This window comes from Anas acuta, chromosome 5 (assembly GCF_963932015.1).
Source record: "Anas acuta chromosome 5, bAnaAcu1.1, whole genome shotgun sequence".
NCBI lineage: Eukaryota > Metazoa > Chordata > Aves > Anseriformes > Anatidae > Anas > Anas acuta.
The window spans coordinates 20,647,801-20,719,889 of NC_088983.1; the positions used below are offsets into that span (position 1 = coordinate 20,647,801).

General features: G+C 36.6%; 1 long non-coding RNA gene across 1 annotated transcript; it reads left to right on the forward strand.

Annotated features, from left to right (window-relative positions):
- The first annotated feature begins 24,911 nt into the window (after window positions 1-24,911).
- LOC137856594 (uncharacterized) lies at window positions 24,912-33,650 on the forward strand. Its single transcript, XR_011096612.1, has 3 exons — window positions 24,912-25,017; window positions 31,423-31,537; window positions 33,475-33,650. It is a non-coding gene; the product is annotated as an uncharacterized lncRNA (long non-coding RNA).
- Window positions 33,651-72,089: the final 38,439 nt, after the last annotated feature.

Sequence of the window (72,089 nt, forward strand, 5' to 3'; positions counted from 1 at the left end):
GACAAAGTTTATAATAAACTGTGCTGTCCAGTGATGGTCTAAACTTCCAAATGTCTATGAAATGCTTTCTGCTAATATCTGCAGAGTATTTAATTCTCAGTCACTATCACCACCTACACTCTCAGATTTCCTCCTGAACCTGGACTCAGTCTGCATATGAGACTGTCTCCCAGCTGCAAACTCATGAAATTTCTGTAATTTATATTTCTGGTAGGTTATTATGAGAATGGATATGCCAATGCAAATGACTCTTCAAATCTGCTTACAGTCCTATCTATAAACCAGGTGGGTTCTTCTCAATGCAAGTTAATTTGTTTTGGGAGGAAGAAGGATGGGTGAGTCATGGCAGTGGAATAAGACAGGGTTTTATATGTTTGTAGATTTCTGATTTTATAGTCCATTTCATCAGTCCAAGTTAAAGCAACAGGAGTTAAAGCAACAAAAGTGCTGCTCAAAATTCTATTTAAATGTGGCATCTAAAAAACTATTTTACAATAAAAGGCTGGGTGGCAGAACCAACTAAATCAGTAGGGTCTCTCATGTCTTTCCGATGCCTAATCTCTCATCAGGATGAGAACATCCATACAGGGTTTGGCTCTGCCATTTTAAGGCAGCAAAGTCTTTTTTTTCTTTTCTTTTCTTTTCTTTTCTTTTCTTTTCTTTTCTTTTCTTTTCTTTTCTTTTCTTTTCTTTTCTTTTCTTTTCTTTTCTTTTCTTTTCTTTTCTTTTCTTTTCTTTTCTTTTCTTTTCTTTTCTTTTCTTTTCTTTCCTTTCCTTTCCTTTCCTTTCCTTTCCTTTCCTTTTCTTTTCTTTTCTTTTCCTGGCCTGGGGGAATAATTAGCTACCAAATTAAAGACAGAATATAGAAACCTGAAAGAGACAAAAGGCCAGACTTCACACAAGAATCTTTTACTATAAGCATGGAAACTGAAGTGAAAATGAGTAGCTATAAAAAGTGTATCCCAACTTTTCTAACTTTTGTTTTGGGCAAAAGTTGAGGTACTACAGTGCTTCAAAATAAAAAGGACATAACAAATTGACATTCTGGAGGTCAAATTGAATGAAGAGTTTGGTGGGAACTGAAAAAATCTGCACGATGGATGTAATTAGAAGTTAAACTGAAAATGGAGTATCAGTAATGGAACTGGACTTTACACAGATACAAAAAACTCTTACCATTTGTCAGTGATGGAAACTCACACTAATTTCATTAAGGTAGTCATTACAAATAACATCTAACAAATCTTTTGATGGTTGACTTGTACATTCAATTGGTAGATGATTCAAGATAATGTGCAGTAGACAGATCAAACAAAATTAATCAAGGGAGATATTAAGACAAAATAAGTTCAGTTAGAAAGAAGTGCTTCTATAGATTTTATATTAACTATCTTGAAAGTGTACCACAAAGTTGTTACAAATCTTATCATGATCTAATTTCTATTTATGTAGGTTAACAGAATTTAGCTGTAGGACAAATATACTGAAGTAGAAGTGAACTTCCTTATATATCTATAATGTGCTCTACAAAACTAAGGTATCTAACCATTAAATAAAGATGTATGTATTTTGAGTGGTCTTCTATATAGAGAATTATTATTTTTATTTGTCATTTTGTTATGAATAAACGAACACACCAAAGCAACATGAGTTTGTTTTACTTAAAAATTTACTCACAATCTCACAATACTTAACGATCCCATTTAACACTACCCTACCATATTTCTTATCATATTTCTGCAGTTTTATCCATCTCTCTTATTTCTTTCTCATAAGAAACAAATGTTCCTTGTAGCTGCAGTAGAGAACCAAACCTGAACAAGAGCAAGAAAGTCCTGAACCTTTCCAAAGAACGTGATCTTGGGAGAATGGACTACTCAGCCAAAATGTCAAGATTATTCTCTGTCTTTCAAAAAAAAAATAAATACCTAAGTCAATTTGTCCCAACATCTCACAAATTCTGCTCTGCTTCCACAAACATCATGGATTCTTGTTGGTTCTGTAGCAATGTCAGGTCAGAATTTCAGTGCTCCTGATCCAGTAGTACATCACAGAGAAGTCAGATACACACCTTCACCATCACAAGGGCAGCTTGATCCTGCTCTGCATATTCACTTGCATAAGTTGCAACATTTGTAAAAAAGGAGTCAAAACCAGAGACTTCTAACTACTCTTCTATCTAACCCTCTCCTGGTTTTGGCTGGGATAGAGTTAATTTTCTTCCTAGTAGCTGATACGATGCTGTGTTCTGGATTTAGGATGAGAATAATGTTGATAACACACCAATGTTTTAGTTGTTTCAGAGCAGTTCTTACCCTAAGTCAAGGACTTAGTGACTTTCTTCTGTCTTTACAATTGCCTAGCACCAATATAATATTCTTCCAAAGAAATTCCTGCTGGTAAATCTATTTAATGAATTCATCTTTAGTATACAAAAAATAAATAAATAGATAAATAAAAATAAAAATAAGGATTATCAATAATCTCATGCTAAAGTTCTGAGAATTTATCTAAAGAAAAATTATTAACAATGGAAATAAATTCAAAAGAGTTGTTGGATTATTACTCAGCTCTAGCTGAGATATACCCATATACCCAGGATGTGTGGGTTTTCAAAAGCCAAACCCATCAAGCCATGCTTTGCTGCTAATAGTAACAATTACATCACACATCTCCTTTCAAGCATTAGGCTTCTTTAATATACTAAGTAACAGATTTTATTCCAGGGTGAAATACTCAACCTATTAGTATTGCTTTAGATATACAGCTGCAATAGCAAATCAGGCATGAGTTTTATTAAGTCTGGTGTATTTTCTGTCACTTCCTGGAGCTGTAGATTTATACCCAATCTTTGTATTCAGGCCCACTTAAAAGTGAAATATTGTTTTAAAAACACATTATTCCTGAAATATGCAATTAATATATGAACCAACATACACTGATCTGGCAAGGATAGAAATGTTCTAACAATCACTCAACAGCTAAAAGTAAATGTTAAATAAAGAGTCTGTCCTTACTGATTATGTCCCTGAGGTGGTTTGCTTTCAAAAATATTTAATACCTTACATATTATCAAAGCACAGAGAAATGCTTTCCTAATTTATAATCTTTGCTATCATTTTAATTAAAATGGTGTTTTTCTTTTCATTTAACTATTCAAACATAGAGTGGGTGCTGCTTGTACATGGAAAGTGAGACGTTGGGCTAAAATGTAGTTTGATATTTCAGTGTGAACTAACTGATTTGATTAAAAAAAAAATCAGAGATAATCAATCAGAGAAAATCAAAGCAGATAATAAAGGATTTGTAAAAAAGGAGAAACTAATCAAAGAATAAGGAATATGGTTTCCTTTTGGATAGACTAGAGTAACCCATGACATATCCTTTATCTTAACTTTTTAAGGTAAGACAATATCTTTTGACGTTTGTGAAGTATTTAAAGATTTTTTTTTAAAAAAATCAAAAAATAATCATGATTAAAATATAATTTAATCACAGTCTAAAGAATGACTACTGAATCTGGACCAAATTTGCCAAAATTCTGCAGACCTCCCAAAAAAAAAAAAAAAAAAAAAAAAAAAAAAAGATGTAAAACCCTTAAACATAACTAAACTCATGTTTACTTTTAAAATGTTCAGAACATAATAGTTCAATAATTAATTTTGAAATTATATTTGAAAGTTGATTTGTCAGTTTAGTTCAAAAAGGACATAATAACTGAAAGTTAAAATAAATAAAACAAATTGTGAAACAAGGTTTGAGAGTTTTGTGAACACTGATGTTTTTACATTCAGCTAAAAAAAAAATGAAAGGGAGGGGACGGGAGGGGAGGGGAGGAGAGGGGAGGGGAGGGGAGGGGAGGTAGGAAAGAAATGTTAATTGGCTTATTGTACTGCTTTCATGAAAGGAATTGTCCCCTTTGATCTTCAGCATAATGAGATTTATTTTGAACATCAAAATAATCTATAAAAACTGAACAGAGAGATGAGCAGCTACTTTTTTTCATGTCCTCTGAGGAGCAGGGTACAAATCAACAATGCAAATGACATAGGATGAAGGGACAGTTTGAAAAAAAATATAAAAGAAACCTCAAAGAATGTAGCTGAACTTTGTATACTGTCACAATGTGCTGAAAGACCTTTCTTACTCTTATTCTCTTACATGGCTAAAAATATGATAGAAATCCACTGACTGCCCTGTGTTAGTTTGTTTGTTTGTTTTGTTTTGTTTTGTTTTGTTTTGGTGTGGCTATATAACAGACAATTTCAACAGATAGACCAAGAACAATACAAGAGACTCTTCCTGTCCTTATACGAAAGAAACCCAATAATAGGAAAGGAACTTCTGGCTCTCTTATAGCCCTGTCCAGCAGATTTCTGTAAGGGCCCAGTACAGTCTGCCCACACAGCTCTCTACACAACAATAGCATGAGTAGGTGCAGAAACCTACACGTTACTATCTTTTACAAAGGCTTACTACCTAAAAGTCTTTAAGTGTGAACCATTTCAGTCTAAAAATGGGTATCAAAGGTCCAAATGCTAACCTGAACTCTATCTCAGCTGCAGTGCCATTTGACTTTCAGGGCAAACTCATGGCATTTATTCCATCTCCCGGTGAAAGACAGTGTGAGAAAGGAATCATTGAAATTATAGGAATCCTAACACTGGAGAGATTTATTTTCTTTGAACACAGAAGAAAACAGTTTGATTATTTTAGATATCAGAATTTGGAGGTATTAAGATATATTTCAAATGTATGACATGGACTTTGGTTTCAAACAAAATAGCATAACTCAGCACCATTTCATCTAACAACTTCTAAAGGAAAGAATGCTTCTTCTTTTAGATTCAGATGTTCAAATTAACACTATTTAAACTAATATATGTGCCCTTCATTAAATTGCTTTTGTATGGAGAAAAGTGTTATGTAGCACAACAGACCTGACAAATTTGCAGAGAAGCTTATCACAAGGGCATGATGTTCACCTAGAAATATCCTGTTTTCTTCCTCTTAAGTATTACTTTTCAGCTGATCCTCTTGCAATTTCTAAAAAGCATCAAGTACCTGACAATTCCCACAGATAGATAATGCTGAATGTGCAGCACTTGTGCAAATCAGGCTATTCATGTGGATCTCCAAATATAAAATGTGACATGGTAGAAGTGTTTGGCTTTGTTCGTGTGTTTTTGTTGTTGTTGTTGTTGTTTTGTTTGTTTGTTTGTTTTGGCGGGGGGGAGGGGGAGGAGGAGGAAGTTGTTTGATGTTTTAGTCTCTCTAAAAGTTCATAGTAAAATTTCTTTAAGGTAGAAATAGCCCAAAAGCTGATGACAAAGGTCACTCACAAGATTAACAGAAATATGTCAATTTTGAATAATTTTCTTGGGGGGAGAAGATACATGATAAGTTGCAGACATCATGCAGAAAAAAATCCATGTTAATGTTTTTAAGAAAAGAACTTTCTAACATTCATGGTGGTATGATGCTTTCAGTTTTATTATACCTTTTTAAACATCGATATCAACATTAATTACTTCTACTCTACTAAAATAAAACATTTGTAATTATCTGAAATTTTAAATACTTTTATTTCAAAGGAAACATCAGAGTGTTTGTTTTCTTTTCACTGCATAGGAAGAAGAAAACAAGTAAATTCAAGATGTTTCCACAGAAAGAGAAAAACTGCTTCCCTTCCAGATTTGTTATGACTATATAAATTTTGAAATCAAAATTAAATAATATACATATGCAAACACAATGTAGAAGACAGAACCCTCTGTTTTGACAGCACTTTGCAAAAATGTATATATTTTTTTTTAATTCAAAGGGCAGAATCTGAGTATTCTTGTTTATCTTTTCATACGCAATTTGTCATTAGCTCTCATTAACACACATTCAAAATTTATTAACTCAATAGAAAACTCTGTGTCTAATTAAACACTTTAAATTATTTGTATTGTAGAAATGTCTTTCAGAACTGTGCAATGTGGAATGGAGGCAGCTCACAGGACTGTCTTACCTTCAACATAATTATACTTTATGTATTTCAGTTCTGGAACACCTTTTCTTGAATGAAATACCAGTGTAACCTTTTTTTTTTTTAAACTGGGGACTAAGAACAGCCTTTAGTTGTGCTCACTCTAGTGGAACTACTCACAAAGACCCATATAAATACCTTAATCAATAAATATCTTAACACCAGCTCCTAAACTTAGTTCATGTCTCAATTGGAATTATAGATGGGTACATCAGAATTCATGTATGGAATTAATTTTGATGTTTATGCTAATGTTCATTAATATGAATGTATTGATCAATTAAGGGACAAATAGAGGTTACTGGTAAAACTGTCACTATAGGCCAACCAACAGGTCTTATACTAATTCTATACCTAGGATTGCTGCCTAGAAAGACTGTTTTCTGTTGTGTATTTTAACCTTTGAATCTGTCAATCTACTATACACTTCACCCACCTTGTGATTCAACAGATTTTATCAGAGAGGAGTTCTAGCTGAAAATATGTATTAAAAATAAGCAAAATTCAAAGAAGATTTTTTTTTATTGTTTCTCATTGGATGTAATGGTAGTTCCATCACCTACATTGTTGTGAGCCTTGGAGGTGGTATATTTGATGCAAGGGTAAAAGAATCTTCTACAAAGACAGCCTGAGGAGTTGGAGTTGTTCAGCATGGAGAAAAGAAGGCTCCAGGGAGACCTTACAGAAGCCTTCCAGTGATTAAAGGGGGTCTACATGAAATCTGGGGCTTCCCATACTATTTTTCGGGGAGTATAGTGATAGGACAAGGGTTAATGGCTTTAAACTAAAAGAGGGTAAGTTTAAATTAGATATTAGGAAGAAATTATTTACTCTGAGCTTGGTGAGGCACTGGAACAGGTTGCCTAGAGAAGCTGTGGATGCCCCATCCCTGGATGTGTTCAAAGCCAGGATCCTCAGTCAGCTGATTGCCGCATCTAGTGGGAGGTGTCCAAGACCATGGCAGGGGGGGTGGAATTAGATGATCTTTAAGGTCTCTTCCAAACCAAACCAGTCTATGATTCCACAAATCTGCAAGAAAAGTTGAGCAAGCCCCCATGTATGTAGAATTTTGCACTTCCCCCAGGTCATGTACTTCTGCTCACCTCACTTGGTGGCAGGTTGAACAGTGCATGTCAGGAACCTGGAGGCACCAATTTACTTTGATGTCCCAGCCATTTCCCCTGCTTCCACCACCACACCTGTCCCATGCCTCCATTTCAGCATGGTTCTGGCCTGAGCTGTAACTTGGGACAATACGGGGTCACCATTAGTGCCAAATTAAAATCTGAGGTGAGTAGGTGTAAATTTTTAACCAGTGGATTCGGTTTATTTTGCCTTCAGTTTTCAGTTGCTGTTTTGGCAAATCTGAAAAGCTGAGAAAAGGAAAAGCAATTGATAAGTAAAGGCATGTTGACAGCAAGTGAGGAAAAGCAAATTCTTTACTTATGTGATTAATTGTGCCCTTGCTATTCACTGGGAATTTTGTGAAACATTCAAAAAAAAATGTTCCCAGGTCATGTTAAATGCTTGCAAAGGATTTAGAGTCATGTAAAATAAGAAGTTTTTTGTATTTTTTTCTCTCATTATTAATACTAAGTACAAAAAGTCACATCATATGTCCCAAGACTTTTTTCCTCATGGAATAAATATTGCATCCCGTTAGAAAAGCATCTCTACTCAGAATGTCAAAATGGACATTTTAGATATTTTCTAGCTGCCAAGATAAAGATGTCCTCATACGTATGGGCAAATGTCTGGGAATCACATTTGGCAAAGAGATGCTGTAATAGAAATAATTGAGACATTTAAGCTGCCCCAGTGCAAGAAAACCTCTCTGTACATCTGTGCTTCCTGGAACCTTAAACACCAGGGACTTCATTTGCTTAATACCATACTTCTGCCAGTAATGATGTCTAAGAATTACACTGTTAATCTTTCCAATGTCAATTTCACAGAGAGTGGTCATCACCAGTCTATTAAATTTTTCCAGGTAAATTCATTTTGCAGGAAAATCCTGCTTTGAGTAGACATTACTGTGAACAGAAACTGCACATAGCTAATAAACTATTCTAGGGCAAGTGCCACAGCATCTCCCCTACAGGTGTGTTGCACTGTCACACAAGCATACATGAGTGAACCAAAGGACCTGAGTGATAACTCTGTTCACAGAATGGCTGTGGTTGAATGGGACCTCTGGAGGTCATCTTGTCCAATCACTTTGCTCAGGCATGTACACCTAGATCCAGTTGCCCATGACCATGTCCAGATGACAGTGTTTTGACAACAGTCAAAATTATCAGGAAAACCACTTACACAAAAACTGGAAATCCTGCAGTGATAGCATACTAGCTGGTATGAAGAAAAACTCTACATTTTTGCAGCAATAAAACAGGCACTTTGCCTTCTGGCTAACTACTGGAGTCCAACAGTACATGAGGTTCCTATATGATATGTGTTTTGCCATCAGCAGTAGAAGTGCTGTCCTGCCTCAGTTAAGACTCAGTGATCTGGGTCTGCAGACCTAATGGTGCAAATCATTTGGGTATACGCCCGATTTCAGATATGTTGAATTTAGCAGAATCTCTCATTCACCTAAAATCCCTTAGTGTGGAGGAATCGTTAAGTGAGGCAGGACATGTGAATGTTGAGCAGTTGGGAGACAATGGGCTGGTGAAGCACCGTACTCAACTCACATGAGCCTTGGCACGTACACCGCTGGCTGAGAGCCAATCAGGCTCAAGGACACGATGCCCTTGGGCCATCGGGAAAGTCCCTAAAGCGGGACAGGTAGCCAAAAGAAGGAGGACCAGACTGAAAAGCCCGGGAAGTGTTAACCAATCCTGAGCTTAGTTTCTGCAATATGTATGAGTTGATTATGTTCAAACTAGATAAAAAGACGACTGAGCTATCCATTAAAGTTGAAGTTCACTGTTCACTCATATTGAGTGTCTGGGTCTTCCTTCCGTCGGCAACACCTTAGGGACAGATGATAACTAAATGGCATTATTGTTATTTTCTTCTTAAATACTAAAGTGACTAGGATTTTTTTTTTAATTTTATTGGGGCGGGGCATGAGCTGTTTGATTGGTTGGTTGGTTATTGTTGGTGGTGGTTTTTTTTAAAGTGTAGATATTCATTTCCAATTTTTTGGCTAGATTCCAACTTGTTTTATTAAAATTTCCCCTGTGATATCCTTGCATATAATACTTCCATTTATTTTTGCACTAAATTGTGGTATACTGCTGTGTCCCACTAAACCACTATTATTTTTCTACCCACGGACAACATATTTCTGGTGCAGGGTGGGATCACAAACACCACAATAGGTTTGCTTTGTCAGATAGGGTTCTTGGTCTATAAGGCTTTCTACGTAGGCCTGTATATGCATCATCAATTGTCATTATAACCCCATTTTTAAGCATTCAGTGTTTTTGAAATTTAGTTTGCCCTTTAAAAATACTATAAGCAATTAAATTTATATATGTCTCACATAAATGTGACTGAGAAGATCACCCAGCATAAGTGTGCCAGTTTATTTTCTGTCTTTTATTTCAGTGACATCTTATAACAAAGCTCTCTTTGTCATATGGGAAAACTTTTGAGAAAAAGAAAATGGAAGTGTGTGGAAGAAATTAACTGCCTGTCACTAACCTGGCAACGAACAAGGACCAACTACATAGTTCCAACATGAGCACTTAGCCTGATAATATCTGTTTCCTGTCAGTCACATAAATAAACTGAAATTTTCTTGCACTTTTATTTTCACAGATACCTTTTTATTAATGCTACTAACCATTCTTCTGCTTGGGGTGCAGAAGACAGAATGGTGCAGGGAGACATGATAACTCCATCTCACATGAACCAGTTGGCAGCAACCTCAGTCCCAGCTGCTGCGGAAAACAGTATAGATGGATAGCTCATGAGGTCATATGAGGCCATGAGGTCATATGTTGCATTTTCTTGATTAAAGTAATGAATGAATGCCCAGATACAGTCCTTTACTTGGGTATTTTTTAGCTTTGTCTACCCCAAATTATACTGGTTTTTTTTTGTTGTTTTTGTAAGATACAGTTTCTGTCAGTGCTGTTGATTTGGAATGCCTTCCACTTTCCTCACTAGAGGAACTAACATCCGTGAGGATTTCAGCTTTGTCTCCATTTAAATTGAAATAAGTCAGACATGTGGACACTAAGCAAGATGCTCTATTAAACTTTGGAAAACAAATTAAAAAAACTGTATAGGCACACATGTACCTGCATCACTGTCACCATCAAAATAAGTGCTGATATTGTAGAGACTCACTTTAGAATAGAATAAATCTTGCGGTTAAAAATTAATGAGGACAAAGTAAATGACATCTTGTTATCTGTTGTCCTTCTGTTATGTTGAAGCATCTTGTTATTTGAAAACATCCCAGTATCTGTTAACCCTCAGTCAGGCTGAGACTTGAGATAACTTGAGTCAACTGTCTGTTATGTCTGTCTTGTTAACTGAGACTTCCTGTTATCTGCTGACCCTCAGTTAGGCCGAAAGCCAACTCAGCATTTTTACAGCTTGGAAAACAACTGATTAAGCAAAAGGTGAAAAGTGCATCACGAGGAAGACCTATGGCCTTCCTCCCAAAGACCACTGCCCACATTCCGAAGACCCTGGCCCACAATTCTTGGAAGGCTTTGCGCAAGCGCAAGGACTGATAAGCTAATTAGCATATGAAGCGAGAGTAGGCAGGGTTAGGTAATGAATATGTATAGGCGCTAATAGAATAATCATTGTTTCGCTGTATAAATATGAGATAGTTTGTCACTTCGAACATGCATGATAGGCAGAAAGATCCCCCGTGCATCTAGCATTGCAATAAAGAATATACCACTTAAGGAAATTTCGGTTTTGATCTTTAAATCAGTGTAAAAACTTATTGTAAATCATTTAGCAGTTTCATTTAAAGGTATTATGAGAATGCAAATACTGAATTAGTATAGACTCTGATAGGCAAATGAAGTTACTCAGCACCAAAATAAAATAAGCTCATACTTACTGTGTTAGAATCAATGAGAATGTGGCTAGATATCTGAAGTTTCTTCTTCATAGACATTCTTGCTGTGAATCAGCTTTGTTATAAACCATCTTCCCTGTCTGAAAACACTCAGGGCTAGACAGTAAAGTATATAGTTAGTTTCTACTGAGAATTTCCATATTTGCTTGTCATGAGGAAGGAAGTAGCTGAAGCAAGTCACTGCTCTGAGGATGTACAAATGCAACCAGGTTTTCCTACCAGGATCTTTTGTGTTTTGGAGAACATGTGACTTCATCACCATGCTTCAGGGCGCTAGTTACAAGACCTGCATGAAGTGATGATCTTCAATCCTCTACCTAAATAGAGCTTCATTGTCATGCAACAGGAAGAGAAATGTAAATTATCAGCTAATGACACTCTAATTATTTATTTTTATTTAAAACTTACTCCTTTTGTGTGTGTGTGTGTGTGTGTTTGTTCAGTTATTTGGTTGTGTTTTTTTAATCTGTAAGAAAATGCAAAAAAATATATATATTTTTTTGAGGTGGCTCAAAAAAATGAGTTGTAGTTGATGAAGACAGTACATAGAGTAATTCTGATTTTGCCTGTACAGACAACTGTACAGACAGCATATATTTTGATGAAGCAAATGTAAGGTAATGTGGAAATTAAGACCGTGAGCCAGGCACACAGGACAGAGAGCTCTATCCTCAGGAGCAATGAGCAAAATATTCTCAAATCTTGGTAGTTTTGTGATGAAATAAGATAAGGGTTTCTTTACCTGAAAAGCAGGAAGGCCAAAAATTAAATTAAAGGTAACTGATTACATAACACACATGTAAAATCTGTTGAGTTTTCTCCATTTCTTCAATCCTCCACCAAAAGTATTTTGACTATTTGTCATAGCTTCCCTTCTAGATTATATGAAAATCCTTTATATGTATTATTTCACATAAGAGAGATAGGAATATAAAATAAATAAATAAATAAATAAATAATACATCTTAAAATTAAAGATAACACTAATGATTTTATTTCTGAAAAGAAAGACCAAAACTTTAGTCAATAGTTAGGAAATTAATGTTGAAAACAGTGGTTTTTTTCAACCTAATATGCAAATGTAAAAAGATCCAAAAGGTGGAATTTACAGCTCGATAAAAGCAGATACATTAGATATACATGTAGGAAGAAAAAAAATTATTGCACTAAGTGTGTTCTATAACTAATCCTGGATATTTCTTTAAAAAGAAAAATAGCTGTAGCTCAACTCCAACTATATTTGTAGCATGTAACAACCTTCTCATTAGGTGCCTAGCTTAAATTTCAAACTGAACAAATTATAATGAGTCTAGTCATCTCCTTTAATATTTGCAATTCTCTAGTATTGGATGGCCCCCTTGGCCCTGAAATGTCTCCAATTTTCCAAGCTATTTATTAAAATTAATATCAAAATTAATATCAACTATCTGGATAAATTCTTAGGAAATGTCTTTCTGTTGTTAATAGCAGTGCAATTATTTTAAACTATCTAATCTCAATTAGATAGTTATTAATCAAGTTATCAATCCTGTGGCCCTGTTTTTGCACTACTTTTGCAAAGAATTCATAATCACTGTCATCAGTAATAAAGATACTGTGTCTCAATTCTGTTTGCATTCAAGATGGACACACACTATTAATTTTCACAATATTGTGGATACTCCACATCTTTCTAATTTTATTCCTGTAGGATATACATGACATTCTCTTATTATTCCCACGACAACTCATTATAATGAATAGTGATACAATTCACAACAATTCATTATAATGAATAGTGATAATTATTATTTTTCAATTATTACAAATACAGTGCTGATACTCAGAAAAAAATATTGAGCATACATATATATATTTATTATTACGGCAAGATGAAAGATACTTGAAGCATCTCATAGAAAAGGATATGGACAGCATATTGTTAATTCTCATCTGAGTGCATATCTGCTGCAAAATAAGATCAAATAGTTTGGTGCTAATAAAGTTTACTGTCATGCCCCTTTTAAAATTTTTAGGGAGTAAACATAAAAGCATTTGAGCAGAAACCAATGACTCATCTAGTGATTTTCACTTTGAACAGATCAACAATTCAAATCAAATGTCATAATTCCAGCTACAGCAACAGAAAAACTTAAAGCAGAACAGGTCATGAGTTATGCAGCAACAAAAGAACACAGAACTATTCTCTGACAGCACAATTAACATTAAGAAATCATATTTGGGACATAATAAAATACATTCATCTACAATACATTTATCTCAGTGGAATCAGTTCAATAAACAGGGAATGAATCTCGTTCCAACTACACATCAAAATGCAGTGCATTTAGATTACTGAACAACTTTATTCCATAGAATTTTAATGTAAGTAAACCTAATATGTTCATGAATACATAAAGAAAAACAAACATACAAAATAAAGTATTTTCCATTATGTTACTGCCATTAGCTATGGTGAGATTCAGCCCAAAAGAATTCATTATTAATATTTGGGAATACATTTTTGTGCTGTTTGTTTAATTTGGCTTTGGAGTTCTGTTTTCTGCTTGGTTTTATCCTTGGTTCTGTGCACTTAATCAGCATTCCTCTAGCATTTGGGTAAGATGTTAGAAAGCTGGGAACTCAGATGTGCACTCTGGACACTATTCGTCCCAAGTTCAAGTACATTGTCCTTTCAAAGTACACATTCACAATTAACTCTTTTACTCTGGTAAAAGTTCTGTTACTCTGGTTCTGTACAAATAGAGTACGTACTCTCAGCTGCAGATCACAGAATCACAGAATGAACAAGGTTGGAAGAGACCTCTGAAGATCTTCTAGTCTAACCCCACTGCTGAGCAGGATCACTCAGAGCACATTGTGCAGAATGGTATCCAAACAGGTTCTGACTATCTCCAGAGAAGGAGACACCACAAGTTCTCTGGCCAACCTATTCCAGTGTTTTGTCACCCTCACAGGAAAGTGACCTCTCATATTCAGCTGGAACATTTTAGATGTTTGAAAAATCAATAACATCAAAAATACATGGCAAAGGAGCAGTGGTAGTTAACATTAATAATAAATTTCAATAAAAGTGGTTTGTGGTTGGTTTTTGTTTTTGTTTTTGTTTCTTGTGTGAATATATGTGATTGTAAAAGTGCACTGGTGTTATTGTGGGCAATGATATACATACCATTACCTGCACATGTACATGCTTAGATTGAGGAAATTACATATATCAAAAAAAGTTATTTGATTCTCACTGTTCAGACCATCTTGTGTAACTTCTTAGCAAGGGGCTGGCACCTGTCAGATCTTTCTCAATTACAGTATTGTTCTCAAGATCACTATTGCCTTAGAGTCCAGCCTCTAAAAGTGTTCAGCCAACTAAGCAAAGATGTGAAGGATCTAAACTCTGGATTTAAGCAGCTAGGTATATTAATCTTGTTTACTTCTGGTGGAATCAATCCCTGTCTCTCTGTACCTCTTTGAAATTTTTAGAATTTTAATTCCAAGGAATGTTGCAATGGCAACTGCCTGGAAGTCAAAGGTTCTCTCACGTGTTCTTTTTAGTATAGTTAATTGACTAATTGAAGGATAAATACCTTTTGTCATTTGTATTTCCACAAATTTCCCAGTTCCTAAAAATTTTTAGTACTTTCCTTTCCATTCCTATCCCCCCAAAAAACTGAAGCCATTAAACACACACAAACACACACACAAGCCTGCCCTGTTCTCACTGCAATCTTGAATAGATGTGGCTTCTAAAAGATTGTTATTGCAGTTAAAAGGATTACAAATTTCATAAGTTCTGATTATGGACTTGTATTTCTTTTTATTGATCCTTTAGGGGAGACTAATTCAATAACCTAGATGAGGATGTATCCACATTTGTTTGGAAAATTTGTTCAGAGTTATGAAAATGACATTGTGAAATGGCTTGACTGGTTCTTTGCCAACATGCTTCCCATCAGGATGTAAGAAGTAGAATAAGAGAGACTTCAGAATTGCTGCACAAGGACAAAATAGCAGGTAACCATGTTGTATGGTTTTGCCCTTTAAAAGTCTGTCAATATGCTTTTTTTTTTTTTTTTTTCCTAATATTATCATACATTATAAGGCTAACTTTTCAGGACATTAATTTAAAGGGGATGTCAGCATCAAAGACTATTGAGTCTATAGTTTGTTTTCTTGCAGGTTGTTATATTGAGTTTAATGCAATACAGCATGTGAGAGGATACATTGTCAGAATATGAAAAACTTCTAGAACCAAATAGCTGTGAGTGTGCTCTGTTCAGGTCTGGCTTTTGTTCCTTGCTTTGCCGTTTGAGCTCTGTCTGACCTTTGGCACATCCCTTAATGCTGAGCCACAAATTACATAGCTGTTTAAATCCAAAACCAATATTCTCAAAGCCCTTAGCCATGGCTCACTGTAATGTTGAAATTTCCAAAGGTACCTCAAGATGGCCTCTGGACAGGCCTAGCATCACATCAGTTCTGTCCCAGTTGAGCAGCTACAGCCTATACAACCCCCTTCTCCAAACAAAGATAATACAACTAGCTCCCTTGAAAAGCAATCTGAAGCAATAGCAGGAAAGATCGAGACACTACTCTCTCTCTCCAGCATAAGTTGGTCTGGATGACATGATTTTGGAAAAAGGCAAAAGAGGGTAATGAATCAATTATTTGCATGAGCGATCTAACAATAAATTTACTGCACAAGAAGAAACTAAGCAACTGTCTCCTCTGGCTGTGCCTGCCGACTGTTTCTTACTGGAAAGACTTAGGAACTTGGTAAGGAAATGAAGCTGTCAATCCTATTCACAGAGCACTGGACTGTAAAGTCCACTATAAACTACAATGGACATAGGCCAGTTTCATACTTTCTTCCTCGATTATCTCACCTATTAAAACAAACAGAAGAACACCCTCTAATTGTGAATTCATGTATGTGGCAAACAAAGTAATTTAAAGCATTCATCTTTCTTAGCAATAATAATTACAGAAACTGGAAGTTTTGTTTCAATTAAATGCACTTATCCTAGAGTACCCATAACTCACAGCCTCATGAGGTAATGCATTTCAGCTGTTCTCATTAATTAGTCCCACCAGGCACAAGTTGCTCTCACTGAGCTCTGCACTGTCTCTACTGCTCAGTGGGAACCTTACACCTTTCTTAGTTGACTGCTGGTTTAGACACATTGAGAATTTAAATCACTAAGATAAAACATTACATCCTTCAGTTCCACCAAACAACCTTAATATGGACTAGCTCTGAAGCCAAATCAAACTTTTGTGTTGTGAGTGGAAGCTTTTCATAAAGCTATTCAAAAACATTTCTCTCCCTCATCTCTTCTCGCAAAGTATTTGTTTCTAACCATTTTTTTTTCCTGTTTTTTAAAGGTAACACAGTAGAGCCAAAAAAAAAAAGAAACTAAGTGGTCTAGGGAAGCTTTAGGAAGAACTGGGAAATTTACATGAAAAAGTTAACTGTATAAATACTAGCTGCAACTCAGTACTCATCTTGCTTCTAACTTTCATGTTCTAAAAGTCATTTTTGTGACTCCAAGGTCACAAATCTTTATGGACCCCCAAAATGTTCCATTTTAAAGATCTAATAAGTTCCTTACCTAATTCACATTGAAATCATTTCAGAATCACAGAATGGATGAGGGTGGAAGGGACCTCTGAGGATCATCTAGTCCAACCCTACTGCTGAGCAAGATCTCACAGATCACATTGTGCAGGATGGCATCCAGGCGGGGTTTGAATATCTCCAGAGGAGACTCCACAACCTCTCTGGCCAAACTGTTTCAGTGCTTTGTTACCCTCACAGGAAAGAAATGCCCTCTCATACACAGACAGAATCTCCTGTGCTTCAGTTTGTACCCGTTGCCTCTCATCCTGTCACTGGGCACAACTGAAAAGAGACTGGCTCCATCCTCTCAACACCCTCCCCTCATATATTTATACATGTTGATGAGTTCTCCCCTCAGACTTCTATTTTCCAGGCTAAACAGGCCAAGTTCTCTCAGCCTGTCCTCATGGTGTTCCAGTCCCCTAGTCATCTTAGTAGCCCTCCTCTGGACTCACAGCTGTAGCTCTACATCCCTCTTGCAATGGGGAGCCCAGAACTGGACATAGTACTCCAGGTGAGGCCTCACCAGGGCTGAGCAGAGGGGGAGGATCTCCTGCTGACAACACTCTTCTGAATGTACCCCAGGATACCGCTGCCCTTCTTGGCCACATAGTCACATTGCTGACTCATGGTCAGCCTGCTGTCCACCAGGACTCCCAGGTCCCTCTCTGCAGAGCTGCTCTCCAGCAGGTTAGCCCCGAGCTTGTCCTGGTGCTTGGGGTTATTCCTCACTAGGTTCAGGACCCTCAACTTGCCTTTGTTGAACTTCACAAGGTTCCTCTTGGCCCAATCCTGCAGCCTGTCGAGGTCCCTCTGAATGGCAGCAGGGCTCCCTGAGGTATCAGTTACTCCTCCCAGCTTTGTGTCATCAGCAGACTTGCTGAGGGTGCACTCTGTTGCATTGTCCAGGTCATGATGAATAAGTTGAACAACACTGGACCCAGTACTGATGCCTGGGGGACACCGCTAGCTACAGGCCTCCAATTAGACTGCACCACCGAGCACAGTCCTCTGAGCTCTGCCATCCAGCTAATTATCAATCCACTTCACTGTCCACTCATCTAGGCTGTACTTCCTGAGCTTGTTTATGAGGATGTTATGGGTGGCAGTGTCAAAAGCCTTCCTGAAGTCAAGGTAGACCACATTCACTGTTCTCCCCTTTCATTTAGGCCTTGGAAGTTTTGCCTTTGGATTTCATAAGGGCATGGAACTGATCCCACAGAAGTCTGGGCGTTTTTCTAAGGATGCTTAGCACTCACATAAGGCTGAAGTGCCTTGACAGTTTGTTGGGAATACAGAAGCTTTTCAGAGATGATTCTGTTTTAAACCAGTAGCAATGGTGCTTCTTTTTCTATAAACTAGATTAGAGCTAGCGTTTGCACCTGAGAGGGAGATTTATTCCCCTCTTTTTAAATTGAGCAGAGTGGTTCTAAACTTGTAATTCTCACTTCACGTGTATTCACAGATTTTATTTTATTTTTTTTTTCCAGTGGAGCATTTCCAGAATTACTGAGTACTTTGAATTGGAATTTTAAGATGTAGTAAATTCTCAGGTCATTAAGTTATGCTTATTTTTCCAGATTCCTTTGTAGCTCTTTGCCACAGTAGCAAGCTGAAATGCAAAGCAATTCTGTTTCCTTGAACTTCTGACTTAGCAACCTTCCTATCTACCCCTGCCTTTTTAAGTATATTACATTCCCATTCCATTACTATACATATACATATATATATATTTAGGAACAAAACTATTTTTTCCTTTATCTTTATATTCTTCGTCCAATGTCCTCTTTCAGAGTTTTCTAAGAATTACAGCATTCGATACATACATGTAATATTGTGGGTATACATCTGATAAGAATTAAGATTATAAAGACCAATGCAGAGGAATTTCCTAGATGCTGTCCTGAGACATTTTATCTGCCTACCTAGCTCTGGTGATATTTACAGTGGCACAGCAGCTCAATAATTATATTCTGGGAGAAATATGTTCTATGTCTGCTACAGGAAGGTTTTGGTTTGATTCTAGCTGCTTTTCCTAGCTGTCAGCCAGCTTCTCTGCTTTTTTCCTTGCATGGATGCAGCAAATCCTTACAAATCTGATTAAAAATGAGTTGGTCACAGCTGTCAGACCTTTAAAAAGCCAGATAAGGGTGTACATTTAAAATCCGGTGGCTTAAGTGTAAGTGCACCTAGTGCTTGGACTGAATGAGATAACACGGGTAACACTATGTACAGGTTCCATCTTCTTTCCAGACGTGAATGAGATCTAACTATTTCTCATTGATATGAGACTATATATGTCTGTTGGTATTTCTAATGCTGAGAATCATTCCATTCCTCAAAACTTTATTTGGAGCAATGAAACCTTTACTGTGTCACAAATATCGGTGTGGTGTATCTACAAGATGTATCTTTCACAATATATTTTATTAGCATCATTATATCAAACTGATCAACAGGACAGGATGTATCACCAAAGGCGTGATATTGTATTTACACAGTTAATGGAGTAGAAATGAGCAAAGCATGGAGGTCATAAGCATACAAACAATTGATTTGGCCACTCTTATTAATAAAACTGTACACCACATCCCCACCAAAGCTAATGAAAACCCTAAACATTTGTATCCTTTCTAAAGTATGTTTTAAAATTCCCTAAGCCCTTACACATTTCAAAAATCTTTGCCCCTAAACTAAATAAAAGCAATATATTTTATAGGGTTTTCCACAACAGCCATCAGGAGATTAAAAAATAAAATAATAACAATTAAAAACTACTCTCTCATCTATAATTTGTATTACAATGTTATAGGTATGTATTACAGTAAATTCATAAACTAATAGATACCAGGATGCAAGTCCCTCGATGCATACAAATTATTCCAGTAACTGCTAATTAAAGCTGTTTCCTCTACCCAGAGATAAAAGAACAAAACACTCTCTTGGTTCTGACAGATCTTTGTCTTCTGTAAACCATGAGATATTTATATGCCCAAACAGGTTCAGGCTTCACTAGACAGCTGATCGTAGCACTTCTTAAACATGGTAAGCAAACAGTTTGTTGATGAAACCAGTTAGTTCTGTGATACTGGGCAATTTCAAAATATACATATGATTACTCAGCGTTTTATAACATTTGCAATAAGCAATCAGAGTGATTTATCTATATTTTTAATACCTCTCAACACATTATGAGGTCCCATATAATTTAATTTTTCTGAATGGATCATTTGTAATTTGAATACAACACGTTGTCTTTTTGTTCTTTATAAAAGTAATGCAATCAAACCAAATCACCATCTACAAGGAGTGATATTGATAATAATATTAGATCTGTGTTTTTTTATTACAATTATTGCATTTAAGCTGAGATCAAGAGGTTAAGTCCCAATATGTTCCACAGTTATTCACAAATTTTCACTATTGACTGAGCTACAGATCAAGGCAGCAGTTTCTCTCTGGCTAAAAAGAAGAGAGTCTTACTTATTTCCTCATCATTGATTAATCCCAAGTGAAATTAATGTTCAATAGCTGCATTGTTCCAGTACATCTACATTTTGACCTCTCTGTAAAAATAAACATTTATTTCAATGACATTATCAATATCACTTACTCGAAGAATCTTCCAGTATTTGGGGAGAACTGTGTCTCTATTTGCTGACAATTTTTTTTTTTTTTTATCTTTACCAAAGTAGTTTTTGTGCCTCTGTAAGTACAGCTTTTTTATTTATTTAGCAGTTCCCATCAGTACATAAGGAGAAAGAACGGCCACTTCTACATACGAATGAGTAAGAAAAATAATAATGATGTTTGTGTAGTAGTAGAAATATAAGTATTAATGCATACACAATCCAGAAGAAGGTACAAAATTCTTTAGCATTTCCAAGTCTCAAATAAAATGAAATAGGTGACCTTCAGAATGCTGAATGACATCAACATTTGGAATTAGTATTGCTCTTCAGCAGCTGGACCCATCACTTCTTCCAGGGTTTGATGAAAACAGGTGAAATCTCTCACAGACAGGACTGCAATGCTAATATCTAATGCTGCCAATAAGAGGCTGCCCTTGGCTGAGACTAAGTATGTGCAATGAGTTTAGAAGTTATCTAAAGACTTATAAAAGGATCTAAAGACTAATGTATGATCAGGATTTCAAAAAGTGACTTTAGACACAGAGCTAAAGGTGTCTGAGAAGACAAGGCAGCCAGTATTGTACCATTTATGATGAGAAGAATTTTTTTCTTAATCACAGATTGGACCAGTCTTACAGAAAGTACATCATACAGAGCAGAATGTAATGAAAGTTGTGGCAATGTAAACTAGGCTCCATCCATTTCTAAAATGATTATTCCAGCTAAGAAGAAACCTGTCTCCCTGTCTGTTCAACTAGCCCAATACCGCAAGCACAGGTGGCAGCTGGAACAGAAGCTAGGTAAAATGTAGTGATGAATCTGTTTCCTCCTGAAGCGCTGGACTAAGTTTACCAGCACACTTCGCATCTCTCCCTAATTGCCATTGCTTCCTCCACAAGCTTGGAAGCATTCACCTTGGGTGGTAATGAGAAGAACAGGGTCTGCAAAGCTCTTAGCCCTCCAGTTAGAGCAGGATGATGAAACATATTTCTAAGCTAGCACAAATGCAGGTCCATTACTGTAGGCATGAGTTTTGCTGTGCCTTCTGTCTTGTAGGAACAGGGCAAAAGCAAATAAAAACACCTTCAGAAAACAGTTGGAACAAGTGTTACCTCTGACTTTCTACCTGGATTTCTTTCTAAGGGTTCAGTCATAAAGGTTCGTTATCACCAAGATATTTTCCTTTTGTGAACTGTTATAAATGAAGATACAACTCAATCTGAATTTAGTAATATTTATAAAAGGCAAGTAAACAGCATTGAGTGCACGGGGAGTCTATGCTCTACCAACACACACACACTAACATTGAACTTTCTAAATATACAGAACATTGCTTTTACATCCTAAACCCAAGTACACCTATACATATGTACAATCAGAAAAAGTATTAATTGAAACCTAAACATGGCAAAGTTTTGCAAGTGTTTAACAATCCTTTAAGTCTATTACTATTAATGTCCATGACTGAGGGAGCATAGTTGGAGTTGGTAATACTGGTTGAAGTGCTCCCATATCTTCCATGATATCGTGTTGCCTTTTTTTTTCATCTTGAGGACAGGCTCCCGTCTTTTACCTTCGCCCCACAGCGGTCTTTTTCAAAACAACTTTTCATTGATCAAACTACTTTGCCTGGCAACAGCAAACGCCCAGCAACTTCCATGCCTTAAAGGCTGGAGAACAAGCAACCCCAGACGGCATGGCGTCTCCTGAATCACCCTTCTTTGTTCCTTCTAAACTCTTTTACATTCCTGATGGCCTCACGTTAAGAGTCTGATATTAGCACCAGCCATAGGGCTTGTCGACCTCCATGGCCACATTCCCACATCTCCCCGCTTCTTTATTAATATCAACCATCTTCTTGACAAGAATTATTACTCCATATATCACATGAACTATACATGCTTTATAAATCTATTACTCCTGAAACACTACCACAATCTTAGGAGGCAATTGTGATTGTTCCCATACTACAGATGGAAAATGATGCATAGCTACTGTAATTGACTTTGTCCAGGTCAGGAAATGATTTAGTGGCAGACCTCAAAATAGCAAATTCCAAGTCCTCTGTTGTAACCACTAATCTCCATTTCCTCTGTTGTGCTATTGCCTCTGGGAGAAAAGAAGATTTGAGGATGTAGGGAAAGGATACTTATGAATTTTGTAGTCAATACTGATGAAATCATGTAAAATTCTTTACTCACAGTGCTCTACATGGGTTAGAAAACTTGCCGTGCTTCTCTAGCTGTAATCATCATCTAACATTTATTTCTGGCAATATCTTTTGTCACCTTTCTAGTGACAAAGCCTTTATTTCTTATTATTACATTACTTATAATGTGTGTTGCCATCCCACCCAGCATGCTTCTTAATTAATTACAAGTTGTAATATGTTTCTGGCAGCAGAGACAAAAAACTCTCCTGCTACCAGCAGGAGATTAGCAATCTCCTTCATTAGCAATTGTAAAGAATATTCTATTATTATTAATTTTATTTTTATTACTGTTGTTATTATTATTTAACAGCATGCTACACACATCAGCAAGTTTGCAGTGGAAGGACTAATGTTTTCATAGCCTGAGTCATGAGATAAGAGCATTTCAACAGTGGGAGAACATCCCTGTACTATCTATTCAGATACATAGCTGTACAGAGCTCTCTGAGCACTTAACAACTGCATACTCTAAAGAGCACTTTATCACATACCAATAGCACCTTTTATTTCCAGGAAGATTCTCTCACACCCAGACACACCCCTCTTTTATATATATTTTATATATATATATAATTTTGTTTGTTTGTTCCATTTGCAATCCACTTATTTGTAGAACCACAGAATCATAGAATTCTTTGCTCTTTGACAAATTCCAATGAAGACATGAGTTTGCACTTTTCTGTATTTTGTAACCTATGGGTGCTGCAAAAGAGGAGGATGGACTTCAAAAGAGCTTCTGGTGGAAAGATCAAGTTGTCTCCTATTGTTACTACACACCATTGTCACTGAGGGCAGAGTTGCAAAGGCTTTCTTTCTTTGTCAGAATAACAATTTGTAGTAGCTACCCACAGAGTCTGTATGCAATTGTAATTCACTCTCAGGGCTGATCACAGCCAATTCTGAACTGAGGACTGTCATCAAAAAAGTCCTGTGGAGAGAATTGCAACCTTGTATGCGTAGTTAGAGGCCACCGGTTATTTCAGTGTCGAAGGTTTCCTAGAGCTCTGCTTCAGCTGCAAAATTCCTTCACACTCCTCTAAAAAGATAGAACAAGGCATATTTGTTTAATATTATGACACTAGATCCTACAAATTTTCATCACAATTAGGCCCCATTTTCATAAATCGCTCTACTGAACCCTAAAGCAACATGGTTTATCAGAAGTAAGCAGCATATTTACAGAGCTGGATACAGACATAACTAGGGTCCTCTGCCTGTACAGTTTGCGTGTTGGACACAACACTTCTGATCTAGAAACTCTGTACACCCACCCACAGCAATAGAGATATTTATATCTACTACAGAAACATATGGAATGCCTATAGAAACATATGGAGTATACAGAAACATAATACAAAATGTTACAATTTAATAAAATAGGTTTGAAAACAATAAAAATTTAATTTATGAAGATGGAAATCATGATGTTTAATAGACACCGAAGATCCTTAAATGACTATTAATGGGAGCTAGTTTATGATGATGGTGATTATGGTTCCAACAGTTGTGGTTGCAATGATTAGAATCTCTTTTCAAAGTGTGGGATCTGAGATAAAGATCACAAGCAGACACCCAGCAGCAGCAGTAGGAACAGTGTGATAGAAACAGCTGTAAGAGAAACAAAACACTGGATACATGAACTATACTGAATAACCATCTAATCCCAGAGCAACTGTCTTTGGAAAGGATTGTTCATTTGTTTATTTACAAGGTTTTGATTTGATCATCTATCTTCGGTTGATTTCATGGGAATAAGCACGAGAGCAAATCCTGTGATAGAGAATACAATTATTTTCAATGCAGAAATCTGTATTCAGCTTATTAAGTTTTACTATATACAAAGCACTTTGGAAAAGACAGTTTGGATTTTTTGCAATAACAGCAAAGTCACGTCCAACCAGTCTCATTATTCCTCTTTGTTGAGGGTAACCCATGCAAAGTAAAGGGTCAGTCTAACACCCATAAGCCCCTTAGTGAGAATCAAGGCATCAGGGTTATCAAAAGACTTCAGGAAAATTCTGCTAGAAATGTTAGATTTTCAAAGCTTATCCACAGAAACTGAATTATCCAGTATTTTAAAGAAGTGAACATGCTCTGCTACTGAAAATAAATAAATAAATAAATAAATAAATGTGTCACTGCTGAAAGAAGTGAGAAGGTAAGAGGGAAAGAAAAGGTAGGACAACTTCTTTTATTAGCACTGGGGGCCCAAAACAACTTAAAGTGTTTGTGGACAACCACTATCAAAACTTGTAGAGATGGAAAAACTTTCTTCCTAAAGAGTTCAGCATAATCCAGATCTGTTTGATCACTTTAAGGTGACCTCATATATGCAAGCAGAGCTAAAGGACAATGACCAGAATCTTGGGGTAAGATGGTGGACAAGCACCTCACCAGCTTCTGTGGGAGCACCAGTCACATCATGCAATCTTCAGGAACATCTCCAGTTTGCCAACAGTCTGGTCTCAGGTAAGACAACAGTAAGTCTCTCCTCAGTTTCCCCATCAACTGCAAAAAGGGAATGGTAACACCTGCTCACCACATACTGGGTATTTGCTTCTCTTTAGGATTTCATTAATTAGTTAATGGCTACAATGCATACAGGAGATGTTAACGAATATTCACGACAATTCAGAGGTGTAAATTGGTGTTTTCTAATAGAATTTTCTCACTGTGCAACACTTTGCTTACTGAAGTCTATCACCTGATGCTATTACAGCTGATAATTGAGTCAGTCTCACCAGGAGTGCTTGAGTTTTTTGGACAGGCTTCCTTGGGAGTCTTTTCATGCTGATATGTTATTTGGAATGTTGCTGGTGAGGCATTTTTTAATCTTTGTATTTCCTAGGTAGCCCGTAAATCACTCAGCAACGTCTTTTTTCAGCTCAAAGGAGACACTAGCCTAGGCTTCAGATTTTCTGTTTTTAAGTTTTCATAATGCTAGAAACCTAAATCAGGACTATACTTTGTCACATACACAATTTCCTGCTCCTTGGACCTTATGAAATGATTGATGCAATTTATTTTGTTATTAAATTCTTCTGTATTTTGTGATGCATGCATTAGAACATGGCTATTCCCTCTTCTTGCTACAATGCTAACCAAATTGATTATTGAATCATCCTAACTTTCTCTGTTATGCTAGAAGAAAAAACATGTAATTAGTCCTTACAAGTAGCAGCAGAGTCATCAGGGCAAACTGAGTGAGCTCTTTTTAAAATTATACTAGAAAAATTGGCTTGAGTATCTAAAAATTTTGTGCTACAGAAGGTATTTGAACCTCAGTCTGATTGGAGGTTCAGAGGCTTTTTTTATTACTTCATTTTTGTTACTTGTACATTTAGAAAATATCTCCTAAATTAGGAATGCAGAGTTCATGAGTATTTTGAATGTTTATATGGTAAGCCATCAAGTTTTTGCCAAGACTCTATAGATAGAGAGTCTCGTTAATGAAGAGAAGTACTTCATAGAATCATAAAGGTTTGGAAAAGGCCTCCAAGATCATCTGGTCCAACTGTCCCCCAACCACCAATATTATCCACTAAACCGTGTCCCTAAGCACCACATCAACATTTCCTTAAACACCCCAGGGACAGTGACTCCACCACCTCCCTGGGCAACCCATTCCAATGCCTAACCACTCTTTCTCCCAATTTCCAACATGAACCTTCCCTGGTGCAATTTGAGGGCATTGCCTCTAGTTCTATGACTAGTTTTCTGTGAGAAGAGGCTGTCTGCCAGCTCTCCCCAACTTCATTTCCGAAAGTTGTAAAGAGCAATAAAGTTTCCCCTGAGCTTCCTCTTTTTCAGAGTAAAAGCACAAGTTGAAAAGGGTTTAAAAAACGTAAATTCGTGAAGTCATGTTCTTATAATGCAGACTATTTTGTGCCACTGCAACCTGAAGCTGCTACTGCTCTGATGTGAAAACTCACCTTCTTGTCAGCTGAATTGACACTTTTTTTTTTAAGAGACCTTATTGTAAATCAGAGAGAGGCTGGCTCATAAAAAAAAAAAAAAAAAAAAAAAAAGTAACGAAACCGTTTATATGTTTTCTGTAAGTCAGAGGACTTTTCCACTCTAGTTCATTACATTGCCATTCAGACTGTTGTTTTACTACATGTAGGATGCCCAGAATTAATAGACAACACTGCTGGAGAATACTTTGACATACTGAGGTATGGTCTAAATCTTCTTGGGAATACAGTTTAATAAAACTTGCCTAAGACATTTCACAGTATCTTTACAGGCTCCACAACATGGAACTGATTCTTACTGATTCAAATGTCAGACATTATTCTAATTATTGATCTAGCTTTCCTCTGCATAAAACCATTTATAATAATATCACCAATTATCACAATTTAATGCCATGTTATTAGTGGAATAAATTTCTATCTTATACCCCCAAGATAAATTTTTAGTCCTCACTTTTGTGTAGAAATAGTAATAGTAATAGTAATAGTAATAGTAATAGTAATAGTAATAGTAATAGTAATAGTAATAATACAGCTTGGAATTGAAAAAAGCAGAATGCACTTAGAAAGAGCCCAAATATGTATGCATATGCTATGGTCTGAAGAAGTTGAAATTTGGAGGGATAGGTGTTGTCCATGGTTTATAATAGATATATTCAAAATCTTGGAACATTTCAATGTTTGCAATGTTATGCTAGAGCCATTGAAGCTCATATTGGTTGGCAACAGCTCAGAACTTCACACAAGCTCAAAACATTTCTTTTTAGACTTTCTGCAATTATGCCTTCTGCAGCTCTGCAACACCCAGGGTCAATTCTAACCTTGACTTCACTCTTGTCTTCTCTCCCTATCCTGCCATAAAATATTTCATCCTATTCACAAAATATGTGTTGTTTGTTTTTTTTTTTCTTTTTTCCTGTCTATATACAATGAATTATATGTGTCTTTCTGGCTGTAAAAATCCCTTTCCTCCAGCCATGTGACTGTGGCCATTAAAAATCATATGTTCCTGAGAAGATAATGTACTTACATTGTTTTAGCATGAAAATATCAATTGTACCTCAGGTACATAATACAATCTGCTCTATAGTTTGAAGCCAAAAGACCTTGTTTTCAGGTATTCAGTGTCCGTTACACTGATTACCTTCTGCCTCTTTTGTTGTTTCCGTTGATTGTCCTCATCTGTCTAAATTACAAGTGTGGCTATAAAGTTCCTAGGAAATGCTATCTGGATCCTAGCTCAGAACTTATTAACATACACTAAAAGGACTGCTCTGAAAAAATCTGATGATACAGGTATGGATTGAAATAGTATTGCATGAACACCCATCAACATGCTCAGTTTTCTAAACCACTCTAAATTTAGAGTCCCAATGCTTTGATTTAAAGAGTTGTCTGTAACTGGAGATACAAGTTTAACCAAAGGAGCTTTAGTTATTGTGCTGAGTCTGGCTGGGAAGGAGTTAATTATATTCATAGCTCCCTACCCAGCAAGTAGGCTAGGAGTGGGCAAGAACCTGGGAGAGGATATAGCTTGGACAACTGACCCAAAGAGATATTCCATACCAAATAATGTCATGCTCAGCAATAAAAATTGAGGCAGAAAAGCAGGTACGTTGGCAGGTAGCCATTGCTTGGAGACGGACGGGGCATCAGTCTGCTTGTGAGAATTGCTCTTTGGATCACTTTTTTTCCCTCCTCTTTCCTTCACTTATTAAACCATCTTTATCTGAGTTAGTTTTGCCTTTACTATTCTCTCCTGTATGTAGAGCTTAGCTGCTTGCCAGAGTCAACCCACCAAAGTTATATTTGAGAGGCCAGGAAAATAACAATAATAAGGAATTAAAGCCCTTTTCAATCTCCACAAAAATATCAAATTACTTTGTCCATATCTGGCATTGTTCATAGATGTCTGTATTATCTCTCTGTAGTGTCCATTGCTAAAATTACATATAACACAGCTCTGAAAACTAATTCTCCAAGACTGTACATCCCACACAATGCAGATAAAGTAAAGCAAATATTCATTTGAAAACAGAGAAAAAATTCCTCATGATATTCTATTAATCCTCCTTGGTTTTTAAACTATTCAGACACAATACTGAAGGTTAAAGGGTGCCATCACCCTTCAACCCTCCAGCTCACTCCATCCTCTTGTTGCCCAGATCCTCATAGGAAGTTTGTGTTCATCTGAGGAACTCTATCATGAATGAGTCTTCCCTGGTGGGCTAAAATCTGTTGCTATATTTTCTTGTCTTCCTTTATTTTACATGCTGTGACTGATCTACTTCAGCAGTATTCAGTTTCACACAGAATGAATAGCTTTTTATCCCTAAGATATTCCTTTTTATCCCTAAGATCTACTCTTTTATGTGGCTTTGGAAATCATTTACAACTCAGACGGGTAGTTTAATATTTCAACTGTCTATTCAGTTGCACCTGTAGGACTCACTGAAGCATCAAATATCTACAGGGAGAATCCAGAAGAGGTGAAGTGAGTCAGCATGAGATAAGCAGGTCCACAACCTTAAAGTCTTCTTTGTCTTCTTTTACAAATATAAATAAATAAATAAATAGATCTTCCTAGCATCACAAGGACTTAAATATATATATATATATATATATATATATTTCTTCCACAAATGGGATAATGCATAGTTATTATTTACAAAAAACAGACTTAACATTCAAACCTCTCTTATCTCACCGACTTCCACACCAGTGTTTGAAGATGAACAGTAAAAGGCTACCCACCATGAACATGTAAATTAAAACAATGCAAGTTTTATTACTTATTTTATTAATTATTTTCATAATATGCTAATTCATTGTTATATAAATTATCTTTCCTAACAGCATATTCCACTGTTTTGTACAGCATAATCAGCCTCAGATTCTGATTTAATGGGAATAATAATAATTATAGATAAGAAAAACTGACAACATGGCCCATACATGCAAGTATGTATAAAGTTGGACTGAACAGTAATTGAGTTCTGACAGTTTGCTTATTTGCAGGCTTGTCTAAAAAACTTCTCAAATTCTGCCTAATAACCACAAGACTTATTTAGACCTGCTGCTCCACCATCAGCACATCACTCTTCCTTGACTTATAGCATCGCCTCACTCAGTATTGCATTCTGACATGCAGGATAAAATATGAAAACAATTATTCACGTGGCTCTCTGTAAATCTTCATATAAGCTAGAAGTTAACAGATAACAGAGCATTAGAGTATTGTGCCCTACGAGAACACAGAATCAGGTTTTACACTTCTGAATTTTATTCCCAAATTCCCTGGGAGTTTTCAGAAGCTTCATTCACCCAATGGAGTAAACAATCCAAAGACCTGAGGCCATATGTCAAGGCTAGACTCACAACAACATATCTACAATTTTCTGCTCCCAGAACTGGGTGGCTGTATCCAAACTGAACAGTAGGAGTAGTAATTGACACACACATCCTATGAAATAAACCTAGTCATTGTCTGTGAGGATAAGAATTTATACAAGCCAAAAATGTGTCATGGAATATGTGTAGGAAGTAATTAGGTCATGTGCACCACTGTGTATCAGGGCTTCAGTCTGATCACTGGCTCTTCTTATTTACTTGTAGGAAGAAGTTCATTATAAAACTTGAGGCAATTTGTGTCCTAAGTCCAAACATTCTGAAGCTAAAGGTACTTGGATACTCAGTACTTACTATCTAGTGAGGTTCTGTTGTGTAATGTGGACATCAAAGCTTGCAACTAACTGTTGGGAGAACTGTACTCTGATGCTACATTCTCATCAACTCTATGGTGTCTTTGGCTATTATTGCCCTCTTTTCTTACTATTAGTCTTATTATGGGAACTGTTTTCAGAAGAAAAACTGAATTGAGTTTGAGCCAAAAAAAATTTACAACAGTGTAACTACTGATCTGCAGGGAGGTAGATACGAATCAAGCCCAGGAAGTTGGTTTATTGAAACCACAATGGTTGTGGTTATCTAAATCACCTTGCCTGTTATATTAGTGCCATTTTATTTTGCTTATTTATGTGACATTCTTTATCCTTCAAGAATGTTGAACAATTCATTGTTTGTGTGCAACTCACTATTGTATTATAATATTGTTTCCTAAAAAGTAAGTGTGTGACTAATCCATTGAGGATGTTGCAATACTGTGGAATTAGATTGGTATTAGCACAAGGAAATAGCAAGGACAATTTAATGAAAGTGTCACAGACATAGAATGTCATATGCATGTAGCTATGGTCAAAGCAAAGAAGACATGGGAAAAATACAGCTCCCATAGTTAACCATTGAGATCACTCTGGGGACTAAACAGCCCCCTTCTAGAGGAAGGAGTGACAGGAATCTGAGGTTTTGTTGAATACTTTTGACATTCTTCACGGTATTTTCTGATTTGCTTTTTGAAAGAACTCTGTTGGTTTTTCTGATGCCAAAGGCATGTGATACAGTATAGTTGTTCAGTCTGAGGTTCTCATTCAGTAGTAATTACCTCTTTGTACATAATGTGTGCTCTTCTCTTGGACAAATTTATTCAGAATTTTTTCCCCAGGATTCACTCTCAATAACATATAATAATATATTTAATACATAGACAAGCAGAGTGCCTTTGGTCATTGCAAAGTATCACACTGAATTATATAACCAATTTTTTTTATTGAGGATTCTCTTATCACTTTCACCATAGCTCTGCACAAATCTGTCGACTTTCTCCTCATGCTTTCTTATTATCTAAGCTTTTATTTCCTTTCTTACTTTCATCCTGAATTGCTGTTATTTTTCTAACTTGTTTATTTTACAAATGTTCCTTGTTCATTTGTTTGAAGAATGTCAACTGGTGATAACTGAGCTAAAGCTGGGGAAGTTACATTGTCAGATGCTTTTGATTCAGCCCAGGACTGAGCAAGAAGGTGCTTCATTTAATGAGAATGACTTCACTCAGAAAAAGACAGAAGAACAGATTGCAACACCAGGAGGGAAAAGAGCTGTCAGTTATAACACAGGAGGTAAATGAAATGTTTCCCTTGTCTACTGGTAAGACAGTCTGCACGTATGGTTCTGGGATGAATAGAGTGTAATTGCAGACATTTGTTCTTCCTATGCCCCTAAACTCATTCTGCTTTTGGAGAGTCTGTTCTGGTGAGATCTTATTCCCTAAAGAGCATGTAGTTTACATGCACTACAGCACATGTAGTTTATATGATCCCCATTCACCCTAATGTTGTAAATATACATCTTGGTGTGTATGCACATGTATTATATATGTACACGTGTTTGTGCATGCATGGATATTGTGGTGGGTTAGCTTTGGAAACTCCTGCCCAGGTACTCACTCACTCTGCCCTCAGTGGGGTGGGGGAGAAGGTAAGGAGAACAGGAGCAAGAAAACTTGTGGGTAGAGATAAAGACAGGGTGATTGTTTATCAGTTACTGTTGTAAGTGACAGACCCAACTTGGGGAAAATGAACTAAATAGACAATTAAACAGAAAAAGACAAATATGAAAACACCTTGCCTTCCTCTTTCCCAGACTCAATTTCACTTGTGTACTGCACTGTAGTTTCTCTTTGCAACCCCATCCTTCTCAAACTTCTTCTTCTCTGGTGCAGGCTCTATATGGTCCCAGTTCTTTCAGGAACCTGCTCCATCATGGGGTCTTCCACGGGCCACAGTAGATACCTGCTCTGCTGCAGAGCATCTCCTCCTCTTCTGAGGTTGGTGTTTCCTCTGATGTTCACCACTCTTTCTGTTCCCTCCTCTTTCTCTCCCTGTGGCATTTTCTGACCTTTCCTAAACATGTTTTCACAGAAGAGCCACAAGCTTCTCTGATGGGTTCGGCTGCGCCCTGTGGTGGGGCTGTTGGAACCAGCTAAAAATAGCTGGAACTGGTGGTGTCTGGCACAGCGCAGGCCCTGATGTCTTCCTTCCCACAGAGGTGGCCCCTGCACCTCCAGCCCTGTGGCCACCACCTGGACACATAAACCTAATACATATATATATGTGGTTTAAACACAAATATGACTATATCTAACATTTACCCATCCAAATGTTGTACCTCTGTTTCAGCTGCACATATGAGCAGTAAAATCACACAGTCAAGCTGCAGGCAGAGCGGCCCACAGAGCACCTATAACACACAAAGGACCAGCATGCTGGGGAAACAAACGCACTTTATATGCAAGCAAAGACCTGTTATTCTCACAAACTTCTGAAGGACTCATTCTCCTCAGTTCACAGCTCTGGTAAATGAGGTTACTGCCACCATACCTTAAAATCTATTTATTATCTTATGCACATACTTTTCTTTTAAAAGGTGCTGTGGAGATGAAGAGTATCTTTCATGTATCTTTCTCAGTTAATTCCTTTTTTTTTTTTTTTCAAATTTTTTTTCAATGCATTTTGATTGTTTGCTATTCCTCAAAGGCCAAAATTCAATATGTAAAAATGCTTTTTAAAAGATGAATCAACTTCTAATGTCAAATTCAATAAGCTCAGCTACCACATTCATATCCCATTACTATAAAAAGAGAAAAGGCAACGATGCCCCAAATTTCTACTATTTTCAGAGATGATCCAAGTTAAAAATTAAGGATAAGTTATTGAAGTGCTTAGAAACTAAATTGATATTCAGAAAATGGACCTCACATAATGATTTTTCCATCCAGTTTATTTATTCTGAACCCAATAGCCATTAATACACTCTAAACTCTGGGAAACTGAAGGCACAAATGTAGAGTTATTTTCCTTATCTTGTTTGCAGGGAAAAGCTGAATTTCAAGTCATCAGAAAGTAGCATAATTAGTTATTGTAGAGCTGCTTCTTCCCATTGCTTCTTCCCATAGCCTAAGTACATTGTACATATATATGGCCTGGAGTCAGTGTCTGCTTGCAGGGGACATCTCTGGGAAGCACTGTCTCCATAATGCAAAGAGGTTTCTCTTCAGGTTCTTCATAACTCAGAAGATGGCTCCAACAGCCCTGACCCCATGAGGATTTCAGTGCTGCACAAGCAACCTGCTCTGTTGCTGGCAATGTTCCACCCCAGAGATGACCGGCTGTAATCCTTTACAGGTGAGAAGATCCACCCAGTCTCAATATTACATCCTTTTCAATAAACCAAGGCAAGCAATGAAATAAAAACTTCTGATTAAACTGGAATGGATTGTTGGTGGAGAAATTGAGAGGAGTTTAGATAAAATGAAGACGGATTAATTTGAGGCTGTCATTCTGTTCTATTTTCAGAATTAATTCATTTAATTTAAGAAGGAGAATGTTTTTTAAACAAAACAAGATCTAATTTTGAAAAAAAAAAATCTACAGTTCTTTTTTTTCTCTGTGTTTCCAAAACAAAATTATTCAGGAAGGATTAAATTCTCTGTGCTTTAGACTTAAAAAGATAGATGTTAAATACTAAGCTTATAAATGTGTTCATTTTGGGACTAAGAGGATTTGTGAATAAAGTAAGTGCTATCTACAATAATAATAATAATAATAATAATAATAATAATTTTAAATGTCAAAGGGCAGGATTCATTCAAGTTAGTCTAGAGAAATAGCCACTTTAGACACCTAATTTAGAAGGTGATGGATTATTCTCTAGAGTTGTCTATTTCTTTCTTCAGTGTGTAAAAGCGGAGCCTAGAGTGCAGCCTACTCTTAAACATGTAGCTGTAAGACATATTTGTTAGGACAGGTGGTTTCCAGTCCTCAGGATTTCAATATTTTTTCCCCTTTTTTTCTAGCATACATTGTTTGCAGCATTTAAAGATTACTTTATTCCCCTCAATCCCATTTGTAATATATTCTTTAGTTGAAACATGAGTTCATTTTCTCATCTGATGCAGTGAAGCTGTAAGCATCTGTTAAAGTCAAATATTGTGAATATTTCTACTCAAAGCCAAGAACAACGATACATAAAGCTTATATTTGAAGTTCTTTCTGAATGATGGTTGTAGCATGGATCACATTGAGAAAATAGTCCACACAGTTCATGTTATGTATATTTTATTCAGCTGTTGCTCTCATATTCTTTATTAATTAACTAACTTGTAACTTTTGTACTGTTCTTTCCTGTAATGGATTTAGTGCCCCAAACCGGGATGAAGATTCAGTTTGAGAACAGATCATCTAGGCACGAGTTTTGTAAATAATGTCCTTATAACTTTAAAAATAGGTTTTATTTCACTTTCTCTTTATATAACAATTATTCCTAATTTGAGTGGTCTGAAGTTCTGACTTCATATGAACATGGAAAGTATGAAAAGAATAAAACATAACTATTGTATGCCAAAGCAAGAAAAGTTCAGACTAGCCAGCCAGACTAGCCACACTCCATGCATTTTCTCTGTGAGGAATAGTAGTTTTGTATTCATGTATTCATTTTTTCAGTTCTCCCATTGTTGGAGATTTTTAAATGGGACAGTGTCTACTTTATATTAGAAAGTCAGAGTTGTTTTTGTTCATTTGTTTGTTTTCTCTAATGTATAACATGATAATTGAACTAATAATGGTTTAGAATGAATCTCCACCAGTCACTTGAGCCTGTCCATTACATATCTTCCTTCATTAATTTTTCAGACTGTTTAAAGAAATAATCAATGTTACAGAACAATGTCCAATCCCTGGGAAATTGCTATTTCCATAACAGTATGTTTGAGCTCAGTGAAAGTCCCACCTCCCCTTTTACTTTTGATTTTAGTGTTTTAGTAACAGATGTCTTGATAGAGGTAAAGAATTATACAGAGGAAGATCAAATGCTGTAGACAATCAATACAATCCCAGTTTGATTGTTTAAAAGAACATAGACTAAGGCTGAATAATTATGCAAACGATAAATCATCTGGGCATGTAATTAAGTCAGAATTACAATGACAGTAAAGTACAGTTAAATTCTTATTGATACATTAAATTGGGACAAATGTTAATATATTTAATTGGCATTTAACAAGATAGCTGAAGCAAGTTAATTAGATATCAATTTACACAATTCATAAATGTCAGCATTTTTAAAACTAAGTCCACATTTAGAATACAGTTCAATCTTGGATATTCCTAAATACAACAGGTGTGACTGGTAGCAGTCACATTAACTATATTAAAGTTATTGTCACTTCTGCTTCTAAGACTTCCCTTGCAGATACTTGTATCATGGTCAGAATGAGATTAGTTAGAATGAAATTGCTTTTCTCCTTCCCTCCAATCCCCTTTCCTGTTCTGTCCTCTCCCTTGTTCCTCTTCCCCTGCCCTGTTCTCTCCTTCAGCTCCTTCCCCTTTACCCTTCTGTTTTCCTCTTCCTCTTTCCTTTCGTTCTCTTTCCACATTAAGTATCAATACTTAATGAATACCAAGTAACTGGTTCCCAAATCTGACACACTAATGTCTACTGGATGATTTTAATGTTAATATCCTTGTGCCCCACCTTCACATTTCTGTAATACAGATAACATTTATCTTGGTGGTTTACAAATGAAAAAGTTACATATTCACAATGATTATGACTTCATCTGGTAATTCTGTTAGCTCATGATGCTAGGATCAACCAGTGAAAATGACCAACCAGAGAAACTGAACCCAGAAAATGTGAGCCTTTAACCAAACACCGTACATAAAAAAAGTAAGAATTAAAAAATTTATGCATAGCAACTTAAAAGAGTTACTTTAAAAAGTCAGTTGCAAGCAGAAAATGTCAAAATAGTTTGCCAAGTAAGTTTTGTAACACTTCATTTTTAAAAGTTTCTTAACTATAAGGACGCATAAAAAAAATGGCTATGATGATAAGCGGAACTGACTTTTGTTTTTTTCTTTTCCCAGACACTAAGATAAAAGAGAAGGCTGACAAGGTTTTTCAATATGCCATTAAATGAAGAATGGTGATGATTCTCTTAGATTTGCTTTGATTAACGTGTTATATAACCTCTGGAATTACAGTGAGAAAGATAAAGACCCTCAGGCAGGAAGATTGGCAGATGGAATGGGAGACGAGGAACAGAGGAAGGCTGAGATGGGGGACAATTCTCAATCAGTCCCATATTTTTTCTTTTGATTTATTCTCATATGACCTCTTTGTCTTCCAGAGATTTTCAATTCTGGAAATCCTGGCAGGATTTGAGATTTCAGTGAAAAGATAGCTAAAGATTTTAAAATAGTATTGTGAAAATATACAAAGTAATTGTCTGCATGTTTCCAGTAAGAAAGCTCTTTCATTTATTCTGATATCTTTTTATCCGACCAATCAGAGCCTATTTTCATTATGCTTGCCTGGTCTGCTTCCAGGTAATATGTCTGCTTCTGGAAAGGATGTGCTCTACCACCCACAGCACTGTGCTCCTGTTGAGTTTCTAGAATGGGCTCTTGGAGTCATTGTCCTGCTTGGTAAGCAGTTAATGCTGATGAGCATTCAGGAATAGGGGATAAAACTGATTTACTTTGGGATACAGGTGACTCACCAGAACTCTGAAACAAAGTGCAAACACTGTATCTTTTCCAGTAGGCATATTTCTAGTAGGCTTCCACTGGCTTTTGTACATAGACATCTTTTTGGCAACCTAAAGCCAAATTTACAGGATTTATGAGACTAGTAAGATAAAGCACCATGCATATAAATCATTCAGGACACCATATATAATAAAAAGTATTCATCCCAGTAGTACTTTCAAAAGCAAAGAAAATGAACATTTTACTGAAAGTTTCCTAAAGTTCTTTCAGTTTTCCAAGTGTTTCTAAAATCAGATAAACAAATTTCAACAACAGCATTTACTAACATTATGCCAACTACATTCTAATTTTCTGCTTTTGTTTGTTTTGTTTTAGTCCCTAGTGTCTCAATGGCTATTTCCCCACTTTCCCTTGGAATGTATTCTACACACAGGCAAATTTCAGCTTTAAGAAACTTCACCTGCTACTTGCATATTTTTTCCACTGTTAAGTTACTCAAATGAAAGTGATGGTTCAATTTCTGCTTGGAACATATACTACACTACACCCTTCCTATACTAAACATTTGGAGACTAAAAATGTTACCAAATAAGCATCATCCTTTCCTGCAGCTGTGTTGTAATAACACCGAGCATGTTGATTTCTGTTAATCTTTCTTTAATGGTTCCTTCAGGCTCATAATAATCTTTTATGTTCTTTTGCAAATTTCCTCAGTCTTTCAGTATCATTTACGTATCACAAAAATGACAGAAATTACTATTTGCATTTTAAAAAGTCAAACGAATTCTACTTTCATCTTGAAATCTATACATCCTAACAGAAAGTTTTTTACTTTTTGGATTTAGTCCAAATTAAAGCCAGTGTAATTGAGAACAGAATTGTCCCCTAAAACACGATAAACAAGAAGTAAATGTACTATATTTCTGTTATTTTTATGCACGACAGTACCAGTTGCATTTTCTAAGACAAATTTTAAAACAGCAAAGTCACCAAAACTTTGGCATATTTTCTTTCATAAGAAACACCTAAAAATGCCCAGAATAACAAGAATTATTTATGGTTTCTAAATTTCACTAGTAAACATTCAGTGTAGACTAATTTATACCTAATTCAGAAGAGTGGCACATGTTATATATATACATAAACATATGTATTCTTATTTATCTATTTAACATTTCTAATCCATAAACACACTTTAAAGGATTTGTGATCGGTGAAGATACCAATTAGACATTAATCTGCATGAAGAATTGGCCCTACGTTTTTCCACCTGTTCAGGGAGGCATGCTGTGCTGTGACTACAGAACTTGAACAAGTCTAAAGTCTAATGTTTTAGTGAAAGTATGGGAACTTGAATACATAAGTGATTCCATGTAGTCTGATGCATCTTTAGAACACTCAAGAGATCATTTGCCATTGAAAAGTATATGCAACAAAAAGTTGTAATTTGATGCATGAAAAAAAATATATATATATCTGTAGACCAGTATGAATATTTGGCCTTAATTAAAAGCAATACCTCAGAAAATTATCTCTGGAGATTGTTTTAGCTATATATTTCCCTGCACTTTGGAAACAATAGGTGCTTTCAATTACACAGTTTTTTGTAAATTCAGAGGACAACAAGAAAAAGAGAAACAAAAGGTAATTACAGAGGACAGTTTGTGAGTGAATTCTGAGCTTGTGTCTCATGAGAGCTAAAATATATTCTGGAACAAACTGTGGGATAATGGAAGTCTTTAAGAATCTTTCTATTTATTACACTGTAGCCGTCGTAGGTTGACCCAGCAATCTAATAACTAAGAGCTTTTAGAAATATACTGATTAGCTGCACAAGAAACAAAACTATTCTGTGGCTTGATCCTGTTTGAATTTGTGGGTGTCTAGTAATATTGCTGACAAGCTGCCTTCCCAAGGTGATTTTTGATTGTCCTGTCCATTGACAGAATAGTTAATATAGCAGAAATTGTCCAATAGACTCAGAAGTTATTGGTCCAGAGAAGAATCTGTCAGATGGATACACAGCTTGGAGACAGGAAGAAACATTTCTGTTCCTGACTATGTATAAAAGACAAGAAAATATTTATAAAACAACAATACCTATTTACAGCATTAACTGAAACAAAATATTTCACAAGATCACACTGACTGAGGAGATAGCTCTTTATGATGAGGTGTTTATTTAGTTTTTCTTTTTCCTGTGTGTCAGAGAAATAAAATCTTGGGTGTAAACTTTCAGGCTAGTCAGTGAAGAGAGATCAGAGTCTTGGGAGAATGAGTAACATCTTAGGCAGAGTCATCAGATTCCCTCCGTTCCCTCCAGTACGGGGAGCCAACCAACATACTAAGTTTTTACAGCTAAGTGACTAAAGTGAAGAGGGATGAGGCTGGGCCAGTAGGCATGGAAACCACAAGACTGACAGCTCCAGTTCCTGAGTAATTTTCCAGGTTCACAGCCTGTAGGTGAGGCAAAAAGTACTTGTTCCACTTTTCAGAAATACATTTAGTTTTCTTACTAAAGTAAAATGGTTTAAAATGTTGTTCAACTATGTTGAATAATTATTTAATAACATTCAACTTATTCATCAATGACCTGGACAATGAAATGTGGTGCACCCTCAGCAAGCTTGCTGATGACACAAAGCTGGGAGGAGTGGCTGATACCCAAGGGGTCTCAGCTGTCATTCAGAGGGACCACAACAGGCTGCAGGGTTGGGCTTCTTTTCTTGTCAGAAAGAAGCATTCAAAATTCTTGGAGTTTCCTGAGACTACTAGCCAAGACTCTGATGTGATAAGGTTATTATAAAAGCTTTCACTAGTACATTCTTCCTCTCAGATAGCAAGCATCTGTACAGAAATATTGAGAAATCTTCCTCTAAACAATTTAACCCTGAGGAGACCTGGAGACCTCTCATTTGTTATTAGGTGACTTATTTGGTGGAGAAACCTTTTTTTTCTCCTCCCTTCTTTCCCCACCCTCCTGAATCCTTAATCCCTTTTATTCAACCTCTGTTTTCAGAAAATTCACTTGTGGGAGGAAGAAAAATGCCCATTAGAACTGCTACTACTGTATGCTTCGAGTCACTTCTAATGTTCTGATTAAATTTATTATTTTTTCTAATTTGGTTCTAGATTTTTATTTACCATTATTCTATTCACATCATATTAGTAAGTGGAATGAATTATCCACTTTCCAACTCTAATTGGAGAGTGGATTAAGAGTTTTGATCTGGTGCCATCAGCATAATTTGAAACCAGGTGGTATTAAACCAATTAGATTTCTTTTAATTGATTTTTGCATTTTATGCAATAAGGGAAATTCATTGATGCTCATTTTTGGGAATGAGGTAACAATGACTTCTGAAACATTGCCAAAATTTTAAATAACTTTACAAAAATTTAAGTCAATATCAATTCTTTAGGAAATTAATGGGACCGATTTTATTGTAAATACCTAACAATTGTTCATCTGGCAGCCCTGAGTTAGTGACTGTTCAAAGAGCATCAGATTAAAGTTCTGAAAGTAATGGAAAAGCGTTTTATAATCCAGCGTTTTATACTGTCCTTGCAAGTAAAACGTTTTTCACCTTACATAGAAGTATGTTACAATGTTTTTATCACATAAGTGTGAAAGAGTTTATATTAGAGCTAGTCTACTCTTTAAATGCAGGCCTAAATACATTTGAATGAGTAACTCTATTTCGGATTGCTAAAAGAAAAATATTTCAGGTTGCTGTCAAAAACTCTTTCTTTCCATTTTTTTCACACTGGAATGAAGAGCTCTTGAAATTAAATGTTTGAATGAACAGTTTATTTCAAGCTGATAAATAATGCTTTAGTTTGAACTTTTTTATTTGTCTTTTGCAAACAAAGATTTTGTTCTCCTTATTAAACTGAGGTGCATTTTACATTAAAACATCATTTTGACATACCAAGTCAAAACTCCTAGTGTTTTTCTGGTTTTCCACCTTTTTTTTTCTTTTTCTTTTTTTTTTTTTAAGCTTAAATGCTGTGAGAAATTTAAAATGAAATTGTGATTTGTTTCCGGCAGAAGCATTTTTCACTAAGAAAAGCTTTTGCCTGGAGTTTCCTTCAGCTACAGTCCTGAATAATACATTGTAGGTAGCTTTGTGCATAAGAGCATAGAAACAATTGTATATTTCACAGTTGCTCCTCAGGATACAATCCTTCCAGAGCTCTCTCGAGAAGGAAATCCCACTTTGAGACTTTAGGAAACCTACCACATTCTGATTCATCACTGTGTCCAGCTGCTGCACTAAGGAATGACTGAAACCAAGGCTCTATCTATTCCCTAGTGATTCTTAAACTGTTGTCAACAGCATATATTAGCACGAACAAAATACAACAGAGCTATTCAGCCTCCAATTTTATACTAGATCTTTTCTTTTCCATCCTGCACGGCATATTGTTATAAGAACCCGATTCTGCCTAAGTTCTCTCTTATAAGCATTGAAAAGTAGTTGTAAGGCAGAAAGATAACGTCAGGAATTTGAAGCAGAGCCCTTCTTACTGCATTTATTTTAATGCATTCATCTGTGGGGTCTCAAATCCTCCTTCCCACCCAAGCCTGGCCAACTCAAGTAGCATCCATTCCAGTGCTTTAATGAAGCTCTGCCATTATCTTTGAAATTTTGTTTGGGTTTGTTCCATGTGTAATCTGTATCTCATCTTTTTTTTTTTTTTTTTTTTTTTTTTTTTCAGAGGATGTACACAAGTGAAGGCGTAATTTAGCTTTTTGATTTGCCTCACATTTCAAAAACTCTTCTGCAGCATGATTGTTATTCTAAAGCAAATGCTTACAAAACTATATAAAAAAATCCCATGCAAAGAAAAGAAAACAAAACAAAACAAAACAAAAAACAAAAACAAACACACACATACACAGAAACAGCCCTCCATGCATTGAAAAACAACTTCTCAAATACTGTAGGGTTATTTGATTATTCCACTGTATGTCAGTAGAATTTCTTTAGTCAAATGTAACATTGAAATGCTTGCAGAAATAATATTTTTTGATCTATTAGGGTTTAGAAAAGGACAAAGTTATCATTAATATTTTGAATTCTTCCATTTATCAGTTTTCAGTTCTTAAACATGAAAATGTATAATATTGCTAGATTTCTATTCAGTACCAAGTACCAAACCACCTTATATGTAGGACCTTTTAATTCTAGCACCATACATATTTTTTTCATGTGCCTAAATCTCATTTAGCATCCTCTAGACTGTTCATTTGGTCAGCCTAACCTTAAAACCAAACAGAATCCACATTCTTGGAAGCATTAGGTTTCTATCTCAGACCAGTGTTGAAATATTTTAAAGGCTTTGAGCCCCTACACTCAATATGTAGACTACTCCTCCTGAACAAAAGAGCATGTTTTACGTTCCACTTTATTTAGAAAGGGTGTCATGGAGCTGCATTGAAAGGGTTACTACAGAAAGCTGATGGGTGACACGAAATTCAAGATTTTCCAGCCACATCAAGAATATTGACTTTCTGAAGCTGACTAGATGATGTGAACTACTTCCAACAATTCAATCTACTCCATTCAGAGTACAGTTAGTTTATAAAGGCATGCAATCTGTAGAGGACTCTTTCAGGGTCACTGTGCTACAGCCCTCTTGACACAGCCAAAAGAAAGTCCTGAATAGAGGATGAGAAGTCTGATTACTGATTAGCTTCAGTAGCTTCAATGTTATTTCAATCAATTCCCAGAAGGAAGTTAGCAATCTGCCCAGCATCCAACTAAAGGTTCCTATTAAAGGGCTGTTATATACAGAAAGGTACGTTTTTTTGGTGGTGGTAGTGGGTTTTTTGTTTGTTGGTTAGTTGTGGGTTTTTTATTGTTATTACAATCTGGAGATCTACGTTTAGGATTGTAAAAATCATTTGTTGAATTTATGCCCAAAAAGCACCTTTGTTTCACTTGTAATTATCGTGTCCAAACTTTATACTCAAAATAATTGTCTCAGAGGCAACCCTCCTCCCACAGATCAGGTGATTCTAAATTCATTTAATTAGTGAACATTGGCGATTTCTTTTTAAGATGAAAGATCACTGGAGTATTTTATCTATTTTTATAGTAACACAAAGTATATTAAATTGGACATTTTCATAACAGTCCAGGTGTTCCTCACCATTTCAATACACAAAGAAACAAAACCTTCAAACTGAATATATATATATATTCCTGAAAAAAAAGAATTACAAAAAGATGGACTAACAATTAGATTGTTAATATAGAACATGAAATATGAAGGAAATATTCTGCAATGCATTTCCTGTTTAACCTTAACGAAAATATTTAATATATCAGTCTTGTTGTTATTCTCCCAGAACAATGAAAAGATGTTATCTTCCTTCCGAGGAGTGTGATGAGGATTAACACACTAATACGTCAATAACTGAGGCACTCAGATGCTGTGCTAATATAAAAAATGTCTTCCATGATTAGAAAGATTTACAACTTCAAAAATATAACAGAACCTACTAAATATGTAAATGAATTCAGTGTGTGCATAGTCAAATGTGTTAATTTGTATGGTTTGTTATTCAGTTTCTCATAGTTACTTTTGGATCAATTTGCACTTTTCAAAAGTAAGAAGTTGACTTCCTAATTATCAGTGATGCAGACCTAGCCTAATGGCATCTGAATAGCTACCACACTGGTGATGACTCTGAAATCACTGTTAGTGTAAACTCTCCAATCGAAACACAGTAAATAATTTTGTCAGTGATGTCTATAGCTACCTTAACAGGTGTAAGGGCTCTGAGCAGCAAAAAGTTTCAATTTATTTTTTGCCAATACAGGAAGTAACTCTGACTTGAAAGCAGGGGAGCAAATTGCATTGAGTTAGAAAGTGCTCTCTTTCCATCACTTCTCTGTTTCAGTTTTTCAATTTTTACTGCTTTTAGCAAGAAAGAAGAATATATGGTCAAACGAGAAAAAAATGAGAGTACACTGCATGGAGAAAAAGGAGTTTAAGGGAAGCTGCAGTATGAATGCCAATGTATACAGATGAGTTACAGTCATAACTGAGTATCATTGGGTATACATTGCATCACTGAGCCTCAGTGTCTTTTCTACACATTAGTCAGAGAAAAATGCTGTCCCAGGAGGGATGCCTGGCTGTAGGCTCTGTGGAGTCTTATCCACCTCTAAGCATAGTCAGAAGAGATATTTGAGTGCTTAATGAGTTTTAGTGGTGGGAAAGTGAGTACGATGAGATTTTAAGCACATCCAACACCAGGAAAGAGTTTTTAGTATCTGAATTATACACATAAGTGCCCAGAAGTGCTAGTAACCCATATGTGTATCCTTTCCTCCTGTTCAGGCTGTGCACGTGTTAATTTGCACCCAGGAAATCTATTCTATATAGAATGGACAGAGCTTTCTTGGCAGAAAACTAAGGTACAATTGCAACAATAGTTTTCACTGAGATCTGCACCCTATTGGCAATATAAACGTGACTTTGTCAGTCTAGCTCCAAAAACATTTGTTTCAGTCTTTTCATTTTTCATACAGAAATACTTATTTTTTACTTATAAGACCATAACAAAATTTTGTTCATTATTATCTGCAGTCTGGTTAGATACCAAGAGTAAAAGTACTAAAATGTCCCCAAATTTTTGAGCCCAAATAAAAAAAAAATATTTCACTATAAATCATTTACAGTAAGTCTTCCATGTTGTTATGGTCAAGGATGGTAAGAGTATTTCTTAATATCCAAATTTAACAGCTAAATATCAGATAACAGAAAAATGTCCCCTTGACATTTGTCATACTGAGGTCTGTGACAAACCAACATAAAAAGCAGGTATCAAAGCTGTCGGATCTCTTGTAAATGCTGTGGCCATGTGTTTGGAGATATTTATACATTCCAGAGATTTGTATTATTAATGCTTATTCATCAATAACTGCCAGAAATCTACTTGTTGGGAACATTATGAGCAAGCCAGTATTTGAAAAAAGAAAAGCTATCCTTTGTTAATAGTTCATATGAGTTATTCCACTGGACATAAAGGGTTTAGGAAGGTATTGAAGGTTAATTATAAATTATGCATAAAATTATGTAAAAATGAGTATAAAACTACAATTTAAATTACAATTGAGTAGTATGTTCAAATTGTTGGTTTGAACATCACACTTTTTATTTATTTAGTTACTCTCATTTATGTTCAAATGTAGGTTGTTTTATGAAGAAGGGAAAAATTACAGTGGCTTTGGACTATGTGTTTGGATCAAAAAGAACATCACAGTCAGTAGAGGAACGAAAGCTGCATCTTCTGTATCTTGCTGTTACTGATTACTCTGGCAATTATGCCACTGCCAAATTAAAATGCTCAGACTCTTCATTGTAATTAACACGTGTCTCTGGCATGTGATAAGTGCTTTGAGAGGAAGAACTTTTAAAACTGGGTAGTTTCACACTTAAGAAAGTGAACTATTATTCTGCTGTCTATAATTGAGTGCAGTGTAGCAGAGGAAATAATTCTGCCAGTGCCCCAGAAGATCTCAGTGTTACCTCTCGTTCAAGAGAGCAGCAGGTCAAATCTTTTGTAAAGGCACTCTCATTTATCTGGAGAAGAGCTTTAAAGATCAAGGTCACATTTGTTATCCGATCCTGGCAGCCTTCCAGTTAGCTTTTTCAACTCATCTCCATCCTGAATTACACCACAGCACATTTAGGATCTCCCTTACAGATTCCAACTGATCTCTGCATATATATTTTATAGTCTCACCATACTTTATAAATCTGAGATATCAGGAGATTGCACACCTAGACGCTCACAAGGAAATAGAAATACTTAACAAAAATACTACTTGGGGCAAAACCATTTTATATTTCATTGAAGAAGTGGATAGCAATCCGTTATTTAGAACAACAACAACAACAAAGCAATTAGATGCTTTGGGGAAACTGTACTCAAAAACTAAGGTGTGCCTAAATCAGCTTTCAACATCAGTCAACACCAGTTTAGTCAGAAGTGTCACTTTATATAGGGAGAGGTCATCTTTTCAGAAATGTAATGGCATAACTCTCTAAGCAGTTCTATGCTGAAGACAGAAAGGTAATCAGAAAGGTAGTTTGACAGGGACTGAAAAGAAAAAGGTAAGAGAAAGCAAAGAATGAGACTTGCCTGGACTGACATCTGGAAGGAAAGAAGTATACAACTGTGGGAAAAGTAACTGCAGCCTGCTATTTTATTTCTTCCCTGTTTACAGAAACTATTTTATATCTTTTTTGAAAATAAATAGTATGATAACAGATAGATTCCTGCCTCTGTCATCACTTTATCCCCATGAAATAAACACCTTATATCATATTTTCTGTTGTTTAGCTATTACCATCAAAATGGTAAATGACACTAAATAAACCTCATGTCGAGTGTTTATCCATTGTAAATGCTTCATGTTCTAGTTTAATTCATGCAGATGACATTTTCCACACTTTACATGGAATTTTTAAATATTAGCAATATCAATACAAATATTTCATTAATTAAAATGATCAAATCTTACTGTAAATGAAAGGATATATTGGACACTTCTCCACATTTAACTATTGAAACTTCAGTAATAAGGACAGTTTGTCTACAGTATACATTAAGAAATTATCCCATTTGAAAGAAAGTCAATATATAGATAACCAGATGGCTTTCTTTATCTAACACTTGACAACTATGTATGAACATGTGCAGTTAAGGGATAGCTTATGTGTTCAACAGTGTTTTCATAGTATTCTTATTGAGAAACCATTATGTGTGTCAATATTTTTCTTCAGTGCTAAACATGGAGACATGAGAATTGAGTTGCCTTCATTAATAAATCAATGTCTTTCTCAGTTCCTTTTTCTTTGTCTCTATACGTAGAGAATATATGGTCTAACTAGAAATCATCTACTCTCAATTGGATTTATCATTCTTGGTAATAGTAAAGCTGAGGAAAACACAGTTTTGCAAATTTGCTGAAGTCTAATGAGACAGTAACTTGGTTATTAAGGCCTTCTCATCCATGATATGACTGGAAAGTGATATACATTCTTACTAATTTAGAGAGATAGGACAAGTCATTAGAATAATTTATGGAAATCAAATTGTATACCTATATATATATTTGGTTTAACGCCAGTAATAAGGGAAAAAAAACATGTTTGTTTTTAACAGACACCCTTAGGGTTTTGTTATTTTAAAGTTTCATTTATTAATAACTGTTGAGATTAGTTATGAGGATCCAGAGCTTCATCAGATGTTTAACATGCCCTTCAGATGGTATTCATTTAAATACAACTAATTGAGAATGTCAAATGTTATTCCTTAGTATAATTTGTTTTTCAGCCATTACAAAAATAATTCGATTAATCTTGCCAGAGAGCAAAGGCACATTCCATTTGATTTAAGTGACAAATTACATACTCTTACATACTGAATATCTGAAGTACATATTCAATGAATAAATGCCAATGCAATATCTTGGTGTATATTCGGAGTTAAAAATTCAGGAATAAAAAAAAAAAAAGAAAGCAAAATGAAAAACAAATATGTTGATAGTTCAGACAGCCCAATCTGCTAAATAAAAAATAAAATAAAATAAAATAAAATAAAATAAATAAAATAAAATAAAATAAAATAAAATAAATAAAATAAAATAAAATAAAATAAAATAATAAAATAAAATAAAATAAAATAAAATAAAATAAAATAAAATAAAATAAAATAAAATAAAATAAACAGAGGGGAGGGAGGGGACTACCAGGAGACTATAATATGACTCAATATTACAAGGTTGCTTTAACACAAGTACTTTCATTTAGTGAGATTACACAGTGGGTAATGATGAAAGAGGGACAGATGATTTTACTGGATATTGATTTTACATTTCCTTTAAGTGAGGATATATGTTTTACATATATCAATACTACATTACATGTGCTTTTGGTCATGAACACCTGTATAAAGTGTTCCTTAGGTAAGGATATATTTGCAAGTAATTGTTCATAAAGCCTGATCAGAAGATGCATTACAATGCCATGGAAATACTGATTGTCTACAGATTGTGATGCCTCCCTCTTACAGAGAAAATTACAAAAAAAAAAATATGATACCTTATTACAGGGGAACAGAATTACTAATTCTGCCACCTACCATGCTAATAAAACCATAATTAATATTTTTATGAATATTTAAGTATTTAAAAGCTAACTGCTATAGCAGACTTGCCTATTTCCATGTGTATTTCTTCATTAAACTTTGACCCCCCAAAAAGCAGTTATAATCATTTTTCTCTCTCTGACATTTGAGTCCTCAAATTAAAGCAATTTACACAAAATCTTTTTTTTCTCTTTTGCCTGTGATGTATACTAAACCTATTCCAAGGGTTTGCTTTCAAGTTTTTGTTTTCCAAGGAACACCTGCCTCACTCAAAGCACACAAAAAAAAGCTGTTATTCATATTTTGTGTGCAACCTTGTGCAACCTTAAGGTCAATATATAATGTGCTATTTACACCCTGCTCTGGTGAGAGAATTCTTAATCTCTTCGTGTCTTTCTTTGTAGTGCTTCCTAGAAACTTCATAAGTTTTAATTGATCTCCAGCAGCTCTGGTAGGTAGTAAGGCAGTTTGTGTACATTCATACTCTGCACAAAGCCTGGAGTTCTGTCCTGGCCTTTGTCTTAGCCAGTATAATGATTCGTTAACATTACAAGTAAAGAAATATTTATGCTGCATAGTGACAATCTCAGTTTGATGAATTTCTTCTACTTCTCTCTGTTCCCAGATCCTACATCAGCCAAAAAGAGGTCTGAAACCCAAGCTGGGATAATAAAGCTTACAGCTGATAACGAGAGATGAAGAACAGAGGGAAAGAGGAGGAAAAATATCTACTCTTGTCCCCATTCCTGCCCTTCTGCTCCATGTCCCAGGTGGAAACTCAGAAACAGCCTTCATTATCATATCATAATATGGGCTATCATAATATATCAATTTATGTAAAAAGTAATATTGGTTTTAGGATGTGTTTTTGACAGTTCAGCTTTACATCCCTACTTTGACTACTCCTGAAAATTTCATGATGTGCACTACGCAACCCTTGAATAAAAAATGTTTTGATTCAGGCAACCTACAGTGACAAGACTGCTGCTTTCAATCTGGGATGCTCTTTGAAATTTCATCTCAGTGTCACCAAAGCAGATGATACCCAGTCTCAGACCATCTCTCTAATGTGCACTGAAGGTATGAGAAGTTCTGGGAAAAGCAAAGGGTTTGTTCTAAGGAAGTGATGATGTAAGCAAAGCTTGGACTTGACAGAGAAGCAATTTAGACATAATCTTTTTTAAAAGGAAAAAAAGGAAAAACAATTGTTTCTGGCATCAGACTGACACTTATAAAATCAGCAGTGTAGTGGAAACCAACAGTTTTAAGAGCCTTGGGAAGAAAAACAACATCTCAAAAGCACTGAGTAAAAGCAGTAGACATTATTTTGCCAGAGGTAATAAAAAAACTTGAATGAGATGCCCTTCTTTAAAGTTGTGGCTTGTAACATTATGAGTATCACACAGTTATAAACTCCAATTCAAAGTTGTCAGTGATAATCCCCAAAGAATACTACAGCCATCAGTCTGGAACCGTTAGTATTCAGGATGATACATAAGGCTGTTGATTTGCCTTAGTTATACATTTGACCTCATTCGTGTATATAAATATCTGAGGGAAGGGTGTCAAGAGGATGGAGCCAGTCTCTTCTCAGTTGTGCCCAGTAACAGGACAAGAGGCAACAGGCACAAACAGAAGCACAGCAAGTTATGGCTGAATATGAGAGGGAATTTCTTTACTGTGAGGGTGACAGAGCACTGGAACAGGTTGCCCAGAGAGGTTGTGAAGTCTCCTTCTCTGGAGATATTCCGTACCCATTTAGATGCCATCCTGCACAATGTGCTCTGCATGATCCTGTTCAGCAGAAGGGCTGGACTAGATGATCTTCAGAGGTCTCTTCCAACCTCGGCCACTCTGTGATTCTGCAATTCTTTGATTCATTCATAGGTCTGGCATCCTCTTAGTCTTTGTTCTGACCTTTCTTGTGTCTTACATCCTAGTTACATTCTACTTCCACTGGAAGCCCAGTGAAGTTTTTCTTTCAAAGAAGAACAAACATCAGCAAAATGTAAAATCTTGATTCAATGTTTTGTTTTTCTGCCCACGGAACTGTGTGTTATAGGAAATTACAAACTGGCAGGTTACCCTGTTCAGAGGCACCATCCCCACTCTTGTGTTGGGTCTGTCTGAGCTGGAGTCACCTTTTCCCTGCAGCAGCCCGCACAGTGCTGTACTCTGCACTCGTAGCTGGAACAGCACTGATATCACTCCAGTGTTGTGTCTATTGCTGCGTAGTGCTGGCACAGCATCAGGACTCCTTCCAAGCCCCCAAGAGCCAGCAGGCTGGGGGTGGGCAAGTGATAGGGAGGGGACAATGCCGGGGCAGCTGACCTAAACCAACCAAAGGGATATTCCATAACACCTGATGTTACACTCAGCAATAAAAGGGGGGGCTCTCGTGGGGGAGGGGGCTGTTCCTCCTGAACAACCACTACGCGTTTTGAGGCCCTGCTTCCCAGGACGTGGCCGAACACCGCTCGTTGATGGGAAGTAGAGAATAATTTTTTTTCCCTCTCTCTGTGCTTCCACATGGGCTGATTGTTTCTTTTGTTTCTTTTTTTCCTCCCCATTCCCTTTCTCTTTAATTAAACCTTTCTCATCTCAAACCTCAAGTTCTCTGTGTTGTATTTTCTCCCCCTTCCTCTTTGAGGAGAGGGGGAGTGAGAGAGTGGTTGTGGTGGGGCTCAGCTGCCCACCTGAGTAAAACAGTCCTTTTTGGCGCCCAACGTGGGGCTCGAGGGTTGAGATAACAATAGCATTGGTTGAAGTATTTACAACTAACATATCGATAGTCATAATGTTCGGTTTTCTGGTAATACTTTTCTGTGTGGCTATGTTGTATGTAGTCCACTCTCTGTTTTCTTTTTTCCTTTACATCAGATCGGAGAAAGTGTTGAAATCTGTGCTTGTTTTTTTTTTAATCACATTGTGCTGTAACATACTGGCCTTCAGTTTTCTTTGGTATTCAGGCCCAGAATTGTTATCCTCCTGGTCTCATGGACATTATCTTATTGAAAATATTAAGAATTACAGCGCCTTCTTTTTTGCCCCTAGCAGTCAATCAGTGAATAATATCGGGGGTGGTGCCTTCTACTTTTCTCCCTGTGGGCTAATTACAGCAGCCTTTCAGTATCTTGGATACCCTTGGTCAGATATTATCTTCCTATTACTAGGTCTAGTGTTTGTCTTCTTCCCCAAGGTAAAGCAATTTATTAAGAATATTATCCAAGGACCCGTCCCCAGACAAAGTAGTTGTGGGTGGCAAGGTGTGTGGGAGGATTTGGGCAGGTACCTATCATGGTTTTCTCCTTCAACAGTTCTAAATTTCACCCCTGAACAAGTACAAAATCCAAGAAAACTGGTAAAACGTTTGAAAGACGTATGCCCCGACCCTGGCAATACTAGAGAACTCCACCAGCTTGCTGCACTCTTCTAGGGTCTGGCTTACGCCTATCAAATGTCAATTAACATTGCCCAGCATCCTGGGCAATAAAAAAGGGGGATAGGGAGGTTCCTGAATTTGATGATGAGACAGCACACACTGTGACCACCCCAGAGGACCGATCATCTATGGTATCAGTCACCCCTACAGCAAAGACAAAACAGTGGAAACAGAGATCAAGTCGTTTAGTAAGGGAAGAAGCTCCTCCTACGGATGAGGGAGAAGAGGAAAAGGCAGGCAGCTCTAAAGCAGCGTCATCATGGCAACATCACGGAGAAGAGACTGAAATCATAGATGAATCAGAAACTACTCGGTCTCTATCCTTAAGTGAGCTGCGAGAAATACAAAAAGACTTCAGTCGTCATCCAGGTGAGCACATCCTCACTTGGCTGCTTCGATGCTGGGACAGTGGGCCAATACCCAACAGCTAGAAGGCAATGAAGCCAAGCAGCTGGGATCCCTCTCTAGAGAAAGGCTCATTGATAGAGTAATTGGGAGAGAGGCACAAGTTCTCAGCCTCTGGAGGTGAATCCTAACAGCTGTGAAAGAAAGGTATCCCCACAAAGAAGATATTGTATACCAAGTAAGCAAATGGACCACTATGGATAAGGGCCTCCAGCAGCTGTGGGAATTAGCTGTGCTGGAGATGCTTTGTAGTGATTTAAACAATGCCCAGGCACCTAAAGATCCTGATGAAGTCTAATGCACATCATCCATGTGGCGGAAGTTTGTACAGGCTGCACCCCCAACACATGCCAGCACACTGGCAGCAATGGATTGGGAGGAAGGGATGGGGCCAACTGTGGACAATGCGTCCAACCAGCTTCATAAATATGAAGAAAATCTCTCTGCCCCAGTACAGGATTGCATTTCAGCTGTGGAGAGACTGTCCCAATGGTTAGATGAACACATAGCTTCATCCTCACCTAGACGGGAAAATCTTTCAGCCATCAAGCACCAGCAGTCTCCAGCTCAAACAAGGGAGAATCCGGGATGCACACTGCGAGTTACCTTGTGCTTTTATTTACATGACCACGGGGAAGGTATGAGGAAGTGGGACGGTGAACCGACCTCGGCCCTAGCTGCTCGAGTACATGATCTACAGAAAGATACAGCAGCAGCAAAGAGGGCCCCTAGGAGGATTGCTTGCAGTTTCTGTTGGGCAGTCCCCCAGAGGCAGTAGAAGGGATAGTATTACTCCTGACCCTGATGAAGAGAGTTCTGCTTCACATTTGGAAGAATTGATAGATACTCTGACCAGGACTAGTGGGGCCCTGCCCCTGGCCAGGTAGAGGAGAGGGACAACTGGATTTACTGGACTGTGTGGATTCGATGGCCTGGCACACGAGAACCGCAAAAATATAAAGCTTTAGTGGACACAGGCACACAGTGTACCCTAATGCCGTCAGGCCACCAAGGGGCAGAACCCATCTCTATCTCTGGAGTGACGGGGGGATCCCAAGAGCTAACTGTATTGGAAGCTGAAGTGAGTCTAACTGGGAATGAGTGGCAAAAGCACCCCATCGTGACTGGCCCAGAGGCTCCACGCATCCTTGGCATAGACTACCTCAAGAAAGGGTACTTCAGGGATCCAAAAGGGTATCGGTGGGCTTTTGGCATAGCTGCCTTGAGCACAGAGAAGATTAAGCAGCTGTCTACCCTGCCTGGTCTCTCACAAGACCTTCCTGCTGTAGGATTGCTGAGGATTGAAGAACAGCAAGTGCCAATTGCGACTACAACTGTGCACCGGCAGCAATATCGCACCAACCAAGACTCCCTGATTCCTATCCATGATTTACTTCACGATCTGGAGAGCCAAGGAGTGATCAGCAAGACTCATTCACCTTTTAACAGTCCTATATGGCCAGTACGAAAGTCCAATGGTGAGTGGAGGCTAACAGTGGACTATCGGGGCCTGAATGAAGTCACGCCACCACTGAGTGCTGCAGTGCCGGACATGCTAGAACTTCAGTACGAACTAGAGTCAAAGACAGCCAAGTTGTATGCTACAATCAATATTGCTAATGCATTTTTCTCTATCCCTCTAGCAGCAGCATGCAGGCCACAATTTGCTTTCACTTGGAGGGGCATTCAGTATACTTGGAATTGACTGCCCTGGGGTGGAAACACAGCCCTACCATTTGCCATGGACTGATCCAGATGACACTGGAACAGGGGAACGCTCCTGAACACCTGCAGTACATCGATGATATCATCGTATGGGGGTAACACAGCAGAAGAAGTTTTTGAGAAAGAGAAGAAAATAATCCAAGTTCTCCTGAAAGCTGGTTTTGCCATTAAACAGAATAAGGTCAAGGGACCTGCACAGGAAATCCAGTTCTTGGGGGTAAGATGGCAGGATGGACGTCACCACATTCCAAAGGATGTGATCAACAAAATAACAGTTATGTCTCCGCCAACTAGCAAAAAAGAAACACAAGCTTTCCTAGGCCTTGTGGGATTTTGGAGAATGCATGTGCCAGGCTATAGTCAGCTTGTGAGTCCTCTATATCGAGGAACTCTTTCGAGTGGGGCCCCGAGCAACAACAGGACTTTGAACAACTCAAACAAGAAATAGCTCATGCAGTAGCCCTTGGGCCTGTCCGTACCAGACCAGCTGTACAAAACATACTGTACACTGCAGCTGGGGAGCATGGGCTCACCTGGAGCCTCTTCTTTTTCCTTCGCAACCCGACATGCTCAGCATCTGCTGCCCTCTTGCTTCTAGTATAATATGTTTTATGATAAAGCTTGTAGAATGCAGCCAGTTAAATGCTCCTCTTGGAAGCGCGTGTACAGGTAATCCTGTAGGTAGCAGAAGGTTTTGTTTAAAGATTCTGCATAGTCCAATGGGTAGATGAAGAATATGTATAATTCAAATGCAAGGAACAACTTAGGTTAACTATATGATAACCTAAGAGTTAACCCATTACCTTTAAGAGAAATATCTTGGGATCTTCTAAAACCATACTCTGGAACATCTTTGTTTCTTCTTAAGCTGTAAAGTCAACTCTGCATAGGCAGAGAAAACATGGAACTATGGAAAGTAAAATGAATCTCTTACATTAAAACAAAATGGAATAAACATAAGGAAATACTTTACCTAGGAACTCTTTTGCTCCTATTTCTGCTGTAATTTGCGATCTCATGCCATATTTAACATGGCTGTCTTTGTGTCAAAAAGACCAGCACCTTTGACAGGTTGGCAAACATTCAAAATTGAGTAGAAGTTTTCTACTGGTTTAGCAAGCTCAGACTGTCTTTTCCATCATTAATCATTATAGTATTAAATTATACTTTGGAAATATTGGAGAATATTTAAGATTTCATCTAAGAAGTGTTTACACAGTTTTACTCAGGGACTCTGTCAAATGATCAGAAGCATTAAAAGGTTTCTGTTAGTATGACCTTTTCATATTCACAAACACGGATCCATTTTTTTGTGTAACACATGGCAACTCAGGTCAGCAGAAATGTATTTCATAGGACTTGCCGTCTTAAATGATGTCAGTCAGCACACTCTTTCCAGACAGCTAAAGGAATGGCTGGGCACTAACTTCAATGCAAATCGTCTGTATTATTTTAGTTCTCACCACAGCCTCAGTGAAGGGCAATCAGCAGGGATATAGAAAGCACAGAGTAGACCATCTTCCCCTGAACTGTGAAATTTTGTTTTAATACTTCAGATGCTTCTCCCAGCATTACTGTGATCTTTTAGGTAATCCTGTGAAGTCATAAGTTTGAATTAAACTGTTCTTTTTCAGCCAAAGAAGTTTCAGAATGCAAACACTTTGATGCAAGGAAAAGAGTAATTACACCAACAGTGCTATCTCTGGAAGTTAAGAGTTAATTGCACACAGGAAGAATGAAGGGAGGAAATGCCCTCTCCATAAGGCTATCAAAACAATTCACTGTGTGAGTAATTAAAACTTCTGATAGTGCTCCTCTATTGAGACTGGTTCAGTGGAACATGCCAGAAGCACAACAAGGTAGATGGGATCTTTTTCTTCAGAGTTTCATCTGCAGAGCTTGGATAAGGTCACTGACTGCCTCAGTCATTCTTCATCTGTGTTCTAGAACCAGAAAAGTTGTTTAAAGCCTCTACAGAGTGCAAATTTACAGCAAAATCACTAGGATATGACACAGTTTGTTTTAAAAAGGTCAAAAGCAAGCAAACAAACAAAAAGGAGTGACCGGTCTACAGTTCCACCAGGAGTGTTATGGATAGCATCTATATTCTTCCAAGAGCTTACAGTCTGTTAAAAAATTTTGAGCATGCCTTGGTACATCAATATTTATTGTGACAAGCCAACAAAGAAGAAAACAGAGCTTAAATCACAGTTCCTCCCATATTTTTTCCTCTATCTGCCATATTTTGATTTTTATTGATTTAATCTCATAGACAGTCATGTAGACTAATTTCTTGAGTTAATCAGCAATTCTGGGAAATAAAGAAAACCATGTTTAGGGGCTGTTGTTTGGTTTTCAGAATTTTGAACAGGTCAGTACATCAAAAGTAGTTTGATATATTATTGATATACAGGAAAAAAATGTTTATTGCTCAGTCTCATTTTGTGAAAGAAACAATTTGAAAAACATGCAATGAACTGAAAAAAACCCTTTCAGTTCTGAAAAGTGTCTAACAGCAAATATTTCATGCATGTTTTCAGTTCTATTTTTCTTTACTCTGTATATATCCTCTGAAAAATCTAGCATTTCTTAGACATAGACTTACAATATATCTGTAAGTCTATGTATCAGCATAGACTTACAATATATCTTAACCTTCTATTTGGCCACCAAACTGTATGTAAACAGGTCATTCTTTTTTCTTACCTGAAAGACTACTGAGTCTTTAAAAACCTTTTGTTAGTTACTGTGTCTAGCTGTGACTCCACACTGACATGATGAAACAAGATCACGTTTAGGGTCAAAATATAAGAACTGCCTTGAAAGAGTGATTTACTATCATGACATCACTTGGTGAGCAGACAATTACTAGAATACTATTAACAGTTAGGAGATTTCTAGGGATGACTGCACTTGAGTAAGGCTTTGTGGTTACGTACAGGGAAAGATGTATAATTCTTGCCTCTATATTCAGTCTATTACCCCACAGAAACTTGAAGACTAGTTTCCTAAGGACTTAGTCTTCCTGTTTACCAACTGTACCAAACAGCATTAAGAAACAATTTGTATTGTATATCTGATAACATGTGAGAAAAACATGATTTTACTGCAGAAAGAGTTCGAACATTGACCTTATTATACACCAGAAAATTCCATTAAGGGGGAAAATGATCATGAAACGAACTCTGGCCAGCATTTATCCAACAGTTGAGGTATTTACAGCACTTTGTTCTTTTCCCCAGCCCTACATTGTTTTGCTGTTGTCCAATAAAGGCTGAGGTCATGCTGAAGTTTTTGTCTTACTGTAAGCACTAAGCTCTTTCTTCTGTATGGACACCTTCTTATGAGAGGTATAGCACAACAGTCTTCTGGGATTGACAGCCTGTGTCTGACTGAATTGAATAGATTCCAGATTTAACAGAGTACGACTGAGAGTCACATGTACAAATACATAAATACATTCTTTCCAGGTGGTATCTTAAACTGTTTCCTTAAGAAGGAAGGTAAAAGATACTGCAGAGACTGAATGAAGCAACTGAATGCATCAAAATGAACCAAATTAAGATGTGTAGAACAAGATAGATATTAATATAATATTTAGCTCATTGGATAGCTACTGACATCACAAGAAATGTGAAATCTTTTCGTTCTCATCAACATAAATGAAAACACAAACAATGATATATTGATTTCAATGCCTGGTTTAATGGCGTAAGAGAAGAACTACATAAAACTACATAACTAAAATTCAGGAGAAGGGTTGTTCCCCATATCATATAGATTAATAGGAATTTTACTAAGATACAATTATCTAGTTGCATTCACAGGAAGCACAAACTAGCATAGTTCCATGACTTAATGGAGCTGTACCACTTTGCACCTGGATCTGGCTCATGTTTTTAAATAATCTCTATATTTGCAGCACAAGACCCTCATGGAATAGAGTTTGCCTTTACAGCTCATAGCAAGTGAAATGTCATTAGTCCTATCATGTCACCAAGACTGATTACTACCTCAGAATATTCTCTGCACTGCACATGGGGAATTATACATATTCATCTTCTGGCAAATATTTACCAAACCCATACAACACACCTTCATAAACATTTGTCTGCTTCCCATTGCAAAGGTAACCCCTTGCATATGGTAATAGCATCTCTTGAATTAATCCTCCATAAACAAAATGATTTATAATTATGCAAAGCTATAATTATGCCATGCTCCTTGCAAATTTGCACGTGGGTGAAGAGTGGCTCAGGGGGTTCACTAGAGTGGAACCCCCCGTACCACTGTGGTATGCTAATTGGGCTCATGAAAAGTTCAGAGTAATGATTCTGTATGCCAGCATTCATCTGCCAACTAACAATTATGTGTCCCAGCAGGGTGCAAAAACGCTACCAAATGCAGCAAATACACATATACATTCACACACAGGAAAAGGATAAAGATCATGAGGAGGAAACAAAGCAGAGAATGCTAATGAATGAAATAAGAAAACCACTTGATATAGAGTTAAGGAAACAATGACACCAAGGAAAAATGCTGACAGATACCTCAGCTGACTCCAGCAACTGGCTACTAGATAAAGAGACTTTTGTATCCTGTATCACAGGGCCAATTATTTGGTTACAAATAAAAAATGTTTGTCTCTGCGTAATGAAGTTCTTGGGTGGGTAGTGATCTCCAGCCCCCAAATCTCTTGCATGACTGAAGCTTTCATCAAGATGAATCAGACTGCTAAGAGCAGCAGCTTTTTAACCCAAGATGAGATTTGATTTTCTGTAAAGCCATTTTTTATTTAGACTAATTATATGTATTTGGCTTTGAGTGACTTCTTTCACACACGCCTAAATGTAATCTTACCCCAATCTAATTCATTGTATACCAAGATATTTCTTAATCTGCATGTCAGCATTTTTTTCCTGTTACTTTCATCACTTTTCCATTGTATTTGCATTACTTCTTAGTTCCCATTGGATCCTATTTCATACCTCATCTTCAAACTATCAAAGCACTTAAGCACATGCACAAATGTAAGAACAAGAGCTGACCCATTCACTTTCATGGGATTACTCACCAGAAAACAGTTGTGCTGTCTGACTGGATGGATAAGACATTTCAGCACAGAACTTCAATGTGCCTTCAGCTGCTAGGCTAACAGTGTGTGGTTTAAGCTTTATTTACCCCACTTACACAATCTGACCTACCCAAGTAGTTATTAGAGCCAAATGGATACAAATGACCAAAATGTGCCATCATCTAAACCTTAGAAAAAATATTTGTTTCAGGAGTTGCTCTTTTATAGTCAATCTCTACAGGCTTGATTGCCTTTTCATTTCTGAGATTATATAAAAGAACACTTTTATTATTAAGGCTTTGAAGGATTTTGGTGAGTGAGGTGCATATTGTCAGAAAGATCTGAGAGCGCTGAAGGCAGTAATGAAGCAGGCAAGGCTCTACTTGATCTGTTCTTTATTTCTGTGTTTATCATCAACATTATTGGCAGGCACCAGCACCAGCAGTACCATGGCCAGAAAGAATCAGGTCCCTTTTACCATCCATCTTTCCTTTATCCACTTTCTTATTTTCTTCCCAAAATCCCAGGTAAAGGAGAACACAACAGTTTCCACCTGTTGTATATATATAAATATATTTAATATATTTTTTAAATTTATATATAAAAGAGTCAGAACTGGCTCTCAAATTAAATAAACACATACTTCGATTTCATCAGTGAAAGGACTGAAGTGGGTCATTGGCCAAATAATGAAAACAGATGATTACAGCGCAACTTTGTGATTTGGCCAGGATAGACTTTGCAAAGTATCTTACACAATATATATATATATATATATATATATTCCTGATTACTAAGCACTGTGTTGTTGTTTTTTGTTTGGGGATTGTTTTGTCTTTTTTTTTTTCAGTCTCATCTGCTATTAATCTGACCAGTTCGTCAAGTTGGACTGGTTCCAATGATAGAGACATAGTTGTAGTTCAGCTGTCTCCACATACCCACTGACAGAGAGTAAACTGTCCCATGCATGCCAATGACAAATGATGTTTTAGAATATTCTATTGTATTTAAAAATGTCATTCTACTGTAATTTGAACTCAGGACAGAGTTAACTGAGCTATCCAACACTGGAGACACAAACTAATCTTATTAAATCTAATAAGAAAGCTACTTATCAGGAAGTCTTTTTCACTGAGGACTGCTTTTGGATTACCACATCATCTTGTTTTCTCTGGCTTTCTTTTTTTGCCAAACCACCACAAACTTCATTGCATTGATAAAGTTAATTGCTAAAATGATAAATTTAATACGCATCCCTTTGCTATTCTCTGGATATAGTTCTGCCTAGGGTAAACAGTTGTAAACCAAAAACTAAATTCATCCTGAATATTGATACTTAGCATCTCTATCTTATTTTATAACCTATAAATCATCGGCAAATTTTAATGAAGTCTCAACCACTTCTGTAGGATCATCCATAATTTATGTAGATCCCTAAGCTAGGGGTACTTTCAATATTTGTTGTAGGAGTACCATAAGTACATAGCACTTCTTAAGCTTTATTTCTCCTTTAGGTGACCCAAATTGCTAAGTACCCATGAAGAGAACCATGGACAAGTTGTTTCCACATGCCTGCAAAAGGTACTACATCAACAAATAGGTGAAGGCATATAGGGTTTTGTTTAACGTCTTATTTACTCTGGAAGGTAACCTCTGTTTGCAGTTTTGCTGTCTGTGTGGAAGTCGAATATGATCATAAAGCACCTCAAAATTCAAAATAGATGGGATATAAGATCTATTGAAATTAAATCAGCTAATTTGTAGCCAAGATGAGAAAAGCAATTCCTGCATCTGTATTTCTCTCTTGCTAGATACCCCATGGCCTCTCATATTAGTAGTGTCACAGTTTCCCAGGGGTATTGGGCATTTTTGTTTGCTTAGTTGTTTTTCCTTTGCAACTACTACTAGGCTTCACATCCTGTTATTTTCCAGACAGTTGGCAATGCTGATCTCCTTTACATCAATCAACATTGCATTGCCTCTGTCCCTGATTTGCTTGCCACTGGCTTGTCTGAGAAATCTGGAGTGGCAAATTGTTTCTCATCCTTAAAGCCTATTGAGGACCACCTCCTTCTAACATTAGAACCTGAATAATATAAACGTTGTTCTGCTCTTCCCATGCTTTCAGTGTATTATTGTTAGCAGTCAAGGGAAAGCAGACAAGTTAAGAGATACCTAAAAAGCCTGCCCCGAGGAAGTGCAGTCATTTTCTCTTGAAAAAAATCTATTTCATTAACATTGCATTTAATCAGGGTGACATGCTATTAAACAAAGATGGTCCTCAAAAAAAACCCACGTGATTTAAGCTTCAAACACTGCCAAGCTGTTAAAATGTGTGCCCTAAAGCAACAGAAACTATTTATTGCCATATATATTTTTCCCATGTTTATATGCACATGTGTGTGCATATGTGCATACATGTGTGCCGTTTCCAAAAGTCTCACTTATTCTGATACTTTTTTCCTCAGGGCCTTATACTTTAGCTGTCTTCTCAGATGTACTTCAAGACACAAAGTCAGGCAACACAAAAAAAATAAGGGAAACAAGAAGTACCTGTGCTTGCCAGTCACTTTGATTAATGAAGCTCAATATAATTATATAAACCAGGTGGTATATGGGAATCATTTACTACTTCATGGAGCAATTATGTGAAAAAAGAATATTTCTTTGTTCACTGATTTTGTTAGTAGCCTACTCAGAAGAACAAAGACTGGTTAGTTATTACTTGCCAGAGTAGAATAGTCTTGGATTGACTGAATGGAAATCCACAAGTCTCTGCAGCAAACTATAGTTCCTAGGCTGGTATGTCAGAAGAAAGCAGAACTCTGCCTATCCCCAATGAGAGAATTTGTTACCAGCACATGATATTGTATAAACTCACTTTAGGATAGAATAAAACTTGTGGTTAAAAGTTAGCAAGGACAAAGTAAATGACATCTTGTTATCTGTAGACTTTGTTATGTTTAAGCATCTTGTTATTTGAAAACATCCCAGTATCTGTTAACCCTCAGTCAGGCTGAGACTTGAGATAACTTGAGTCAACTGTCTGTTATGTCTTGTTAACTGAGACTTCCTGTTATCTGCCGACCCTCGGTTAAACCGAAAGCCAACTCAGCATTTTTACAGCTTGGAAAACAACTGATTAAGTAAAAGTGAAAAGTGCATCACGAGGAAGACCTATGGCCTTCCTCCCAAAGACCACTGCCCACATCCCGAAGACCCTGGCCCACAATTCTTGGAAGGCTTTGCGCAAGCGCAAGGACTGATAAGCTAATTAGCATATGAAGCGAGAGTAGGCGGGGTTAGGTAATGAATATGTATAGGTGCTAATAGAATAATCATTGTTTCGCTGTATAAATATGAGATAGTTTGTCACTTCGAACATGCATGATAGGTGGAAAGATCCCCCATGCATCCAGCGCTGCAATAAAGAATATACCACTTAAGGAAATTTGGCTTTGATCTTTAAATCACACACAAAAACCTTCATGTGTGAGAACACATGCAAGAAAGATCTGTCACAGAATAGGAAATATAGAAAACAAAAGTAAGACTACAATCTAAGGAACAAAGATAAAGAACAGAGAGTGGAGAAATTAAATAATGATGAGAACATACTAACCTAATATAGTTCAAAATTAGTAACCTAAAACTTTAACCTTCCCAGTGATTACATCCTACACACAGTGTAGTGCAGAAACTTTATTACCACTTGTTTTTCAGCTACCTCCCTGCTAGAAAAATATACAGGAATAATTCAGCTTTCCGCATTCTCTTTCCGTTCCTCCTCTCTTTTTTGCTATGTATTGCAACAAGCACAAGGTGTATGACATGCATTAGAAACTTCATAATGCCATTCTGAAGTCTTTAGGGTTACTTTAAAAATAATTAAATTGTAGTGAGACTCCCTTTCCCCTCCCCCCCCCCACAGAGTATGATAAGAAAAGGAAAAAACCTTCAGCATTTAAAATTGAATGTTTTCCTCTCTTTACCAATTCATGTATGTACAAACACTGTATATATGACACAGCATATACACAGTGAAGGAGGAACAATATAAAAACAGTATAAGAATACATCTCTTATAATTGGGTACATAAAGAAAATAGCTTACTTTCTACCCACTAATTTTCTTGCCTGAAAGCCTTCTTTCCACAAATGTTCCCTATTTTTTCCTACTAGTCTGATAAATAAACTAATTTCATAAAAATTTGATTTCACATATGTTAGGCCATTCTTCAGAATATGTCAGATCCCATAGAAGATATTTTTATATATATATATATATATATATATATAAAGGAGGATAATGTACAAGAAAAATTCTGCTTTTTGTCATTTCTGTTCAGAAAGCAAGCTCTATGAGATAGGGTCTTTCTCCATCTATGAAACTTCTGAAGTCTAGAAGCACAAGATGGATTTAAGTTCTTACTACTTATTTAAACATGAAAATCAAATTTTAAGGTGCCATTCACATTTTCAAGAATCTGCCTATTGATCACCTTCCTGTGTAAAGTGGAAGTATCAATATAGAAAGAAATCAGTAGAATAGTGCAATATTCGTCATTGTCACAAACTGGAGTCATAACAAGAGGTTTAACAAACAGGACAGTGAGTTCCAATAGGATTTGTACTCTGTAGGTTGTACCATAACATGGCCAATAACATTAAGAAGAAATCGTTTTGTGGACAAGTTTACTCTGATGTTCTCAACTGTCATCTTAGGAATGCAGCTATTAAATACCTAACATTGCAAACATGAAAAAGGTAGAAGAGTGATAACTGTCCGTGAAGATATGGCTTCACTATGTATGCTTTGTTTTGCCATGTCACCCACTAGATCAGGTTGCCCATGGCCCCATCCAACCTGACCTTAAACACCTCCAGGGATGGGGCATCCACAACTTCTCTGGGCAACCTGTGCCAGTGCCTCACCACCCTCATAGTAAAGAATTCCCTCCTAACACCTGATCTCCCCTCTTTTAGTTTAAAAGAACTCCCCCTTCTCCCATCACCCATGTCAAAAGTTGCTCTCCAAGTGACTAAATACCCCATGGTTCCTACAAAGCTTTTGGCTATGAATGTCAACTTCTGCCTAGATATAAATCTGAGATTAGTCATTCCAAAACACAAAGAGCTGGTTGTATGAAGAGTGAATCAAAATAAGAGATTCTAAGACTTTCCACTACTTTGTAGCTAGCATTTGCCTTTCAGTGCCTTTCTAAAGATCAACAGTAACTAGCTGTTTCTATTGTAATCTACCATCTAAAACAAATGCTCAAGAGGAGTGATGATGAATCAGTAAGCAATATGAAAGAAACAGTGTGCTTTTATGAAGAGGCCTGTTCTTTAACAAAGAAACAAGTTGCTATGTTATAGTTATTCAACTTCTTGCCTTTATAAACACTTCTACAAGTTAGATAAAATTGGAGTGAATGAATACAAAGACATAGAAAAAATGGATATGTCAAAAACCTGTAGGTTCTGTAGCATACTTTGAAAAAAACAGTTATACCAATTCAACAACTTTAAATCCACGTTGAAAAGCTATACAGGAAACTGCTAACATCACTTAGTAACATGCCATACATGTATTCTGTGTATAATTTTATGTATATAAGTATGAGAATATATGTTCATAAGCATGGGTTTGTTCAGACCAAGGGTACATGTACAATTATTCTTGTTATGATATTAATTTATTTGAATTTGAGGTTTTGATATTTCACTTTAGTTAAGCACTTCATACAGTTAATTAAAATTTGATTTTTTTTCCTGGCCAGTTTCAGTACCATGCTACACAATCTTCTTAAAGCCTAACCTAGAGTATTTAGTCTATCACCTCGTCCATCCCTACACATCACCTGCATAATTGTGCAAACACAGTCTGTCCTGTTCTTAGTATAGATAGTATATCTAGCACTCTGCTTCAGGAAAAAAATTATTTGCTAATACTTTGAGCCACACTGTATCAGTGTAGTATTAGCTACAGCACAACAGGATCTATGATAAAGCTGCACATTCTTAACAGGCTACTGAACGTCACATTCATTCAAGGACATACTTCAAGGTAGTCCTGCAATATGTGAAAAAAGTAGCAGTGTAGAAAACTGTGGTATTATAAAATACTTTCAACTGAGATAATAGGCTGCCTCCAAATATAACCACAAGGCTGGTAGAGCACCTTTCTCTCCATCAAGAGCACAGCTCCATATTCCCCAAACAGGTTTAACAAAGCAGTGGTGGTAAGGGTAAACAGGTCAATTGACAGTCTAGAAATCACCACACATAAGTAAGGTGACAAGTCAGATCCAAGACTAGTTCAAGAACTTCTATCAAGTCAGACATAGCAAAGATCACTGAGACCAGGTCTACTTACAATAAAAATCAGACAAAGAGTGGGTGCCCAAACTGGAGTTTACATGAAGCTTGTGGGGTGGGGTCTCACATGAAACTGGTCAGGGCAATTAGATTTTTTTTCAACTTTATACTTTTTCATTGCGAAATAACAGCAGACACCTAAACAGAATGAGTCCCTCCTAGGCACCGTATGGATACTTAGGTTTGTCCAGGCACTGTTTGATTGTTTTAATACTCTAAAACTAAGTAGCATCCTCTGGCATTTGAAGCCCTGATAAGACAGATTGCCACATGGTGCCGACACAGTCTTCTGCTGTCACAGCAATGTGGAGTGCTGCTTCCTGAAATTCATATTCACCCTCTTCCTCAGATTAGTCATATATTATTTGCTAGCATGCAGCCCCATCTCCCAAAACAGTGAGCTTAATTAAGCCTCATCCTTTCTTTCTTCTTCTGTCTCCAAACTACTACTTCAAGGAGAAGGCACAGTAGCTGCCTATAGATTCAGTTACCAAGGAATGACATTTGGAAGTGGTACAAAATGGTCAGATTTCTTCAATTTTTAATCCAACACATTCTGGCTGCCTACGTTTATCTTCAAATTGTCTTCCATTATCAACCTGAAGGTTACTTTTTTAGTTTTGTATTCAAATTTTTCTTGCAGATCTGTCATAACAAGGGAGTGGAAAGATTGCATTATCACATAATCCTTTAAGCATTTATATTGTTTTTAATGCCAAAATGTCTACTTTCATGGATTTATAAAGTAAAATAAACCATACACAGTTTTAAAGCTTTCTCTTACATTTTTCCATTTGAAAATATCCCTTTGTGACATGGTGTTTGTTGTATAAATTTGAAACTTTTCTCCTGAAAGTTGATTAATAAAATGTTAACTCAGATTTGCACCAATGTTTAGCAAGCACTTTTTACCATAGCAAAAAAAAAATCTTTATTCTGAATATTCACAAGACTTTTTTTTTTTTAACTGAAACAACATCGGAGGAAGAAATACTTAAAAATAGACAAATATAAAATATTTGAACAGTTAATAAATAAAATCCGTATTTAGAGATTCCCTCCCCCCCAAAAAATAAAAATAATAGTATTTCAGTTAAAAAACACATTAGAAAGTCTCCCACTTATTTCAGTTATTCAGCAAGAAGTGTCAAAGCAAAGAAACACTAAAGTTCTGAAATGCAGGAACACAACATTGTTGAAATAGTTTCATCTTCAAAGACTAACAGACAGTGGATAATGGTCACATGACAAAGCTGACACTGAAATTTAGGTCCTTCTCAGAACAGTATTTTGGCCATAAGAACAGTTTTAGCATGTTAGAACAGTGGAGTCATTGAACCTAAAAAGACAGTAGAGTTTAAAATGCTTTAGCGCTGATCAAACTGTTTGGCACTATTTCTTTCAGTCCTAAAATAAGCTTCTAAGGTCTCATGATCTGTAAGACTAAGCCGCTGCTTTTCATTAAGATACCCCTTGCAGTCACAACTGGTGGTGCTGTCACTTAGAAGCAAAGAGAGGGAGGGGCAGGTAGATACATAGTTGCTTTAGAAACTTTATGTAGGAGAGGAATAAAAAATCATTGTCTCATTTATAGAAAACATGAATCACCAGCAAAAGAAAGGATAGAATAGGTTATTTTGAAAAGACCATACAGAAGAAAATTGTTTCTTAACAGTTCAAGACAACTGCTACATCTCCTAGGTTTACTATGGACAAAATCCTAAAGTTCTTGTTAAAGGCAATGGGCCTTTGCTGTCATGACTAAGTAAATCTGACAGCTAACTCACTCTGTGACAGCAGATTTATTACAAGGTTTAAAGAACCTATAGCAATTCCTCCTGTCCCACGGTTAGCACAACTAATGCATCAGATGTTCAGCAGCTGCTGTGTGAAACTAATGACATCCATCATGATAACACATAAGAGTTCATCTTTTCCCTTATTATGCTCACAAAAGATAATACAGATTCAGAGAAGGCAGCGTGCCACATCCTCAGTATAGGTAAAATGCCATATCTCCTCTGAAGTAAATGGAGTTACACTGAATTGCCTTTCTGAGAGCCATAAACTGACTTTGTTTAAAGTCAGATAATGCATTCTCAGGGGCATTTTTTATTTTCTGTGCTCCAGTGCGTTTTGTTGGTCTGGGGATTACAGAATCACAGAAACATCTAGGTTGGAAGAGACCTCCAAGATCACTGAGTCCAACCTCTGACTTAACACTAACAAGTCCTCCACTAACCATATCACTGAATTCTAAATCTAAGCGTCTTTTAAAGACCTCCAGGGATGGTGACTTCACCACTTCCCTAGGCAGCCTATTCCAATGCCTAACAACCCTTTCAGTAAAGAAGTTCTTCCTAATATCCAACCGAAACCTCCATGGCACAACTTTAGCCCATTCCCCCTCGTCCTGTCACTAGGCACGTGGGAGAATAGACCAACCCCCACCTTGCTACAGCCTCCTTTAAGGTACCTGTAGAGTGCAGTAAGGTCACCCCTGAGACTCCTCTTCTCCAGGCTGAACAATCCCAGCTCCCTCAGCTGCTCCTTGTAAGCCTTGTTCTCCAGACCCCTCATCAGCTTCATTGCCCTTCTCTGGACTCACTTGAGCACCTCAATGTCCTTCTTGTAGCAAGGGGCCCAAAGCTGAACGCAGTACTCAAGGACTGTTTCTTTTTGGTTTTCGTTGGTTTATTGTTTTGTTGGTTTTTGGTGGTGGTATCAGGTCATTCACCTCCTTACAATTGTACTGGGGTCTTCAACCTCATTCTGAAATCCGCAAAAATCCATCCAATTGCTCCAGGTTTTGATCAACTTTCACTTGGCAATATACCAAGGAATAACCAAGCAGAAGGAAGCTTATCTATTTCATTGCATCTCCATTGATAAGCCTTCTACAAAGTTGTGACTGCTAAACTAATTTGTCCTTCTGGATCTCCATGTAGTTAGTCATTGTATTAGAGTTGCCACATGACTTTCAGGTTTATAACTTTATAAATTCAAAGTCAAACCCAAGATTCAAGCTTGTTGGTTAACAACAAGCTGTGCCTAAAGCTTTCTAAGCCATATGCTAAGCATTTACATTTTGAAGTGCACTTTGGTCTCACAAAAAAAAAAAAAAACATTTTTTCAAGTTATGTTTTTTTTCCACATTGTTTTTTATTTGGCTGCATTCCTGTTTCATGGACATTAACACTGCAACTAGATGAATGAGCAGAGATCATATGTAATTTAGTAACATTTTGGAAGGCCATAGCTAGGGTGACTTACTCCAAAGCCATGAATGACCATCTCAGGCAACTAGATTAATCTACGGTCTGATGACAGTGTTCTGATTAACCCCTAAATAACTGCTTAAAACCTATCTCAAGTTAGAAGACAGTGATGTCTTAAGCTATTCAGTATGATGAATGAATCTCTGACCAGTAGACTGTGAACAGGTTTCTCTTGTAAGCCCACCCTAATTAATTACTACCTGTCATCTTTATACCTTCCCTACTCACTTCAGTCAGGTCTAGAAGAACAAAGACTCTCTAAGCAAAGAGTTATAACATAGCATCTGCAGCCTGGAAGCAAGCCTTCCAGATCAAACCATGAAATTCACTGGGAAGACCAGTGCAATAATATTGCATTAAGGATAGGATGTGGGCATATACACCAGGCAGTATAACATTTTAAGAATTCAATTCTTGTTCCCATGGCAGCCATTTCTTAACTTCTCAAAAGTAACACGGTCTTCAGAGCTCCATATCTTGTCAAATTCGGCCCTGTATGAAACTTTTAGAACCAGGCTATAAATATAATACAAGGTACACTCAGTATTTCAAGATAATATGCATATCGCAAAGCTGCATAACTCTTTTTAGACCTTTTAAAGTACATTTCTTTTGGCATTTTAAGTTAGCTTAAAGATGAAATTTCTTAACTTAAGATGAAATTTATTTCATCTACCAAGTGAAAAACTAATGGAATTACTCACCACCATCCCAAAATTAAGTTAAATGTTTATGCAGCAATCCCTAACCTGAACAAAACCATCCAATGACGACAGTTAAATTCTCCATAATCCCTGAAATGTAAAGCAGTAATCTTAGAAAATGTTTGCATCAGTCACAATTAGACATACAATAATATTCTCAGTAGTCACATTTGATCCATGCATTTCAAAACAAACTAAAAAATACATTAGGATTCTTATGCTGCAGGTATAGGATAAAGAAAGACAATGTGACACACCAAAGAGCACTAACTGGTTATTTACGACGCAGGAAATAAAAACTTAGGTCATACAGAGAGTAGTCTGAAATGCTCATTTATTGGGCTATATCCTTCCTCTCTCCTCCATGAACATCTGTCAGTGTTAGTTGCAATGAAAGAAGTATGGTTTTCATAAAGTCCCTCCCTGCTTTGCTGCCATTGAGACCAATAATAATCATATTAGAAATCATAGAACTGTTGTGAAAACACATGAAATGAAGGGCACTGGAACAGTCTACTGTCTGTTACTATACAGAAACAGTAATAAAGGTAAGTAAGACAAGACAACTTTTACAGAAAACCCCACAGACTACTCTCAGGTAAAGACAGAATAAACCATGTGAGATCTGTTTGCAGACTGGATGTCTTCTACCAGGGTAAATTAACCCAGCTCACAGATTTTGGACTGGAATCAGAAAACAAGGAAAGACAGAATGAAAATACTCTAAACAGTAAGTTTATGAAAGGGAATAATCTACCAAAGAAAAAAATTTTGTAGCAATTAGATGGAAAACCTTATGCTTGTGGTTTCTTCAGAACTAGATGCACTTCTTTGTGAACTTATTTTTCATTACATAATATATTACACTGCACAAAGCTGTACTTTTCTACAGTTTTTAAGAGTTGGAATTGATCTGATAATAATGTAAAATGCTCTTCAAATGCATATTTTCTGTTAATACATGAAAGTTTCTGCTATGGGGTTCTGAAGAAAAAACAAACACCTAACTTAGTAACTTGTATAGAGTAACTTGTATTTTTTAAAAAAGCATTTGAAAATATGTAGATCCTGGCATTCTATAATCAGGGTTCTGAAATGAGCTTACAAATAGTAATTTTCATGTGAACTGAATAAAATTTTCACATGAACTGAAGATCCACCTACTCCATTACCTTTAATTAGGAAAAAGAACCTGATCCTAATATTTGCTTCCTAGGCTGAAACACAGATAGTTCTGCCTCTTCCTTAAGTGGCTTTCTTGAATAGCATCTAAATTTAAGAACTTAGAAGAGAAACAGGATAGTCTATAACCCAAAGACAGAAAAGATATCTGACCCTACTGGATTTGAAGCGCTAAAACAAACAAGACAGCTTGACCTAGGGCTGAAAATTGCGCTACTTTTTAGATGACAAAGAGCTTTAATCTCCACCACTGGCCATTAAAGTGAACAAAAAGGAGTCTTTTTAATGTTTGACAGCAGAATGAAAATCCATGGGAAATAAAAAACAAAAGGCTGCAACAAGGAATATCAGTTGTCAAAAACAATCTTCACAGGGCAGATGAATGGGATTTCACTGGAGACAAGATACCATATATTTCAGTGATGTTTAATCTCTTCATCCCTATATTAAGGAGATTTTTATGTTTTCAAAAATAGCAGGATACGTTTTACAGGATATTCAGAACAGTGGACAAATAAAAGCAGTCCCGCCTACAGCAAAGGTTTACTTACAATCACTTAATTTTATCCTTGTCAGAGTTAATAAACAAGCATTCATTTTACTGCTTACAAGAAAACATTAATACATTATGAGATGAGTGTTGGTTTGAAAATTAAATAATTAAAGCAAAACTGCAGCTTTTCTGGAGAAAGGGCTATATTACTATGTATCAATCAAATGAATTACACCAATGCACACTTGTTGGCAGTAAAACACACAACTATTTTACTGTTGGGTCATTTCTCACATATTGTTACTGCCTGGCTCCAAGGATCAGATGTCTGACAACACAGAGGAAGGCTGTGAAATAAACAGTTTATTTTGTTAAGGTTCAACATGAAGACGATTTTTTAAATTCTAATTCAGTTAGGTGTGCTTCTTCAGAAGTTTAACTACAATGAAAACCTGAAATGAAATTTAGCTAGTTGATTTACAGACTCACTGTCTGGAAAATGACTTCAGGAATAGAAATGGATTTCTATACCCTGAAAGCTATTTTCCCATTCTCCATCAGGAATCACCTGGAGTGGGTCAGCTCCTCATGTGAAAGACAAAAAAAAAAAGACAAAAAAAGTTGCTGTTCCATTTACTACTCAGAAACTCTCCTGTATAAAACAGAAGAGCTCGTATTTCTCAGACATCAGCTTTTTTTTTTTGTGATGAATAATGTTTCTTAGCCTCATCTTTACATATAGTTGGAGAAAAAAATAAAATAAAAACTCTTCAGAAAATTTCTATCTGTATTCAAAACTGTCTTCTGTCTTCAGACTTTTTTGCTTGGTCTTTTAGACTGTGGCCTATACACAAACAGATTTGCTTGGAACTCACTCAAAAGCCATTCACTTCAAAGGACAGGCCTGATAGCTAACTAGAAGTCAGCTCCAGGCTGAGTGAAAATCCAAACTAAGTTTCTGAAAACTCCATTAAGATTCTAACAGTATAAGTTGCCATTTTTCTGTTTCTGATCAGATTTGACCCGATTATAGGTCAATCAATTCAACTGAGATCAAAGTATCTCAGTTGTGCCTTTAAAAGACTATCAGAAGGTATGTAGGAAGAAAAACCTACTGGTGCATCTCAGGTAGACACACAGACACATAACACTCCTCTCAGAGAGGATTTGAAAGAACCTGCTGCTTGTATGTTATGCAAATGTGATCTCACTGTTTAAATTACCTATGCCAAACTTCAGCCAACAATGAATAAAATCTGGTAATT